Genomic DNA, 70,159 nt, shown 5'->3' on the forward strand with positions numbered 1-70,159 from the left:
CGTATACAGCAAGCTCACAAGTGTGTGTGGCTCTGGTGCCTGGCTCAGAAAAGATGGAGAAACACTGGAAAAGGTCACAGAGGTGAAGAAAATGGGTGGTCAGAAGTGGGAATGGCATCCTTGCAAGAAAAGGGATCAGGACTGTTAGGAAAAAGGTGAATGAGGTGACAGGCACTGACAGTGTAGACACGGATGCAGTAGGAACAGGGAATGGTTGGAGGTGGTTATTCAGCACATTTCAGAGCTGGAGGTTGGAGTGGATGATCTCCAGAGGTCCCTTTGAACTCTGACTATTCTGTGATTCTGTTTTTCTAGGGGCACCAGGCAAAGGAAGGACTGGCATGTTCATCTCAGTCTGTTGTGAAACCAAAAGTCCAATCAGGAACTGGGTAAACTGATGGAGGACTGGAACCATTAAAATTCTTTGTGTGCCCAAAGCAAAGCTGACTGATGGGAACTCAGAGCTTGTAGCAGCCTGGTCTAGTGGAGGGTGTCCCTGCCCATGGCAGAGAGATGGAACCAGATGAGCTTTAAGATCCCAAACCATTCTGTGAGTCCATGATTCGATATCTATGCAATGAAGTCCTTGGTGATTTTTTCCTTGGATGGCCTCTCTCACATTCCCTGTGTGAACAGCTGGTGCTGACAGGATCTTAACACTCGATGCAGTGGCAGGACAGAGTAAGCAACATAGAAAAGAAAATTGCAGTCTGCAGCTAGACTCCTCGTAGAATATTTCTGGGCTCTCCTTGTCTGCCAGACTTCCTTCCCTCAGGAAGCTGCCTGGCAAACCCTGGGCAAGAGCACCTTCTGGGGACCAGCAGAAATGTAAGGGTGATATTACACTTCTCAAATCCCTTCTTTTCACATTGACGTTGCATTTTAATTGGGTTTCATGATGGTGATGCATGTCAGGTTGTTTGCCCAGAATGTGGAGCCTGCTGGAGAGGGCTGGCTCACTACACCCCATCTCTGTTACTGTGGGACAAGCTGAACCTCCCTGGAGAGAGCAAGAGAGGCCTGAGGATGCACAGCAACCTTGGAGTTTCTAGGAAAAGTGAGGTATCACCTCAAAAAATCATGGAATGGTTTGGGTTGGAAGGGACTTAAACATATTTCATTCCAACCTTACTGCCATGGCCAGGAACAGCTTCCACTAGACCATGTTGCTGCAAGCCCAGTCCAAACTGGCCTGGAACACTTCCAGGGAGGGGCAATTTCTCTGGGCACCCTGTGCCAGGGCCTCACCATGCTCACAGGAAAGAATTTCTTCTCAATATTCCATCTAACCCTGCCCTCTGGCAGTGGGAAGCCATTCCCCCTTGTCCTGTTACTCCAGGGTCTTTGTTCCAAAGTTCCTCTCCATCTCTCCTGGAGCCCCTTCAGGCACTGGAAGTTCTCTTTCCCAGGCTGGACACCCCTGGCTCCCCCAGCCTATCTCCACAGTAGAGGGGCTCCAGCCCTTAGAGCATTTCAGTGGCCACCTCTGGACTGGCTTCAACAGCTTCACATCTTTCCTGTGCTAAGGACCCCAGAGGTGGAGGCAGCTCTTCAGATGGGGTCTCACAAGGGCAGATGGGGACAATATCTTCCAGACAAATGTCACACCAGTTAAAGATAACGAGGGGACATGGTGCAAAAGAGACTTTTCTGCATCTTGCTAAGGAGACTCACCAAGAGGATGGAATATCCAATGGAATTGTCTTTCCTGTCATGGAAGGGAATGTGATGCTGGGAACCCAACACAGGTGGGGAGCACTGCCCCTGAGCTGCCTCTCACCCTACCTGCATGTATAGTGAGTGTCCAGCCTGGGGGGGGAAGGCATTAGCAGAAAGTTCCTTTAATCATATATCTCCATGTGTATCTCAAAGCAAGAGAGTTAGCCAAGAAAAAAACCAAAAATATTTCTAAATGCAACAAGAAATTCCCAAGTTTGACAGCCAAGAACATTCTATGTAAGTTATTGTCTCCTGGGTTTAGTCTCCTTTCTGAGCTGGCAGATGCCTACTCCCACCTGTCACACACCTCATGACTCACTGCAGAGGAGCAGGAGGCAGTAGGAGGCAGGGAGAGAAATCCCACGTTTCAAGGCAGACACGCAGTAAAATGACAGTGTAAAAAATCACACACAAGCATGACAAAGTAATAGAAGATTTGTTATTGATGATTTTTATTTTCTAGCTCATGTCTCTATATTGATTAGGAAACAGCTCTCATCTCCCTGAGCCAAAGGCACTCCAGGACTCACATGCCACTGGAGGCAACTTTAGTACATAAATACCATGGAGGCTGGAAGCTGGAAAGGGTGGCATCTGCTGAAGGGCTCTGCCCGCAAAGATGAGGATGTATCATAGAATCATGGGGGTTGGAAAAGCCCTCTACATCAAGTCCAACTGTTCTACCAGCACTGACTCTGGGAAGTCATCATAGCCCTGGCTCAGGGAAAAGCTGAACTGCAGCAGTAGAAACCCTCTAATGCATTAACCTCTTTGAGAACTTCAAAGGTCTCACAATTCAGACAGTTCTTTGAATAAAATTTATTTGACTAATTAACATCTATTAAGCCTTACATGCAGGAGGTTTGGAGTGGGAAGTTGTCTGTGCACTTTAGTATCTTGAGCAAGATCTTCAGTAGAAATTAGGTCGTTTTCCTGAAGCTAAGGATGTAAATTAACTGACAAAGCCACAGAAGTCTACTGGGTTGAGCATTTCACATGTTGTATAAAGTGCACTACCAATCTGGAAACTTCTGAGTTTCCAAGAGACTGTTTCTATTATTAATGTAATTAAAATGGTCTGACTCTGAACTAGATCACACAGGCACAGCTGAGAAGTAGAGAAAATCTACAGGAGGAAGAAAAAATTGAAAATGTCTTATTTTATTCAGTAGCTACATATGACCAACCTCTGCAAAGACCCTGTGGCACACCCAGTTTGGTTTTGCTTTTTTCCAATTCTTTGGAGAGCCAGAATTAGCCCCAGGTTGGGCAGAAAGGAAATGAAAATGCAACTAGCAGTAGGTGGTGGGTTTGATGAGGATGGCCGAGGCTCTGCAGTTCCCTGGGCACAGGTTGCTCCATGTCATGGCCCCTTTGAAGTTCAGATGTACAGAGTGACATGCCGAGTACCACCACCCACCCCCAGAGCTGGCGGCACAGTTCCCATTAGACGTGTCCTGATCTCGATCTTTAGCAGAGAACTTCATGTTGTCATGTGGTCATGCCCTTGGAGGCCATGGCATCCTCCACTCCCCAAGTGCACTCCCAGCCTCAGCTGGTAGCTCTAGAACTCATCATCCAGGCTGAACAGTTTGTAGTCTGCAACCTTCATGATATTTGAAGCATCCCAGATGACAAACCTGACCTGGTAGACCTTCTGCCTGGTGATCTGGTGGATGTACTCAGTGCCCAGCCACTCGGTGTGCACATTCCCAAAGCCATGCTTGGAGGTGCTCCAGGACTCGTCCCAGGAGATCATTGAGCTGCCAGTTCCTCTGGATGACAGTCTAGCCCCTATCTGCCACACTCATCTCACGGTACACCACAATGTTTGCAGTCCTGTGGGTTGGATGATGTAGATGCCACTGGGGCTGCCAGCAGGGACCTTGCTGCAGTCCATGAGCCAGCCTGGGGCAGGACACAGGAGGATTGAACAAGCCCAAGGCACAGACCTGTGGCTGGTTCTGCAAGACCAAGACATTACCAGCCCTACCTGCCCAAAGAGTACAGATGAGGCAAATCCCATTGTCACGTGAGCACATTAATTCCCTTCTGGAATTAATGCCTGCCTCCTTGTCGTGCCCACAGTTGTGCTCTCCCCACCTGCGATGAGCACTCACTGAGGAGCCTCTCCATCCCGTTGCAGGTAATGTTGTCCAGACAGATAGTCCATCCCAGATCGTCTCCCAGAATAAATGCTACTCAGGCCTGCGACTGCATTCCCCCAGCCACACTGCCTACACACGACAGAGGCATTGTCGTTGTGTCTCAGGAGTCATCAGACACCATCCCCTACACATTGCGGTACCAAACCTCTATCCGTCCCAAGCACTGGTTGGAGCCATTCACCAATCCTGCAAGTCCTTGGAGAAAAAGGGCTCAAGGAGCTGTCAGTGTGCGGACAGAGACATCATGAACAGGCTTGAGCAGAGGCAGGTCTGAATATGGCTTTAGAAAGGCAGAGTCAACACCAGATTGAGTGTGACAAGAGTAGTTCAAGGAGGGTTTTAACAGGAGTTAAAAACATTAGCAGAGTTCTCTAACTCTATCCTTTTTTCTCTCTTATATCCATATTTATTGTGATGAGCTTTGTAACTTATCTTCCTGGTGTTGTCAACATCTGCACATCATTGTTCTCTACCTGCACCTGACCATGTTTGTGATGTCACCCCTTGCCACAGAAAGCACAAGGTCACTGCAGAGACACAGGGATGAAACACAAGGACATTGGAGTTTGCCACTGTTAGCAGTAAAATCAAGTTCTCCAGATGAATCCTTGTTATTCCAAACTCAAGGATGGAAAAAACAAGATGATACAGATGTGCTCCCATCATCCTGGAGACATCTTCCAAATAGACACTTGTACCTTTTTACTGTCGGGCCAGTGAGTTTTTCATATGCACTCATGGTGAGTGCAGCCCCACAACACAGATGCCAGGACTCATCAGCTCAGCAGAATAGCATTTGCTTTGCAGTGCTGCAACACTCGAAAAGAGCATCCTCTTCCCTGTGCCAATAGCTTGGAAATATTTTGAGGTCAAGGCTACTTGTCTCATGTCCCAGGTGACTTTTCTTCCTACCCCATTCTAATAATTTGTCTGTGGCTACAGGCTTGGCAGGTCACAGACAGCCATAATAGCAGCAATTACTGCCCTTTCCAGCCTCCCACACGACAGGGAAGAGCCTGCAGGTCCTCTCTAAACTTTCCTCAGGAGGAATTCAACAGTGCTGTGGTCCAGCCCTGTGGTCCTGCAGTGACAAGAAGTGATGGGTGGCCTAGGAGAGGCTCTGGTTCCTGGAGAATCTGAAGCAATTCTTCAGCAGCAGCACGGACACCACATCAGGAGGAGTGTAGTGGTTTTGGTTCACCAATTTGAGATTTCGGCAGTTTTGAGATTTCCCAGCCAATGCATGTGGTAGGTTCAGTGCTGGCCAATCACCATACACTCACTTCCTGCTGTGAGGTAGGATTAGGAGAAAGGCAAAGCAGGCACAAAACTTTAAAAGGGTATAAAGAAAAGTTTATTAACAGTGAATAAAAGAAAGAGTAATAAGAATCAGAACAAACCTTCAGGACACTTCTCCTCCCCCCACAACTTTTTCTTTCCCACTGACAATGTAAAGAAACAAAACCTAAAATTTCAGTCAGTTTACCACCTCTAAAATAGTCTTTTTTCAGTTCACTTAGGGAGAGAAGTCCCTCTTGTTAATGTTATGGAGGTTTCTCCACAAGAAAACAGTTGTCTCATGGCTTTTAATTTCCATGAATAGCAGTCACTGGGGGAAATCTGCAATCATGAAATCCCTCCCATTTTCCACAAGCTTTTCCCACAGCTGTGTTTATGGGCCATGTCAACTTATGGGTTTTAAAGATGAGCTGTTCAAAGGCAAAGTTTCTCATTATCCATCTCTAAAATCATCTTCATCTTTGGGAACACAGGTCTTCTTCTCTCCCTGGGGGCACAGGGTCTTCACTCTTCTCTCTCTTTCTGTTCAAACTTCTCATAGATTACAACTACTTTATCATCTGCTTACTTTGGCATAGAGGCCTTTGCTCAATATCAATCTGAATTCTTCATATCCCCATGATTTCATGTCCTACAGGGAAACAGAGTCTTTTCTCCATAGCTTTACAAGGGAATTTCAGCCCTAAGATTAAGACATCTCCTCATCCCTCCCATTTGGGACTTAACTTCTTCACTGACCTCGATGTCTTCATATTGCTCCTTTATATTGCCTGCATTTTGTTCTTTTCTCTCACTCAAGGGAGGATTGAAGCACTAAAAATTAACGTCTAGCCCAGGGCCTGCAGATTGTCACCTGACCCTGGCCGGGCTGGGTGCTACAGATGGAGGGAACTGCGGCTGGGGGGGATGGAAGGTTGGGACCTAATCAGCCAGGCCAGAACTCAGCAGCAGCACGATGGGGATGGGGGAGGGGGAGGGGGAGGGGGAGGGGGAGGGGGGGGTGGCTTCTCCTTCCCCCTGCCCGGTGGCTGCGAGCGAACTTCCACGGTAGTAAAATCTTGGCCGAGCCCGGCCCGGGCTGCTTCTGGGGGCTGGTGGACTCAGCTTGGCCCTGGACTAGCGGCAAGATGTTAGAAATTGGAGCCATGGCCCGGCTCACGGCACTCCCTCCCCTGCCCAGCAGCCGATGGGAGGGGACTGGCAGGTGCCCTGGGGGAAGGGGCCCAGCCCGTGGCAGGGGCCGCCCGGCCTGGCCGAAACAGAGGGCCAGGGCGTGTTACCTCTTTGCCGGCTGGAAGAGAAAGAGGAAGTTCCCAGGTTTCTTTCATCTTTAACATATTGTTCACAGAGGTGTGTACAAGTTTCGAGTGGCTAAAAGTTTTGCATCGCTTCCGTAAATGTCTCCCATGCAAAACCAGGACATTGAGGCACCATGTACCTCAGCAGGAGTCACCAAACTTCCACAAAAAGAGAAAACTGATGGAATAGCATCTTGACATTGCCTCCCCTTGGCCAGTACTGAGTGCTGCAGGGAGAGCTGTGGGATTGGGCCCTTAGATGGGTGTCTCTTGTTTCTCTCAAATTCCCCAGTCACAGAAACACAGCACATGAGAAGGAGCTTCCCTGACCATTCCCCAGCCTGAAAAAAATGCTGGTTTTAGGCCAGAGCAATTTCTTACTATGTGGAGGACAGCAAAGAGAGGGGAGAGGACCCTTTCCCAAAGGGATCCTTGGGTACCAAAGGGAAGGTGGTCTGCTCAGATGCAAAGGCCACCTCTAGGCTCAGAAGCCTACAGCACCCTACTTTTTGCCCATATGGGTACAAAGGAGCTCCCAGCACGTGCAAGAAGCCCCATGGCTGTGACTGACCCAAGGCAGGATTTTCCCCTTGAAGACATGCAACTGTGAGCAGGTGTTTCCTACCAGGAATTTGGAAGGATTGGAGCTGAGCTGTTGAGTAGGGTTTGGCTGTTGCACACTTTTGGTGCAACTGCCTGTGCTGCAGTGCCAGTCCAGAGCCCTCAGGAGCTACCAAAATGTGCTAACATTACTGGCTTGTCCTAGGATGACTTTATGATACTTGTATCCCCAGTCATCTGTTCTGTTTATGCTGGATATTAAGTTCTGCACCTTTAAGACTGGTTCCGAGAGAGCGAAGTCGGGGGAAAAGAAGCACAGTTTGTTTTCAGAAACTGCACTCACTTCCCTGCATTCCTTCTCATGGACTGCATTGTCTGCAGCATGGACAGACAGTGGGAGAGAGGTCTCCTTTTACTTTTTTTTTTTTAGCTAGCTAAGGCAGAGAAGTTCCCCAGACTGTGGCTTTTCTTTTTCTTGGAACTCATCAGCACTTCTCTAGACTAAAACCCCAGAAAAACACTAGGAGCTCACACCTGTGGCCCGGCCCACTAGGGCCGGGGCGTGGCATCTTCCAGTGCAGGAGGGACTGATAAGAGACTGAGTGAACGCAGCTACGCCCGAGAAGGACTTTCTGAATTTGCCATGTCTTCAGAACAGTGAGGAGTTTTAATGTTTAATCTTTTTTTATGCTTGTGAATACTTTGCTTGTTAAAGAAACAAAGAAAGTTTTTTTCCGCTTTTCTCCAAGGAAATCTTTTACCAAACCAGTAGGGGGAGGGGCCACTTGAATATGCTTTCTAGAGGGACTTCTTTGGAAGTTTCCTCCCAAATTTGCCCTAACCAGGACAGGCTCTGATAGTGAAAGATTTTGTGATCAAAAATATATAAGGATGTGTATTTGCACCTAGGACGGTCAAGTACTGCATGAGCAACACCACCAGCTTGAAAACATGCTTCAGGCTCACAGGTATGGAGTAAAGCCAGAGCCTTTTGGTCCAATTCAAATGTTCACTGATGTTAGAAAGGAACAAGATTACATCCAGCATCTGGATTAACTCCAGGCTGGAGCAGGAGAGCTCAGACTCAGACACACCTGGGATGTCATCACCAGCAGCAAAGAGAAAGAACATCTGCAGGTGTCCCATGGAATCTGCATCTGTTGTGTGTTCTATGAGCCAGGAGCTGGGCAGTGTTCACTGCCTCACTGGGAGAATGTCAGTGATGCTGGGGATGTTTGGCGACATTCCCTAGAAGCCTGTTGTTTTCCCACCCCTGGGAGCCCTCAGGTGCTGCTGTGCCCACTCCACCAGGAACCTGCCTGCCTGTCAGGGACACAATGCCACCTCAGCATCAGGCAGGCAGCCAGTTCCATTGGAAGTGATTTACTGGAATCAGTCGAGGAAAATAGTGTCAGAAATTTTATCATAGTCTCCTGGGAATGTATCAAAGCAGCACTAGGCTCTTAATAGAATAAGTACTGTAAGCTGTCCTGCACATAGAAGCAGTAATGGGGTATGGCTTCATGCAGGAGATAGTTTGATGTATCTGGACCATTTCTAACGAAATCCTCCCTGAAATCCCCCCTTTGTGGCTCTTCCAGCTCCTCCAGGATTAAACAGCTCTCTCATTTTTCTCTGAAAGACACAAGGCTACTTGCAGCTCCAAATGCAAAGCCCTGTGGGAGCTCCCCTCTGGGGAGCATCAGTGGTGACAGCAGGGTGGCACCTTGGCCACCCACTCAGAGCTGTGTCCTGCTCCCAAATCCTGTGTTATTTATGGAGGCCCTTGCCAGCACAATGTCCAGACAGCTGGGACTGAGTAGTCCAGGACTATGTAGTCCAGCAGGCACTGGGGTGAGGGCAATCCCTGATTTTGGATCCTGGCAGCTACCTGGGGTGAGGGGAGAGGCATGTTATGATCCACATGGCCAAAATCACATTTAGGATCAAACTGACCTTGGAGCACTTGGGGCAGAGTTGGCTTCTGCTGGTTCACCAGCCCAGAGGAGCAGTAACTGGGAAGTCTGGATTGCCATGGGAAGGATGGGGAAATTGAGAAATTGCTTGAAGGTGTAGGAACGTAAGAGGAAACAGTTTTCAAGCAGAGATCACAAGAACAGCTGACAGATCAGCAGGACGCTGTGCCCAGAGATTAGGCACATTGACTCCTTCCTGTGTCAGTACAGAGCAAGTCCATGACCCAGAGAAGGGCTTTGCAAACCACCAGGTCAAACACCGAGTGTGCTTGGAAGCTGCTAGGAACAGCATCAATGCAGTACCTCCTCAGGTGCCCTCAGGCCAGGCAAGAGTCAGACCAGCAGCATGGCCAGTCTGGACAGACCCCTGTGTCATCTCTCCCACCACTCACCAGCTCCTTGCTCCTCTGGGTCACAAACTGTCTTGCTCTCTAAACACGCATGTACCAGACTTGCAAATCTGCTTTTGTTTCTGAAGAGGGAAAATCTGAGAACCTCCCCAGGGTCACAGCTTCACCTCCTACCTACATTCAACTCATTCAGATAAATCCACTTAGTTCCACCAGCGTTTAACAGGAGTGGAAGGTTATTTCAAGTGAGTCCAAATGCTTTTATTTCCTCCATGGCCAGTGCTCATGAAGGCGAGGGAAGATGGGGACTGAGGGGAGGGGCAAGAGCAGTTAAAGGCTGTGAGGAGCAGGGGGTCCAATGGTGATTTCCATCATGTACTCCCTGCTGGAATGCTAAAGGTACCAGCCATGGCTGAGAAGAGGCAGCCAGTGGTAAGGCTTCATGACAGCAGGCTCCATCCCCATAAGGATGCTTTCATTTGACAGTGACACCAACCCATTGCTGGAGTTTCTGCCATCAATACACACCCAGGAATGCCTGCCTGCTCAGCAGAGATTGTTCTTACAGCTCACCACTCCAGCTTTGGTATCTCCCAGAACAGGACATATCACCAGACCATGCAAATGTGGCCACTTCCCTCCCTAGCAGAACCAAACCAGTTGGGATGATGATGGAATTTTCCTCTTCAGACAACCTCTGGTGTGTCTGGAGAACAGCTGCACACACTGTCCAAATGCAGGAGTGCCACCTCCTGGGCACTGGCAGACAGTATACAACAGCCTTGGAAAACCATCCTAGAGTAACTCAGAGCTCTTGAGGCTAAGAAGCTGCTGCTACAGGCAGGTACCACCCATGAAGAGAAACCCAACCTTTGTGTGCCTCAGCAAGCAGCTGCAGGGTCAATGAACAGCTCTCAGGTCAGTGCATGTTTAACCTGTGCCAGGAACTACATACAATTTCCCAGCTTGAAAAATGACTGGGGGACACCAGACCTTGACCAGTCCTGTATCAGCACTGGAAGGTTGCCATGCCTCAGATCCCAGTGGTTTGCTATGGAGGAACAGGCACATGGCTCCACGGTGGATGTGCAGGGACAGGCACCTCACCCTCCCATCCCTCCCTGTGGTTCTGCCTCCCTCAGCTCCTTGCCCTTGCCTCCAGCTCCTCTGAGGCTGCTCCCTGTCCAAGAACTAGTCCTGTGCCTGCTGCCCCCCTCCCTACATGCTGCCATTCCCCAGGGTCAGACCTCTGATGTGTCCCCACAGTGTCAGAGCTACAGAGAGGCCATATTCACTCAACATCGCCTTTCAGCTAAGCATGTTCTTCCCACATTATACTGCTCCACAGGTCTGTATCTGCTCCCCATTCTCCCTCAGTTCATTACACTTGTTTTCCTTCTCCTCCCCACTTTGCCCTGCAGCCCAGAGAGGCAGACATATACCACGTAGAATTTCAGCTCTCTTGGGGTCTCTAGCTGGTCAGAAAGTCTCTTTTCCCAGCCCAGGGTTGAAGAAGGAGTCAGAACTCTTAATTTCTCGGTCTCAAGGTTGTTTATTGTATCTTATCTATAAAATTCTTTCTCCTGACCTGCTGAGATCTGCTCAGCAAGACAGTCAGAGGCACTCTGTCTGCCCCCGGGCGGTGTTATCTTTTTATACTAAAAACTATGTATACAATATTTACAATTACTTTCCAATACCTATCACCTATGTTAGACAGTGAACTTCTACTCTAAACCAATCTAAAAGTGCCAACATCACAGCAGAAGATGGAAGCCAAGAAGAAAGAGAAAGGCTGGATGTGCCCAGATTCCTCCATCTTGCTCCCTGAACCCCTATTCTAAAAACTCTAAAAAAATCTATTTTTTCACCCTGTGATAAATTCACTATCATTCGACTTAAACTGTCGTGGCTTGTAATTCTTCATATAAGGTTGGGAATTGTTTTTTCCAAGGGCTAAATCAAAGGCACAGGGGTCTTGGGCTCTGTGCCAAGGTCTCTAAGCCCCAGACAGGGGCTTGAGTCCTCCAGGGCAGCCAGAGGAATTTCCTGGGTTCCGACAAGCTCTAATTTCTGACAAAATAACATGGAATGAAGCCAAGCTCCATGTGAAGTCCCACAAGAACCTGTTTCACTGGCTGTGAGCTGACTGTGCTTTCAAGCAACTCTTAGAGCCCCTTACAGTGGTAATGGAAATTCTCAACAACCATTCTTACACTCACTGATGGATTTATGGCAATACATATCTGTTCTGGTACTAAATAGAATCATAGAATCATGTGAGGGGATAGGCTAGAAGGGACCTTGAAGACCATCTTGTTCCATCCAAATAATGGACAGGGACCTTTCACTAGACCAGGTTGCTCCAAGCCCTGTCCAGCCCAGCCTTGGACACTTCTAGGGATGGGGCATAACTTCACTGGGAACCTGTTCCATTGCAGAATACTACTATTAGTACCAACAACAATAAAGAAAGAGTGAACACTTATGTTACAGCATTACCCTTCTTTCCTGCCTGTTTACAATGCTGTGGAAAATACACTGGACTTCTGATTCTAGCAGACACTGTACTCTGTGTTCCATTATGCAACTGCTGTGTTCCAGGGATACTTACAGCCCAAACTTCTCCCCAGAATTACACAACACATCAAATGAGTGTGCACCCAGGGAAGTTAAATGATTTAAATACTTCACCAGCAGAAATTACAGGATCCTCATTCCTATAAAGCAATCTAGTAAACTAATAATAATCTGATTATTACATCTACAATCTGGAGAATACTGCGTGAGATCCAGTTACTCTCCTGTCTTCTAGGGAAATGAACGATACCATTAATTCTTTTGCTCCAGAGCAGAACTGGTCCCAGTTCATACACTCCCTTGGGCCAAATCACTCAGCATAAACAGCCCTTTACAGGCAGGGGGTAATCTGAGTGTCCATCTGCCTGACATAGTGCATGGTTAGATTGGGTGTTGGGAAAAAATTCTTCCCTCTGAGAATGGTGAGGCCCTGGCACAAGTTGCCCAGAGAAGCTGTGGCTGCTCTATCTTTGGGAGTGTCCAAGGCAAGGTTGAACAGGACTTGGAGCAGCTCGGTCTAGTGGAAGGGATCCCTGCCCATGGCAGGAGTTGGAACAAGATGATCTTTAAGGTCCCTTCCAACACAAGCCATTGTGGGATTCTATGATTCTAAGCAGTTTTCCAGGGCTGCTGCTTCTCATCCTGAAGCAGCCACGATAGGGCTGTAAAAAGCAGACCTAGTCTTCAGTGCCACGAACAGCACAAACCCAGGATCTCTAGAATGTATTTGCACAGTAAACACAAATCTCCTTTCCAATCCCTTGGAAAGAGCTATAAGATCACAGCTTCTGCTTTGACTGCTTTAGGCAGGCAATGCTCGAGCTACTGCCCCTCCAATCCCCAGTAAATGTTCATGCCACAAAATCTCTCCACACATTTCCTATCAAGAAAAATAAAACCATAAACCCACAAAACCCAACCCACAACTCTCGAATTTTTGTCTTTCCTCCGTTCCCAGGAGCAGCATCCAAGGGGTGGCCCAGCCTCCCTCCCCACTGTCCCAACAGGCCGCAGCTCCTGCCTCTTCTTCAACCTCATCCGCTCCGGAGGCCACTGCTCCGCCTCCCCGAGGAGCGGAGGGACCCGGCGCTAAGGGGCCGCTGAGAGTCCGCACCGGCGGGCCCAGCCCGGGGCCTCCTACGAGAGCGGCTGCGCCCGCCACACAAGCCCCCACAATGCCCCGCGCCAGACGCGGAGGACAAAGCCCGGCGCGCGTCCTCGCAGGAGTACCCGGATGGGCGCGAGGCGGGGCGGTGGCCGGAACGCGCTCTGATTGGTGGTCACGGGGCTAGAGGGGGCCGAGTGCCCTGTGATTGGTCGTCGCGCAGCAGGGGGGGAGGGCGGATAACGGGGGGCTACAAAATGGAGCCGTGCGCTGCGCTGCCACTTACATAACGCGACCTCTCACCCCGCCCCGCCGGCGGGGCGGGGCGAGGCGAGGCAGCACGATCGACCGGCCGTGAGACCAATCCGCAGCTGGCGGAGCGGGAGCCTAGCCAATAGACTGTCGGCACCGCGGCGCGGGGGGTGGGTGCTGCGGGGCGGGGCGGCAGGGTCGGGGCGCGCGCGCGGGGCCGGTCCCGCCGCCCGCCGTGAGGGGGAGCGGAATCTCCCGCCATTTTTCAACCGTCCCGCCCGGGCCCCGTCGGGTCTCACCATGGCGCCGCTACTCGGCCGCAAGCCGTTCCCGCTGGCTAAGCCATTGCCGCCGGGAGAGCCGGGCGAACTGTTCGTCATCCCCCACACGCAGGAGGCCTTCCGCACCCGCGAGTATCCGCCACACCGGGGCGCGGGGGGGCCGGGGCGGGTCCCGGGGCCGTGGAACCGAACAAAGCGGTGGTGGGGTCGGGCGGGTAGCGGGACCGTGAGGAGAGCGTGGCGGGCGCTGCCCTGGGCTCGGCGGGGTCGTTGTTCCCTGAGGAGTTCGGAGCCTGTTCCAGGCGGGCGGGGGAAGTGGGACAGCAGCTCCGCGGGGCTGGAGCGGAGCTAACGGGGACCCGGGACCGTCAGAGCGGGCTATCAGAGCAATTCACGCACTCCCGCGGGCCAGGAGCACACTGGCACCGGAGGCTTCCGCACTCCTTAATTTCTAGGGAATTAAACAGCGGCAGGAGCTCTTGCTGTGTACATCCCAGGCTTTCGTATCTCTTCCTGGGGTGCTTTTGCATAAAAACCAATTTTTTAATTATTTTTTTTTCTCTGCGTGTGACAGCCTTTGATCGCAGGAAGTGGCCGTAGGCCAGACTGGTGACTGACAGAGCTGCGCGGCAGCAGAGTTACTAAGTCCGCAGCAGGGCTGAAGGGGCAGGACCTCGGCGCTCTAACGTGCACACTTGCAGCTTCAGAAGGCTGGGTTGGTGTTTGTGTAATAAAAATCAGGATCTGAGTTGAGAACTAAGGAAGGGCTCTAAGTGAGAGGGAATGCATGGATATGGGAAGGAGGTGTTGGCAGTGTGGAAGACAAAGGGGCTCCAGAACTTCCATATCCCCTGTATGGAAGAGTGTCTTGTTTCTGCAGTGAGCAGAACAGGCAGAGGATGCCCCTAGGAAGGATTAGGTGGTCTTTGAAGAGGAAATGCATCTCTTGAGTGCAGGTAGGCATTGTTATAGTGTACTCAGTAAAATATTATAAAAAATTATAATGTAGCCCAGTAAAAGAAGTTAGGTGGAGTGTTGGAGACATGCTTTTTAACTGTGTTTCAAATTAAAACATGCAGTCTGTGATGCCAACCTGCTCTTTTGCTGTGTGCAAAGTGAAAATAGCTCAGTCATCCACCTGACCAGGCAGTTCTATCTTTTTACCTGTGAGGAGTGATCAGTGATCAAAAAGACGACTTTAAGGCTAAATACTACTTTTATAAAAGAAGACGTGGCTTTAAGGGCCATCTGCCTTGTCGAAACAGCACAGGGGAGCTCTGGGGCTCCTTTTGAAAGCACCATTTTGTTGGGTGGCTCTTGTGGATCGAGCGAGTAGGTGGAGGACACGTTTCTGCAAACACTTGGGTGGTATTAAAATTAAGGGGGGAAAAAAGATAGTTTCTCATCCTGAGAGGGGAGGATGTTAGCTGTAGGAATAGAAGGAAAGAAGAAACCAAGGCAAGCACTGAGGTTCTGGAGAGGTGCTCTTTTCCTGGAGGAAGTATTTCATGGGGTGCTGTGGGAGGCAGCCTAGCATGTTCTAGAAAGTTCATCTTGGCAGACAGACATCATGAGGCTAAAAAGAGAAACCGAGCAATGTTGGGTTTCTGCTTTGCCTTGTTGACGGTGTATAATATATGCTAGGCCAAAAGTGGAACAGAAAATTGCAAATGAGCCAGTGAGCTGGAGGGAGATGTTACCCAAGGAAGACTTGGAGGGCTTTTTTGGTCACTTTCATTTATCCTAGATAGTGTTGAGGAGGAGTGGCTCTGGTAGATGGGAGAGCCTACTAAGAGTGTGCCAGGAGGTACCTGAGTTTTCACCCAGTGTTATTTATGCCAAGACCTGACAGAATATATTCTCCTGAATTGTTTTCTATCTTGGAAAATTATTGATCAGCTCTTCTCCTAAAGACTGTGCAAGGTCTTGTACTGCACAGCTACAAGTGAGGCGTTTGAAGGACACCAAAATTTCTTAAAGCTTTTTTTTTTGTTGTTGTTAAGATTTGCAGCTGCAGCAGATTAGGTCACACAAAAAATGGAGGCTGTGGTGGCGTGCATGAGGAGAGACATCTTCACCTTGGGTGTGTGTTATGGAAGTGTTTGGTAGCAGTGGGAGTGGAATAAGCAGGTCAGCGGAGTTGAGGTGTTTGTTTGGCCTTATTTGTAGCTTTATGTGGTTTCCTTTGACTGCCAAATGCTGCAAAAACCTTATAAGAGCAGTCCTGCTGTGTAGAGCCCTTTGCATCCTGGCAAAGCCTTGGGTCCTGCTAATTGTGTGGGTGTGGGGATGGCAGATCGTGGGGCAGCCAGGAATAAACTCATCCCTGCAGGAGCTCAGTGGGGTCTGCTCTGAGCTACCTGAAGTGTCAGGACAATGCTTTGGATGTGTACAGCGCTGTTGCCAGTGCAGTGGGTGCTGAGTATTTGCAGACTCCCAAATACCCAGTGTGTACCCTGGTGAACAGTCAGCTCAGCTGTGGGCATGTGGGTCTGCTGCAACATGGTTTGGAAAACTGCTGCCGGATCAGGAGATAAGCTGGGTTCAGAGAGCTCAGCTGGCCTGGCCTGTTCCAGCCAAAGCTTTGCCCCAGCTTCCAGTGCATGGTTTTGGGATGCTGTGTTGTCTCCTCTCTGGATAAAAGCCTGCTGTCTTTCTTTAGTTCATACTTTCATATGGTATCAGCGCAGGGAAGAAGAAGGGTTTGGCAGGTTAAAGGCTGCTGCTCTCATCTTCACATGTGATACTGGCCTGACAAACTCTACCTGGATGGTGGCAGCACAAAGACACTGTTGTGTCACGCTCTTCAATTGCAAGAAGAACTTTGCCACACATCCAGGGAGTAGCATCTTATAAATGTACCCACATTTCTAGGAAGTTTACCTTCTTGGCTAATATAAGTGCAAACAATTCAGATGGAGTAAAACTTTTTTGAAGTTGATATTCATGCTGTCCCAGTAACTGAGGAAAAAGTAAACGTTTTATTCCTTCAGCAGTTGTTTTGTGCAGTGGTTAGCTTGGTTACTTTTAAACATCTTTCTTTAAAAAGGTCCCTTTTTTCTACTGTAATTTTGTTTGTACTTTAATTTTGACATCTTTCAGCATTGGGTGATCTGCAGTGGGATGCAAACAGATGTGATGTATTAACAGCTGCACAGTGGATAGTCAGCTGTTTAATTTAATATACATGTTATTCATAGCTTTTTGGGCAGTGTTCACAAGTAGCTTGTGTCCAGGATTTTATTTATTCCTGTGTTGGAAATTTTTGGCAGTGGAGGCTCCAGTTGTGTAGAGAGGTGGGTTGATTATGGCATACCAGGGGCAATGGTGACTTGCAGTCCTAGATCAGACCTGCTGAACAATCTGAAATTTCTTGGGTTTGTTTGCAGTCTGAGTGGAAAAGACAAACAGCATATATGTAGTGGAAAGTTTGAGCTATAGTAAACTTTGCAGAAACATCCTCCTGCATTTTGGCTTTGTGCTGGCGCCAGGAATTCAAAGCAGGACCTGACCTGGAGCTCTTGGCAGAGCACAAAGGCAGGGTCGGTACTGTGGGACAAGTCTGGAGCCCCGGATAAGGAGTGTGTCCAGCGTCAGTGTTAGATGAGCTGACCAGCTGGAGGTGGAATTAAGTTTCATGGAAGAGGCAGATCTGAGCTGAACAGGGAATGACCCTATCTGTCACTTTTAAATTCCAGGCTTGTCTGGAATATGTGAGTCCTGATATGGTGAGGTTAAGCCTTTTCTCATAGGTGTGTATAAGGAGTGGAACATTCATATGGAAAAGTCTCTTGGATCTCCCTACTGATATGGGAAATGATGTTAGGGGAAAAAATGTGTCATTCAGTTATTCCACAGATACACAGAAGGAAACCAAGGGAAGAATGCAGAGGCATTGCAGCAGGATGAAGCTGAAGATGGCTGCTGCTCCTGCATTTAAGCTCCTGTCTGCTGTGATGATTGGATTTGGTTTTAAGGCTGTTCTTAGTGGGAAAGGCACAGGAATAAATAGTATTATGGTTGCAACTTAGTCATTATTAAAGTGATTATTGAATCATAGACTCTCAGAATGGTTTGGGTTGGAAGGGATCTTAAAGCTCATCTTGTTCCACTCCCTGCCGTGGGCAGGGACACCTTTCACTAGACCAGGGTGCTCCAAGACCTGTCCAACCTGGCCCCAGGGATGGGGCAGCCATAGCTACTCTGGGCAGCCTGTTCCAGTCTCAAGTTGCTGTAAATTCAAAGAGAATTCCTGGTTTCTTGTTTGATTTAATTTTTTTTATATTTTTTCTCTCCTAGCTCAGTATCACTACAACAGGCATCACAGTGGCACTCCTGGGCTGGTCAGTGGGGCTTTGCAGATGAGCTGTGATTTTTCCTTGCTCCACCACAATGATCACACTTCCTGCCCCTGAAGCACAGAATCTCTTGTTTCTGTGAAAAATTTAGCATCTTTTAAACCCCAAGGAGGGTAAGAATGGACCAGAGGGCTCGAACCATAGTAGGGTGATGAATTGTCGGGTCCTTTCTTCTGCTGAGGAGCAGGAGACTCCACAAGCAGGACAAGCTGAGAGACCGCAGGGTTTCTGCCAGAGTTTGCAGTGTGCTTCAGGAAAAGGGAGTACTGTGGCAGACTTCTGGAGTTGACTCTCTTCCTGGTTAATATCCTTGCATAGTGCCTGGTTAATATCCTTGCATTGATCACGGGGCAAGATTGCTATGTCTGCAAGTTACCTGTACATCGACACCCATAATGCAGCTGCTGTATCTTATTATGCTTTACCTTGAGGCTGTGAGGAAACATTTAAGGAAATTTGCTTTGATGGAGTTGTAATCCCTAATAGGAATCTTAAAAAAGAAAAAGAAATAGGTTGGTCACACTACAATGTTCTTGAATGGCAAAAGGTGTGAGACACACTGAGTGCTTTTCTGTGGCTGGTGGCTCTGCCTGTGCAAGAGTGTACAGCAATCTGCTGTTCCCATAAGACTCTGCAAATCAGTGCTGGAGTGGCAGTGGGCTGAGCTGTGGCTGTACCCAGTGTGCCTTATGCTTCATGCTGGCTTTGCCACTGGAGGGCATATGCAGGAGAAGCAAAAGGTGTTTTTCTTACCTCTCTTAGAACTTCTCCTCGTAACTTCCCATTAGAAGGCATGTGGCATTGATCATGGGGCATTTGGTGTGGGTTTACACCACACTGATAATTGTGCCTGTGCATCCTCTGTCCATAGTGAGCGTGAAGTAGCTGCTCTCTGTTTACCCTGACCATTAATTACCACTCAGGCGGAGCAGGGAGAGCAGCCAAAGATGCTCACAGCAGAGTAGCTATTGCTCTCTGCGCCCCGATGGCTTGCCCGGGCACCCTTTAATCATCTCATTCCACCTGGAATAACATAACTTTGAGGGAGGTTGTGACACAGGAGTGTCAGCACCTGAAATGAGCAAACAAGAAAGACAGAGAGGGACTTTTTACAAGAGCATAAAGTGACAGGACAAGTGGGAATGGTTTCAAATTAAAAGACAGTAGGTTTGGATTAGATATTAGGAAGAAGTTCTTTGCTGTGCGGATGGTGAGCTCCATAGATTGTCTAGAGAAGCTTTGGAAGTGTTCACGGCGAGATTGGACAGGGCTTGAAGCAACCTAGTCTAGTCCCTGCCCATGACAGGGGGATGGAGCAAGATCGATTTTACTGTCCCTTCTGACCCAAACCATTCTGGGATTCTGTGATTCCATGAAGGAAGTGATGTAGTTGGTGAGAGAGCTCCTCATTTTGGAATGCAGAAGGCTGATATTTTTGGAAACCAAAGGAAAAAAATGGCCTTTCTAGGGGTTTCAGTTTCAAATAGTTTCGGTTGTTTTTTTCTTTTGTCGAAAGATTGGGGGTGATGGGTAGCCTGGTACTTTGCATCTGGATTTTGTAACACCACCATAAGGCATTAGTAGTAGCAGTGCCACAACAGTTATTGCCAGGAATTTAGCAGCAATCCATGCTGTACCTCCTGCATGTGCCTGTGACATTGGTTGTGCTGTTTTCTAGTGTATCAGCCCGGAAAAGCTGAAAAGTAAGTTAGCAATGCTGTGAAACCTTCAGCCATCTGTGTTCCCCTTGTGCAGTGCAGCTGAGCTATTGGTGGTGTGGAACCTTTTGTGCCAGGATGAGCAGGACAGGCATTTTGGCCTCAGAAAGCACCAGCAGATTTGATTTAGCGCAGCATCCTCATGGTAGTCACAGGGTCAGACTGTGTTGAGGCTCTCCTTAGCCTTTGTACACTCCAGTCATAAGAATTAATTAGATTTTAGTGTTTTGTGCTATGGTGATTGTGGTTTCCAGTGCATAAATCCTGTTTTCCTGAGCTGCCCCTCGTACAGAGAGTACGAAGCACGTTTAGAGCGATACAGCGAGCGGATCTGGACGTGCAAGAGCACAGGAAGCAGCCAGCTGACACACAAAGAGGCTTGGGAAGAGGAGCAGGAGGTTGCTGAGCTGTAAGTACTGGTGGAGATGTGGGTTTGTGCCTATCTTTAGGTGTTGGGGTGTAAGAGTGAGCTTGGGAATGTGTGGCTAGTCTGTGAGGTGAGGTAAGGAGCTGTAAGGAGATCTGGGGATTCTGGAGTTAAAAGCAAATGAAGTCCAAATTTTAAACCATCACTAATACAATTTGGTAATTTACTTATTTGGTGTTGTATCTTGGTATTACTTGAACCAAAATAGTTGAGCATGGGGCACTTGGCATATTTTAAAGTCCCTGGAGTGTTGGGAATATTTTAGAGGGAAAAATAACAGATCTTGAACAATGTACAGTCAAAATAGAATAAAAGGAGTCAGTTGAAGTGTATCAGCCAGGTCTGCACCTGTAATTGCTTTCTCCAGATCTGCATTAGAGTTGCTGCACTAATTTAAAAAAAAGTTGTAGTGAGATTTTGGGGAATCTACTCTACTTGAAGCAACGAGAGTCCTTGTTCTGTGCAAATTGTGTTCCTCTGGGCTGCTGTGGCCCTGACCTTCTCTAGCCCACAGGAATCCTTGGATGAGATCCAGCATGGCCCTTGTCATAGAAATCAATTTTCTGTAAAGGTGCAAGTCCTTGTCTCAACCAACACATATAATTTATTGTATGATTACCAAATCATAGGAATTATGCTAAACAAGTGATGTATTTCTCCATTCTGTCAACTTATGACTTGGACTTCTGTGACTTTTTTTTCCCCAGGATAAAAACTGTGGACAATGTCAGTGGTATCACCTAAGAGGTGGAATTTTCTGTTGCTTCTCTTCATGTTTCTGATCCATTGGCAGAGTTCACAGTCTTCTCTAAGGAAAAATTCACCATCATTTGTGGGTTAATCACAATCTTAAAGCCAACAAATAAGAAGCCCATTTGCTAATAGTCCTAATTTCTTTGAAGGGTGATACACTACTGCCTTCAGGCTTTACTCCCTGGTGTTCTTGTTTGAGAGGGCAGGGAAGGTGTGAAGGCAGCTCCATAAACTTAAAATCCTGAGTCAAAACTCAATGGTCTGCTGCTACTTTCCTTTGGTTGTCCATGTTGGATTGATTGACCACTTCTGGAAACATTAAGAAATGTCAGTGAAATAGAAACAGGAGATTTCTCAAATTTCTCAATAAAATTTAGCTGTAGTCTCTCTAATATGGAGTGGGGGGGTGGGGTGTGAGAAGATTCTGTAAAATGAGATTTTGGTCTTGTCTCTTTGAAAGTGGAAGAAAAGCTTCCCAGGTAGTTTATCTGCTTTAATACCTGACACTAAGCTGGATAAAAAAGTTCATTTAGACAGATTGCTAAAGGGATACATTTGCTTATGGCAGTTGTAACACAGCACATACAGCTGAAGGTTCTCAGCTACGGATCCTGGAGTTTGGGAAAATGAAAGTGCTTTGGAAAAATGGAGTATTTTTTTCCTCCTTATGGTAACTTGAAACGGACTTTACTTTTTAGCCAGAAGGCTTTGTGCAACATATGCCTTAGTCCCCCTGTCAACTTCCTGAGGTCAACTTTTAGAAGGGAAAGAAGGGAAGTTAGTGTCACAGTCCTTTCATTTCTTTGAATGAAAAAGTTTAAAGGTCATGACCTGTGAAACATGCAAGATAATATGATTGTGTGAACCTGCCCCTCTCTTTACTGCACTTGCAGCCTGTTGGGGGAGAAGGAAATACTAAATCTTTATCAGAATCATGGTGTTACTGGAAACAAGCATTTTAAAGTAACAAGCCCCAGGATAATTGCGTCATCTGGATCTGTATTTAATATCTAATAGAGGAACAGTAATAACCATCATGAAAGGGTTCACACTCAGCGCTGTTCTTCCTGAGTGTTTACAGTATTCTTTCTGGGAAGAACCAGGACATTTGGGATTTTCATGCCAGATGCCAGCTAATACCTGGGGAAAGGAGGGGACCAAAAAACCCTTGAATGTTTGCATGCTAATGGAGCATCTGCCTCATTGTGGCTGTTAACATGAATTCCTGGAATTGGGAAATAGGAGGGTACTTTGCATTTGGGCTTTTATTCCCCTGAATAAGGAAAACTTCTATGCTTGCTCAGCTTAAAGGAGGAGTTTCCTATCTGGTATGAGAAACTGGTCCTGGAAATAGTCCACCACAACACTGTGTCATTGGAAAAGTTGGTGGATGCAGCTTGGTTGGAGATCATGACCAAATTCGCAGTGGGTGAAGAGTGTGACTTTGAGGTAAGGATATGTTTTCTGTTTTACCTTGTGCTTCTGCATAGGGCTAATTCCAGATAGCTAAAGGTAGGAGACAGGAAGAATATGTTAGCCACTCAAGTTATTAGAAGGATGTAAGAATTTATTCTCTATAGAATCCCAGTGACAGCACCTGCTTTTGGATGGAAAATGGTTCTGTAAGCCATACTTCTGGTGGAAGGTGTCCCTGTCCATGTCAGGGACTTGGAACTGGATGGTTTTTAGGGGCCCTCCAACTCAAACCATTCCAGGATCCTGGAATAATAGCAAGCAAAAAATGACTGATTATATGTGTGTGCATGGGAAACTGATAAAATTGTTATACTGCTTAAATATGTGATGATCTGTTTATATATAAATACATTATTTAATTAGAAGAAATTAAAGATTATCATCTGTCATAATCTTTTCACTTGACACATTGCCAGAAGGAGCAGTAGTCTGAAACAAATGGAGCCTGAAGTCAAAGCTTAAAAATCTCTAAAAAGACCCTAAAGATTTGAAAATTCCTCCAGAACTGGGAATGTTGATGAAAACTCCAACTTATTGAAAATGGGGAGGAGTTAATGTTGTGTGTGGGCAACGTTTAAGACATAGTCTCTAAACTGGGGCTACCCTGTACACATGCTGTGTCCTTAGGCTGAGGAAGCAGCATTGGAAAATGCTGTGAGTTGGGAGTTTTGCTTTTAGGTCTCTTAGCTGGTATTTTTCCCTTCCTCATAGTGTTAAAGCCCGTTAGCTCACCTGTCTTGTTCAAGTTCAGTCTTCACCAATATTTCTGTGCAGGTTGGTAAGGAGAAAATGTTGCCTGTAAAAGTTGTGAAAATGCATCCCCTGGAGAAAGTTGATGAAGAGGCCTCAGAAAAAAAATCTGACGGAGCTTGTGATTCTCCATCCAGTGACAAGGAGAACTCCAGCCAGACCACCCAGGACAACCAGAAGGAAGTGATGCTGAAGGAGGATGACAGCAGGAGGGATAGTATGAGTAAGTAGAGAGACAGCATGGCAGGGCAGTAGGTAGCACCTGGCAGTGAGTGTTGGAGTTTTCTCAGTGATTAAATTTACATCTCGGTGCTGGGCTGTGAATGTCCAAACAGTGTTATAGGGTGAAAATCCAGAAGTTGTACTTGTTAGTGGTGAATTTTTGGGGCATCAGTGCTGCTGGCTTTCAGCTGCTCTTGCCTGATTTAAAGCAGAAAATGTGCTGTCATTCTAAGGTGTAATATCAAAAGCAATGCATGAAATGTATAAACGTCTAAAGTATAACAAGTGTTATTTAAAAAATAAAAGAGGTGAACAGCAAAGGTTAGAATTATGAAGTTCTTCTGCAGTGTTCATCCTCAGAGGAAACCTCCCTGGTAAAGTGTGTTATTTTGGAGTCAGAGACAAGTGCTAGTTCTCTTTGTCCCTGGTTAATATAAAAAATAAGTGAGTTATATTCATTTTTAGTTTATTCTCTTTCCAATTTTCATATCTTGAGACAAAATCTTTTTTTTTTTCCTAACAGTTGGAAATGAAGCATCCTTTAAAACATTGTTCCTCTTTCATATGCTCTTCCTTGGTGCAGAGATAGCTAGTGCTGTCCAAGGCTTTCGTTGACTCTGAGGAAATATTGTTTGGGGAAAAAAAAACCATAACACCCCCCCCCCCCCCAAAAAAAAAACCAACCAAACCCCAAACAAACAAACAAAAGAAAAAAAAACCACACAAAAAAAACCTCCCACCCAAACAAAACCACTTGAGTTTGTCCTTTGTCCTGTGCAACTTCTTAAAATGGAATTATAAGATTCTTTAAAAGAGATTACAAAAAGTGTTTTCAAACAAACCAACCCCAATCCCACAACACAGTTCTAACCTGGAGAGCTTTATTTTCAAGTCACATAAATGAATAAAGTGTTGGCATTTGTAAATAGTGACTCCAGCATTCAGGAAGTTGTGTAATGTGGGGAAGAGAAAACTTTGAAAATAGCCCAGTGAGAAAATAGCAAAGTCAAGAGTGGAAAAGAAGTTCTATCAAGGTCTAGTCCTGAGTTTAAAAATTGTCAGCTCTTTTTGATGGGTATTGTTATGAGCTGTTTTGATTTCATTGCGATGTTCTGTATAATCAGGAAGCAAAAAAAGGCGCTTCAGAAACAATCTGGCCTTATACACATCATTGGAAACAAGGGTTGTACTTGGAGAGGGGCTAATTACGCTTTATTTATTTATATATGTATTTTTTTATTGAGTCATAATTCTCTCGAGATGCCACAGAAGAGGCATGGGAAGTACCTTTTACTTCAAAAATGCTCAGTGATCAAATTTACAGCAGCAATTTTGGATCTGGATGTTTAAAAAAGATTTACCATGATCCTTTGGGCATTGGGGTGTGGTATTGCAGCAGCTGTGGGCATTGCCAGTGCAGCACTCCAAGGTCAGATACTGCAGGAATGGGGTTTCCTGCTCTCGTTTCAGTCCCTGACTCAGTTGGTTCTGGCCTGTATGTAGTCACCTCTGGAAGCTGGGACTGTCCTCCCCTTTCTGGAAAAGATGAACCTCAGCATTTTCCAGCTCAAGATGCTGGCAGAGTCATAACCGAAACAGTAAACATGTATTCTTTTCTTTCTTTTCCTTGTATATATGCTGTTACTAAAAGGCTATTTTGTTGCTTTTGTAATCTGGGCTATAACAGAACATAGGCTCATAGTAACGTCATTGAAACAAATTCATCCAGAGTGTGTTAATATCATTATGTAGCAATTCTTACAGTTACACAGCAGACTACAGAAGTACAAAATGTTGAGTTGCATCCCCAGAGGCTGGGGGGGGGTTCCCAAGTGACACTGACCTGGACTTTTCCTCTCTAATAATGTTCACATGTGGCCACTTGATGTGGGTTGAAGTCACTACACTAGAGTGAGTAACTGGAAGCAGAAACAAGCTCTGTATAACTGTCATGTAGGAGCTGTGTGTGCACAAGAGGGGTCAGAGCAAACCTTGACAGTTCTATTAATACTTGTGTCAGACTTGCTGGTTTTGTAGGAGGAGAAATGGGGCAGAGAAAGATAGTTTCAGCCTCTCTGCTTAGGAGTCTACTGTCCTTCAGAAGCTAAAAATAAGGCATTATACCATGATATTTTACTTTATATTTTTAGTTGGTTAGGGAATGAACTGTGGAAAATCTGCAGGAGCAAGGAAAGGCTAGATTGTCCTGAAAATTGATGGGGAACTGCTGGAAGCTGGTTCTGTAGCTTGAGTTGGACTTGGAACCTGTACTGCTCTGGACAATCTGAAATAAAGTGAATACAGGAGACAACACAGTATAGATGCTTTAGAAACACAGAATCAGCTGTGTTGGAAGGGACCTTAAAGAAGCTCTCATTCCAACCCCCCCTGCTATGGACAGGAACATCTTCCATAGACCATTTCCCTAAAAGCATCATCTATGTGGCTTTGAACTCTTTGAGGGATACATGTATGTTTTATTTCAATAGAATGCAACAACAGATGAAGCTGGCTTTTTAAAATTAACTTCAGGATGGAATGGATAGTAATTTCTTCTTCCTCACCCAAATATCCAGGTGCTGTTTGATGGAATTCCATATAGCCATCCCTGTTTGTGGAATCTAGACAGTAAATCACAAAGGAGGAGGTCACTTGGGTTTATACTGTGTTAGGTATAATGGTGCTGGAGCTTCAGTGCTCTATTATGTGATTCTGAGGTCTATATTCTTAAGCTTTATTTAGGTTTAACATCTACTTTTATTCTCTGTATATTTAGTAGATTATTACTCTCATCCTTCATGCTTGCTTTATTGTTTTCTTTGAATCCTAGGAAGAAATTCTTCCCTTTGAGAGTGGTGAGCCCTTGGCACATGTTGCCCAGAGTAGCTGTGGCTTCCCGATTCCTAGAAGTGTCCAAGACCAGGTTGGACGGGGCTTGTAGCATGGAGGTCTAGTGGAAGGTGTCTCTGGTCTAGTGAAGGGGGCATGGAATGAGATGAGCTTTAAGGTCCCGTCCATCTCAGACTATTCCATGATTCTGTGGTAGCCACAGACATAAAAACATTTGGAGATTGCTTTCTTTTCTTAAGACAAAACCAAGTCAGTGATTCCTACCATGGAACTATTTCAAAGAAGGCATGGCGTAGGTAGTCAGGGCTGTTGGAGGAGTTCCCTTAGCAGGTTTACTGGTGGGGTTATATCTCCCTTTCATAAATCTTGCATTTTCCCCTTTTGGGTAGGTGGTTGCAGCTTACTGCAGAGAGATGGGTTTAAATGAAGATGGTCCTTTGTACTCCGTGAAGATAGGTTTTACCTCCTTAGTTCAGAGCTGGTCTGGGCCTCCATTCCTGGCCTGTATCTTCTGGCTATTTCTAAAATCCAGTTTGGGTTATATTCCTAATGTTCTAGTTTAACCAAACACTGTACAGATAGCAAGAAGTCAGATGCCCTGTCCAGTAGTGGTCTGGATTTTTTAACCTTTTTCTTTCCTTCTTTTGTTTTTTTCTTCTTTTTTTTTTTTTAATCTTTTTAACTGTAATAATAAGACCATGTCTCACCTTCTTTTATCAGATGATCGAGCACGTAGGTCTCCTCGAAAGCTTCCCACTTCGTTAAAGAAGGAAGAAAGGAAGTGGGTCCCACCTAAGTTCCTGCCGCACAAATATGATGTCAAACTGAAAAATGAAGATAAGGTGAGTTGTCTGCTTGAGTCCTTGATATTATAACATGAATATGCAAGTTTAATTAATCACTGTTGATGATTATACAGCACAATATAGTACTTTCTGCCAGAGTCATGGCATTGGAAGCAGGATAGTTGTCTGTGAGGCTGACCAGCCTGTCTGTTTCTTTCTGTAATTAGGTTTTGTGAATGGAAACACTTGGTACCACACACACTGAGTCACAGAGCTTTATTGTGGTTGCTGTTAAGTGCCTCATCTCTGGTCTTGCAGTTCATGAGACCAGTGAAATCATGAGTGGTGGTTGTTGCTGTTGTCCTGACCAAGGTGCTCTGAGTTGGAGGTGGCAGTGCTTCGGGAAGCTCTGGATAGCTGCAGCACTGCTCTGTGCTTTTTGTCTGTTTTTTGGTAATTTGACAAATGAGGAAGTGCTGACCTCAAAGAGTACCGTGTACAGAGGTGCTCCTTTGGTCTCAGGAAAAAAAATCAAACATGTATATATAAAAGCTTAAAAGTCAGTAGCAAGCACAAGCTGCAGGAAGGCCAGAGATTAAACAGTGGGCTTTGGCAAAAAATCTGCATCATAAACTCATGGTCTCTACTATTTTAGCTATCTGATTCTCCTACCAATCTCTGTATGTCTCAGTTCTGCAAATTCTGTTTGGTTTGAGTCTTTCCAAGACAGCTTTGAATGAGCGAGGAGTTTTCGGACATGAAGCAGTACAATGATCATTGTTCCTTATAGGCATATGATCTGTATTTATAATGTGGTTAGAAGTTAATCATTAACAGTGTGTCTCTTATCTCCAAGATCATCAGCAACGTTCCAGCAGATAGCTTAGTCCGTACAGAGCGTCCTCCCAACAAGGAGATCCTGAGGTACTTCATCCGTCACAATGCGCTACGTGCTGGCACGTGTGAGAACGCTCCCTGGGTTGTGGAGGATGAGTTAGTGAAGAAGTACTCTCTCCCCAGTAAATTCAGTGACTTCTTGCTTGACCCACATAAGGTAAGAATTCCTAAAAGTACCTGCTTTGCTTTGCCACCCATTCCTTGAGTCTTGGCAGAGACCTCAGTGTGCTGGTTGGGTTTTAGAATCACAAAATCATTAGGGTTGAAAGCCCCTTAAGATCATCAAACCTCACTGTTACTCAGCATCACCGAGGCCACCACTAAACCATATCCCCAAGTGCCAATTCCACATATCTGTTAAATCCAGAGAGAAGCAGAGCAGGAAAACCTACTCTTTTGAAGGTTGACCTTTTGAGAGGTGACATGACTTGAACATCTGGAACAGTGGTCTGCTTTAAAAATTTGAGATGCAACTGCCTTTTAATTTTTCCAATGGTTTGCATTACTTGTCTACAAGTAAAGTAAATTTCCTGGTGTAAGAGAAATGGGAGAGCTGCAGTCTTTATCTGGTAGTGTCAGGTATTGGGCCCAAGACCTGGATGCATGTGACTTCATGAGGCCTGGTTCATGTACAGGGTTGCCTTGAGCGATGGCAGATAATACAAATTACTGAATACGTACATAGCATGAATGGGTTCTTCCAGCCCATAGTGCTAACCAGCCAAATATAATATTAACCAACTAAATGCCATACCATGAAATGTGCTGTTTTAAAATCCATCTTCTGGTGTAGAAAGCACTATTTTGTTCATTCAGTAAACTCACTTTTTCATAGACTGTCAAGTGTTGTTGTAAAACTAGAAGATAAATATTTGTTCGGGGCAAGGGGAAATGGCTTCAAACTCACATGGAGTAGGTTTAAATTGAATATTGGGAAAAAATTCTTCCCTGTGGGGGTGGTGAGGTCCTGGCACAGGTTGCCCAGAGAAGCTGTGGCTGCCTCATCCCTGGAAGTGTCCAAGTCCAGGTTGAACAGAGCTTGAAGCAACCTGGTCTAGTAGTAGGTGTCCGTGCCTGTGGCAGGGGTTGGAACAAGATGATCTTTATGGTCCCTCTGAACCTAGGCCATTCTCTGACTGATTATGATTGCAGAAGCCTGTTACCCTTAGAGCAATGAGCAATTTCATTAGGAAAAAAAAAAAATTAAAATGGGCAAAAATAATTGACAGAAAGAGATCTAGATAACTTTATTTACCTTTCAATATTAATACAAAATAATTCTTCCTTTAATTTTAGTATATGGCTCTCAATCCCTCAGCCAAGAGGAAGAGCTCTCGGTCACCTGAAAGAAAGCTTCCTAAGAAATCCAAAGCAGATGGATCTTCACTGGGACAGCCACTGAGTCCAACCCTGTGGTGTCACGTGCATTTGGAAAAATCTATAATTGGCTCTCCGCTGAAGGTGAAAAACTCTAAGAACTCAAATTGTCCTAAAGAGGAGCTGGAAGAGGTGATGAAAATTGTGTCACCTGCTAAACTTGGTTCTAACTTTCACATTCCAAAGAGGAGCCGACTAGGAAAGGGGAACAACAAATCCTTGGACAAAAAGCAAAGAGGCAAAAGGGTTCTGAATGGGCAGAAGTCGTCGGGGAAGGCAAAGTCTCCCAGGAAAGGTTTGAAGACCCCCAAGATGAAAATGAAGCAAATGACACTGCTGGACATGGCTAAAGGTACCACTAAAGTGTCCAGGGCTTCCAGGAACTCTGGAGGCACCCCTGGATCTTCCAGGAAACCCCAGAAACATCTGCCTCCTGCAGCACTCCATCTCATTGCCTATTACAAAGAAAACAAAGACCGGGAAGACAAAAAAAGTGCTCTGTCCTGCATCATCTCCAAAACAGCTCGGCTGCTTTCCAATGAGGACCGTGCCCGTCTCCCCGAGGATTTACGAGGGTTGGTACAGAAACGCTATGAGCTCCTGGAACACAGGAAGAGATGGGCCACCATGACTGAGGAACAGCGGAAGGAGTACATGAAGAAGAAAAGGGAAAAGCTGAAAGAGAAACTGAAGGAAAGAGCAAAGGAGCGGAAGGAGAAGGAGATGAAGGAAAAACTGGAAAAACAGAGGAGATTTGAGGACCAAGATCTGAAAGGGAAGACATTGCCTACTTTTAAGCTGGTTGATACTCCAGAGGGACTTCCTAACACACTTTTTGGAGATGTGGCCATGGTGGTGGAGTTCCTGAGCTGTTACTCAGGGTTATTGATGCCAGATGCTCAGTATCCCATCACAGCAGTGTCCCTGATGGAAGCCCTTTGTGCAGAAAAGGGAGGCTTCCTGTACTTGAACAGAGTACTGGTCATTCTCTTGCAGACCCTGCTGCAGGATGAAATTGCTGAGGATTATGCTGAGCTGGGAATGAAACTTTCTGAAATCCCACTTACTCTGCATTCCGCTTCCGAGTTGGTTCGCCTGTGCCTGCGTAAGTCAGATGTGCAAGAGGAAAGCGAGGTCTCAGATAATGTAGATGAAAGTAAGGATTCAGCAGCTTTCGAGGATAATGAGGTACAGGATGAGTTTTTGGAGAAACTGGAGACATCAGAGTTCTTTGAGCTGACTCCTGAAGAGAAATTGCGGATCCTTGGAGCGCTGTGTCACCGAATCCTAATGACATACTCAGTGCAGGACCATGTGGAGGCCAAGCAGCAGGCCTCGGCTGAGCTGTGGAAAGAGCGCCTGGCTGTCCTGAAGGAGGAGAATGACAAGAAGAGGGCAGAGAAACAGAAGCGAAAAGAAATGGTGGCTAAAACCAAGGAGAATGGGAAAGAAGAGCATGTGATGGGAAGAAATGAAAAGAAAAAACACGAAATTATGAAAATAGAGCACCGGGTGGAAATCGAAGCTGATGATATGATCAGTGCTGTGAAGAGCAGGCGCCTTCTTGCCATCCAAGCCAAGAAAGAGAGGGAGCAACAAGAAATACAAATGAGAGGTAAGAAAAATTACCTAGCGAGTAGAGTGTTTGTGTGTTGTGGAATAACTTCATGGCAAAAATGAAAGCCTGTTTCTGGAAGCATTTTCTGAATTAAACCTAAATAAAACGTAGGAATATAGATCTCAGAATCACATAATAGAGCACTGAAGCTCCAGCACCATTATACCTAACACAGTATAAACCCAGGTGACCTCTTCTTTTGTGATTTACTGTCTAAATTCCACAAATAGAGATGGCTATATGGAATTTATGGGATTTGCTCACTGGAGATTTATAATTCATCTCCTGTGGTTCCTGTGGCAGCTTAAACTTTGTAAATTTAAGAAAAACCAATATCTGCTTGTAGTTTTTTATTTGTGTCTGTCTTTTGTTCAGTACCTTTCTAATTATGGCAGGCCCAGAGAAGTTGGACAGGACAGTATCTGTTTTGGGAACAGCAAATAACCAAAAATTTGTCTTATGTCCAAATATCATCTGGTTCTTGGGTACAGAGGAGAAACTTCCTGCCTAAAATCAGTTCCTACTGCTGGCCCTGCTGCTGTTCCCATGGTCAGGTTGTTGCCAGCAGCCCTTCTCTCATATCAGGATTTGGGCAATAAATCTCAGTTTAGTGTTTCTCGCTTTAATGATTTAGTTATGGAGCTGTGTAAATATAAACTGTCCACTCAAACCTCTCTAAATCATGAGTTGCAGCACCAGACCTTGTCTCTGTGTAAGTAGTGCTGCTTGAGGAGTATAGGTGTAAAGAGAGAACACTTCGGAATTACAGTTTAGGGGTTTTATTGGTTGTAAATGTGGATGCTGGGTGGATGGAAGTGGACAGTGTAGCTCATCTAGGTTGTTATTTTCCTTCTGAAACAAGTGAGGGATAAGCATCCCTCATGGAGCCTGGCTTTTGCTCCTTAGCTGGAATGTGGGAGTATCTGTTCTGGGAGACCAAGAATCACAGAATGGTTTGGATTGGAAGGGACCTAAAAGTTGATCATGGTTCCCCCCCCTTCATGGGCAAAGACACCTTCTACTAGACCAGGCTGCCTCAAGTCCCATCCATCCTAGCCTGGCACAGGTTGCCCAGAGAAGCTGTGGCTGCCCTATCCTTGGAAGTGTCCAAGGCCAGGCTGGACAGGGTTTAGAGCAACCTGGTCTAGTGGAAGGTGTCCCTGACCATGGCAGGGTTGGAACAAGATGATCTTCAAGGTGTCTTCCAACCCAAACCATTCCATGATTCTGTGATATTGACTACTTCTATATATATCTATATGGGATTTTTTTTTTTTTTTTTTTTGTAGAATGGTGGGCAGAAAGTAAACAGAAGAGTGTATGGTTGTAAAGAATGTTTATTAAAATCCCCAATAAAACTGCTTGGTTTTACTCCCACAGTATAGTAAAATAAAAGACAATATTGATGTCCGGATACAATAAAGGAAAACTAATGCTGCTCTTTGCTGATTCTAACAGTGAGGATGGAGAAAGAAGCAGAGGAAGAAAGAATCCGGAGGCATAAAGCTGCTGCTGAGAAAACTTTCCAGGATGGAATTGCCAAAGCCAAGCTGGTGATGCGCAGGACCCCAATTGGCACTGACAGGAATCACAACAGGTGGGAAAGGAGATGACCATGAACTTCCATCTCTGCCCTGAGAAGAAGGGCTGTGTCAGATACCATCCCCCAGGAAGGGATAGACAGGGAGGGTGTATGGAATTGCAGAGGAGAGAGAAGGGGAAAATATTTGTGTATATGAAGTGGCTGGTTACGTCCTCAACTTTTTGAAGCCTTCCCATGGAGGTCAGGACTAGTGGAGGTTCAAATGCTGGCATTGGCTGCTCAGGAACCTCGTTACCATCTTTTCTTTTTTTTTCATGGTTGTTGCGCAGGCATGCTCTTGGAATGGATTCTAAGCTAAGCTTTCTGTGTTTCTCAGCGGGGCTAACATAAAGATATGCATGCATTCAGCTTTTAGTGAGTTGAGCACACAGATGCTTCTTGACTCAATGCAAATAAAAGTGTGTGTGTGTGTTTAACTAGCCAGTAAAGGAGACTGGTACCTAATAACACATATTTCTTACAGGTATTGGCTGTTTTCAGATGAAGTTCCTGGCTTGTTTATTGAGAAAGGCTGGGTACATGACAGTATAAACTACAGATTTACCCTTCCCCATCAGAAAAAGGAAGATTCAAAGAAGGACTACAGCCCTGGAGGTATGGTCTCTTGAGGGTATTTCCTCTGCTCTGACTATTCAAATGGAGTCATGAGTGTGAAAGAACTGTCGAGTCCGAGTGTTTTCATGGGCATACTCTGATTTAAGCCTCCTTTAAACTCTGGAAGCCTGCACAGAGGAGGTGCTGGTGATACTTCCATTCTGCTGCTGCAGGTCTGGAGACTTGCCTGCAGTGTTCCACCTAGGGACAGTCTCCTCTCCTTCAAGTAGCAAGGTTGATGTCAGTTGGTATCATCCCTCTGGTTCACTCTGACTCTGCTGAGTTGCAGCATGCCAGACCCCTTGCACAATTAGCTAGTTGTGCTGCAGAGTGAGGATGTCTGTCACAGTGCTGATATTCTGCTGGTGCCAAGACTCCTAGATCAGCCTGTGGAATAGTAACAAGCAGGGCAGTCTGTTAGATATGCACAGCTTTGCTGATTGAGATTGTTTTGATGAACATCCCTCATGCACTTCCTCTCAACCTTCTCTTCACCTTTGCTGAATGTGCAGGTGAGGTGGAAGGGACTTGCTGAACTTCTAGTGCTTCCTCTGTGATTTTGCCTGGCTGACTTGGAGCCTGGGTCCTGGAGCCTTGCAAGCTTGAACAGGCACAGAAATCTATCTGTACAGAAGGAAACTTAACATTTCTGTGTGGAAGTAGTTCTTGAGACAGAAGATACTGCAATAATCTGACTCAACTGAGTTTCAGTCGTGATCATTTCTTGCTTTTGGAACATCACGTTCTGGCACTGAGTCCATCTAAGCAATCCTGCATGGGAGAGCTTATGGAGTTAGATCCAAGCCCTCACCTGGTAGGATTGTCTTAGACAAGGGGCAAACTAGACACCTGTAGAGGAATAGAACAGGGCAAACATACAGTGAGATCCTTCATCCAGGTGTAATTTTACAGACACCTGTGTCTTCGAGACTGACTGAGCTGGAGGTGTATCATTCCAAGCTCCTCCATGTTACAAGAGCTGTTTCAAATACTGGCCAGCTGTGTTCCTGATCAACTCTTTGCTTCCAGCTGTTTTCATCTCTCAGCCGCTGCTGCAGCCAGTGGGCAGGATTTCAGCACATTCCTTTGGAAACTTAACAACCGAAGGCCTGAACGAGCAAAGATTTAAATTCATGTCGGAGTGTTACCTGAGATGCTCAGAAATAAAAATTCATGCTGCTTATACCTCTTTTGGTTTTCAAAGTGCTTCGTCACTATACAGCTAAAAAGTGAAACTAGTTTTATGTATTTGGAATAGTAGGAATGCTGCTCAGGAATCTACCTGAGCCTGTGCTTTTCTTTTGCAGAGAAGCGGAAGAGCACAGGCAGTGACAGCCGAGGGAACAAGCTGCACCGCTCCATGCCCACCACAGACCTGCCTGCTGAGACCACCACTCCCAAGCAGGGCCAGAACTTATGGTAACACACACTTCCATAGCTGCAAAGTACTCAAAATGTAAAGGTCAAGGAATCTAGACAGATTTCTTTTACTAAACCTGCTACAAACCTGTTCCTCTTTCAGTGCTGAGCAGTTGGGTTGGTTCAGCAGCTCTGCAGGCCTCTGTTGCTGATATTATTACTGCCCTGCTAACAGGGTAGCCAGTCCAAGAGCCAGTGGAGCCATGATTCAACCTAATCAATCATACAAAGGCAGTATAAATTAAGCTTTTAAAATGCTTCTTTGATGTATTGCTTTTTAAATATTTTATTCTTCCATGTTGACAGCCTCTTTTATCCCTTTAATGCTTCCCAATGCCAAGCAGTGTCTTCTAAGTGAATCAAATCTACCTTTGAGCATGGTTGATTGTAACCTGCAGCAGTAATTGGCCTTATCAGTGTCGTTAAAGAAATTCTCCTTGGTTGAATGTTGCTCTGTGTGGTAAGGAGTGCTCATCAGTTGTCCCCGTGCCAGAAAACCCTGGCTAAGCTTCACCTGTTAACTGCTGTGGAGCACTGTGTATTTTTTTAGATAACCCTGAGCATAACTGTCACAAAGTATGTGCTCCTGCAGCTCCCCTCTTAGCAGTGTCTGTCCCACACAGTTCCACTGCTGACACACAGAGTGGGGTTGCTTTGGTCTTTGATAAATAGAGCTGAACTCATCTCCAAAGAATAGTTGCCAGTCAGAGCTACTTTTTTACTAAACGTGTACCTGCTTCCCCACCAGGAACTGTAAAAGAGACTGAAATTGTGGGTGTTTTGATTTATCTGAATCACCAGCATTGGGTGCTGACTCTTGGTATTGCCCTGCTGCTTATCTGTCATGGCATCAGGTCATAGGATATCATAGAGTTCCTGTGCTTTCCTTCACTGGCCCATCCTCCCATGACAAATCCCCACCCTGTTACCCCTGGGCCTTTGCACATCTTGCCAAAATTCAGGCAGCTGGGCTTTCCAGGGAATGGGTCCTGCACAGGCAGTGTGATCCACAGGGAAGTCCTCTGCTCTTCCTGACTGCCTCCTCTAACACTTGATCTTTATTGAGCAGAGATGGCAAGGTGTGTTCCAGGAGAAGGACCAATTCCATAAGGAAAACAGTAGCTTAAACTTACAGAGCACATTGCTAACACTGAGGGCACCATAGAGCCAAATTGGGTGAGTTAATTAACACAAAATTCCTTCAGCTTTTGTGACTCCAGGCTGAACTTGAAAAAGCACAGTATTTGATCTGCTCATTCAGGTTGGCAACTCCCAACAACATTCTGAGGGAGATCAGTGTGGTGACAGAGGCAGGAGTGCTGTGTGGAGTAACCAGTCACAGCCTGGGAAGAGTAGCTCTTGGAACCAGATCCTGGACACACTCAGTGCTAAATTATATTCTGTCACTAAGAGCTGCTTTGTATGGAGTGACCATAATAGATGGTATTCTCCTTTTAGAAAAGAAAGCAACAAAAAGAATTAAGAAGCTTCTTTAAAAAAAAGCTTAAAGTGACAGCCAGAAGCCCAAAACACTTTCAGAAATATTTGCCTTAGAGTTTCCTACTAAATGGTCCGAGCAAGTGCTGTCTCTTACCTTTGGAAAAAAGAAAGGGTTGAGGAAGTTGGAAACAAAACTGTAGCAGCAATAACAAAACATTTTGAGTTCACATCAGGATAAGGAAGCTGTTAAAAGTAAGAAAGCCTACTTAAAACCTGTGGTGAATCTCAGTGAAAGAAATAAAAAGAATGATAAAGTGTAGTACAGACTAAGGGCAAAACAATTATTTTCCCCCTTCTGCTTCACAAAATCTATCGTTACAGGGTCTGCCTTCGGAGAAGAGGGAAGCTCTTTGCATGAGAGAATAATTGGCTAAGAAATACTAAATAAATAACAGAAACACTCTAAACTTGTATGTTCAGCAGGGAGATGGAGAGTAATGCTAGAGGAAACTGGGGAAGTCTCCTAAAGAGGTTTTCTTTGATAGAGAAAAGAGGGATCAGGAAATAAAAGTAGCAAATGGCTGTTTTGAAATGGAGAGGAAAGTGCTGCAGCTGAGGTACACAACTGGCTGCTACCAGCTGCTGTGGATCTGTGAATTGCACCTGTTCAAAGCACCAGTGGACAAACTGCTGAGAGAGGAGTTCATTGAGGAGTAGGAAGCGCAAAGGTAATTGTCCTGGCACACAGAGGAGTCCTCAAACCAGCAGATGCTGCAGTCTGGAGGAGTAGGTTGAAGAACTGTCACTGCATACCTGCTCTGCCTTTTGGCCACTCAGACATCAGACACTGATCTGGAGGTTGGCCTGGCTGTTATGCCACAGTGTCCTTAATTTCTGTTCTTTCTTGTCCCTGCTAGGAAGGACTTTTAAGTGCTGACAGTCACAGCACTTGCTGGTTTTTTACAAGGGTCTCGTGCCTCTATGCACTCTTCTGCCAGGCAGGGGCAACAGTGCAGCTGGAAATCTGAGCCAGGCATGGGCCTTGAGCAGGGGCACAGAGGCAGCTTCTCAAAGGACACATAACCCCTTCTAATTGAGTGCTGTGGTGACTGCCTCTCCCTGAGAGATAGGGCATCCAAAGCCATGCCTGCAGCTAAGCAATAAGGTCTCTGAGCTGAAAGGCTTTTCCTTAAAGATCTGGAGCTCCTTATGGTTTGTTTGCTAAGTACCTGTCTGACACCTGCCACCACTTACATGTAAGCATCCACAGAAAGCCAAGAGACAGGCTGGGAGCTGTTACTTCAGGGGATAGCCAGGAACTAGAACTTACCTCTGAGGATATCCTAGGAAATATAGGAAAATCCTAGGAAAAATAGGAAATATTCCTATTCCTGTATTTTCCTTTGGGGCCATTGCCATTGATCTCAAGGACTGCTTTGAGCATAAATGGTTATGGAAGAGTCTTTTACTTGGCTGCTTTTTGCACATTATCCTTGGACGCCATGAGGAGCCCTGAGCCCACACTGAAGTCCATGGATATCTCTGTTGTTTGGATACAAGGACTTGTCCAGCTATAACCTGTAATTTTCACATGTGCATAGGAAGTTTCATTTCTTTGTGTTCTGCTTTAGGTCATGCTGTTTGTCTCTTTTCCTAGTGGTATGTGGGATTGAGTAGCCTCAGAGTGCGTATAAAGGATCTTTAGCTTTACCCTTTTATCCTTTAGAGTGATGGGACTGTGAAATTAAACACTAAATTAACTCTGATTAGTTGTATTTTCACAGTCCCGCCCCTTTTCCCTTTGAGGATGGGAGCTGGTAGGGCACTAATAAAGGGAGAAATAGATTTATACTTCTATCAAGAGTTACATAAATAATATCTCGTGGAAGTAGTTCTGCTGTCAGTACTTTGTCGCAGAAAAGAAAAGGGTCCAGTGTTCAAGTATTAGTTCAGTGCTGCTAAAAGTGCAGCATCATAAACACTTGGTTACTTCTGTCTTCTTCAGACAGATGGACCACTCTCTCTGTTCAACTTGTGCTCCACTTTCACAGATGTTGATCCTTATTAAAAAATCTCCTTGTTCTGGGCACATAGGCTCTGAAGAAGTCTCTGTCCATACCGTAGTGCTTGTGAGCTGTGTACTTTCCTGCAAGAACCATGGGGGAATCACAGCCTTGGCAGGATATTAGCATGCAGGAGACTTCTTGCTCATCCTGGTCAGAAAGGGGTTGAATTTGGAAACATTGGCATCTCTGCAGAGTAACTGCCGTTGTTCTTCATCTGTTAGGAATTCAGCATGGTATGGTGGGTTTCCTCAGAAGACAATTTGAGTTAACTGTGAATGGGTGCTGACAGACTCCCTTTTCTTGCCTATATTCTACAAATGGAGTTCCCCTGTTTCCAGCAACCCTCCAAAGCAGGTAGTGGTCCTGGGCTCCTCTAGTTGTTGTTCTCTCAATTTTGTTGTTCCTTAGGCCAGGTTTTAGATCTTTCTGTGGTCCCTTGCATCCTGTAGCCTGAAAACAGGTAGGAATATTCAGCCTGAGTGAATACTGAAAGCTCCTTTTGACTTGATGCTTGTGCTATTTGTGCCTTCTGTTCTGGTTGCTGACCAGTCTATTGGCTTGTGCTGCCAGAAATGTCAGGAGAGAATCTAGGCTGTTCTTTGTGAATGCAGGAAGCCCTGATACCAGTCAGGATTTCCCCCTTGTATATAAATTTGAAGACCCCAACCTGGTCTTGACTTTCCCAAAGGGATCTTTCCCATCCCTCTGGAGTGTGTGATTAATCTGTGTCAGGCAACATGAAGGGAACCAACTGTTTTACCATCCCTTTTTGCAAGACTCACTTTTCTTCCCCATTTAAAATGCCAGCCCTGTCTTACCATGTCAATGCTCCCAGCCTGGAAGTGGTTGAGCTGCAGCTGGATGTGCAGGTAGTTCCTACAGGTAGGGCATGCCTGGAGCTAGTTTGGGAAGCAGGAGCTGTGGCTGCACAGAGCAGAAAGGGGTCACTAATCAAACTAACATGCTGTCTCCAATATGTTTGTATTTTGCAGATCAGGCTTAGGTTCAGGCTTGAGTTCAGGCTTAATTAGATCAGTTCCCTGTCCCAGAAAGCCCAGTTCTTACTCTCAGGGTGAACTGGGAAGATTTAAGTACCTGTTGCAGATGTTCTTCCTTCCCTGTCCTATGTCCTTTTCATTAGGAACAAAGTTGTACCAGGGCTTAACTCTGGCTTTCTTAGAAGGGTGGGAGCTGTTTTCTGCACCTGCCCAGCAGCCTGTGTTATCTTCCCCCAAAATACTGGAGAATAGAAACCCTACATGATGACTGTTTCCAGAGCCCTTTCCTTTTTAGTGTGACAGAACAGTGCAGTAAATGCCCCCCTTTAATTTGTCTCCATGGGAGAAAACAGGGAAAGCTCAGGCATTGTCATCTTGAATATTTGTCTAGCTGGATTCCATGGTGTATCACCAGCAATGTCTGATGTTGTTTTATCATGACCTGGGCGACCCATCTCAAGGTGTCTGGGAAATACTTCTGTGCTGAGTATCTGTAGAGCAGATGGTTTGGCGTATGGATTATGCCATTCCCCAGTGGTGACAGATTCTAGTAGGTGAAGGATATCTGAAGCTGCTCTGTCCTATTCTTCAGGGAGAGGTGCAGAGAGTATGGTGCCCAAAGGTTTTAATCTCAGGGTATGGAGTGAGGATGCTCCACGGGGTCAGATGTACTGAAGATAACTGGTTTGAAGACATCCTGCTTCCATTGTTGAGCAATCAATCCTATGTTCTATTAGAGTAATGAATTTCCTAGCTGAATGCAAATTGTGAGGCTCTTACCCTAGTAGGACCATAGATAGAATTATGAAATACTTTCTGATATGGTATTTAGTAAGTATTTCTGCCAGAAAAATAAGCATTTTGGAGACTGGTATTCCAAGAAGAGCCACAGTGATATCTTTCTCTAGTTGTTGCTTGACTCATCTGAGCTCATGCCCAAGAAGAAAGATTAGATCTGGAATCTTCTGGTGAGGATCACAGAGTGGTCCTTTGCAGTTGTTTCCAAATGAGGTTGATTATCCTATTTCCTGTCTTCCCTCTTCTGATGAGCAATCCTCTAATAGAAGATAGGGAATTAGTCATATTTTCTGTAAATGACCTCTGAAGCTTGAATTGAGTCCACATCCCATCACATGAAGAGTCTCCACGGTTTCCTAGAATAGAATTAGAAAGAAAAGAAGGAAAGTGCGGAATCTCATTTAAATGTACAACCCAGCATGCAAACATGATTGTACTTTGGAATTGAAGAATATCTTGATTTAGAGAACTCTGTAAAAGTAGTTCTCCTTTTAGATTGGACTAACTGCTGATGGCCATTGCTGTCTTCAAGGATTCCTGAGCAAGAAGGTTTCAAGCTGATCAATATGGTTTTCAGATTCTGCACTTGGGCTTTCAAGTTTTGGCAAGCTTAGCAGAGGAGGACTTATGCACTTGCAGAGACAGAGCCTGCACAGGCACACATCTCCAGCAGCAGAAGTTGTGGGATCAGCCAGGACATCTCCTTTTTAATCTGGGGATTTCTGTTTAATGAAAGAAAATAATATTAAATTGCCATGCTGTCAGTGCATAGTATGTTAGTCTTTTCTAGTACATCTAACACAACATTCAGATCACTTAACTGCAGAGTAGGAATGGAATCCCTGGGATAGACAACTAAATTCAAATGTCAATGTTTTAATAAACTTAATGGGGAAAATACATCTATAAACCAGTTTAGTGTTTATTTTGATTCTGTTTTTCTTACTCTGGCATTGGCTACATTTGGGGACCTTGAAACGAAGCCAACCTGAGTCAGAATTCTTCTACGAGCATTCCTGGAATGTTTCACCTTGCTCTATGGCGTCAGGATATAGGTTACCTCTTATCCCTACCTGCTGATCCTTGGGAACTATTTAGAAGAGGAAATTGTATCGTCACAGAGATACCCTAGGTGTTCTAGGGTAGTGGTCTAGGTGGTCTAGGTGCATTTTTTTATCTTTCAGGTTTCTCTGTGACAGTCAGAAGGATTTGGATGAACTGCTGGATTGCCTGCACCCCCAAGGAGTAAGGGAGAGCCAGCTCAAGGAGCGCTTGGAGAAAAAGTGAGCCTACTCTTTGTTTTTCTTATGTGAGCCTTCTCCAAGTCAGAGCAAGTCCTTGGCACAGCAATCCTTGCCCCATTCCTGGGGCAGCATCCCAGGCTGGGCTTTGATTATTCCTGTGCTGAAGAGGGGAGAACATTCAGGTTGAGCAATTGCTGGTTTTCTTGGGCAGATTCTTGATAAATAACACTCTGAGCAGTGAGGAAGTTCTGCCAGTCTTTAAATTCCTCCTTGAAACCAGGAACAAAGGCAGGGCTGGTTGCTCTGAGCCAGATTTGCCACGTGCTTTCATGTGTCTTTCAAAGAATGTTCTGCACTGGTGGAGCTCATAGCTCTCACTGAAGACCATTGTCCCAGAGCCTGCTCTGCTCCCAGGGCAGTGCTCTGCCTGTACTCAAAGGTTGTGTTTGATTTTCCAGGTATCAGGACATCACACATTCCATCCATTTGGCTCGGAAACAGAACTTGGGCCTCAAATCTTGTGATGGCAACCAGGAACTGCTGAACTACCTCCGGAGTGATCTGATTGAGGTTGCAACGCGGCTGCAGAAGGGAGGCTTGGGATATGTTGATGTGACACCAGAATATGAAGCAAAAGTGAGTGAACAGGCAAAGTACTGAACAAGACAAGTGTGAGATGATACTTTCTGTGGAAGGTCTTTGGTCTTTTGTTCTCCTCAGACAAGAGGAGCAGGAAATCAGTTTTCTCATTTGTCCTTTAAACAGTTATTTCAAGATTACACAGCTGATGGCTTGAGGCGTAGGCAGGTCATAATGTTGGAGCTGAGTGTCCTGTTCAATTGTCCTGTTTCCATATTCTCATGACAGGTTTCTTTATGGAGCAGAACTCCATAGCTGATTTTTATCTTCTATATCAAAGCCAGCATGTCTTGTTGAGACAGCAGCAATATGCTGGTTCCATAACCAGGTGTGGCAGGTAACCACACTGCATTAGGTACCACGGGTGTCCATTTGCAGACGCACTTCAAGCAGCAGAGAGAGTAATATCCAGCTGTTATGGGGTCCTGTGCTCTTCCAACAGGTGTACTCGCTGGAGAGCCTAAAGGATTTTGGAGAGTGTGTGATTGCGCTCCAGGCTGGTGTTGTTAAGAAGTTTCTGCAAGGTTTCATGGCCCCTAAGCAGAAGAGAAGGAAACACCAAGGAGAGGATTACATTGCCAGGGCGGATGAGATAGATGAAGACAAGAAAATGGCAGAAGAAGCCAAGGTATTGTTCACCTCAGGGCTCTGTTTCAGTCTTGCAGTAGAACTCTTTGAGTAGTAGCAGTCCATTTCATGAGGTACTAAATCTTGAGCAACTTCCTCCCATTTCAGATTTGAAGTTGAGTGTATTTGGTGTTTATGGGGCCAGGTGTTGCCTGTTTATTATGGGGAAAGTAAAAATAATAGTGAGGAGATGCCTATTTTTCTCTCTGTGAATAGGAAATGGGTCAAGTTCCTTCCATACAATTCTGCTTAAATAAAAGTATATTATAGAATATTTTCACAGAACTTAATAGGAGTTGTATCTGCAAGAGAGGACTGATGGTGCTTTGGTCCACAAAGAGAAGGAGAGACATGTTTGGGTTCTGGTGACTTCAGGGGGAAGAGATTCAGGTAAATACCACATTAGGCAAAGGGAGATACAAGTTGTTGGATGTGTGGGAGCACGTGGGGAGATGTCTGGGCAGGCAAGCCTCCAGGAGAAAAGTAGTATTGTGGGTCTAAATATGTATCTCTCCTAATAAAAGGGATGGAGAGGAGCTACAGAGGGTTGGGAAGGGTACTGCAGGCACTTATGCTGCACCAGTGTTTCACACTGGTGCAGCAGAGGTACTATAGGTACTAGAGTTCAGGGGTGGTTTCTGTATACTTAGTTGAACAGGACATTAATGCCCCGTGACAAGACTTTCCCCACTGTCCTCAGCTCTGCCCTGACTGATCACTGACTTCAGCAGAGGCAACAATATCAGGATTGGATCAGCAGAAGTACTTGAAAGTCCCAACTTAAAACCAAATTATATTTCTTCACCTGTGTTTATCTGCAGGGAGCAGGCAAGAAAGGTGGAGAGAGACTAATTTACAAGAGCATGTAGTGACAGGACAAGGGGAAATGACTTCACACTGATAGAGAGTGGGGTGAGAGTGGATATTGGAAAGAAATTATTTCCTGTAAGAGTGGTGAGGCCCTGGTACAGGTTGCCCAGAGAAGCTGTGGCTGCCCCATCCCTGGAAGTGTTCCAGGCCAGGTTGGATGGGGCTTGAAGCAACCTAATCTAGTGGTAGGTATCTTTGCCTATGACAGGGGAGGTTGAAACGAGACGAGCTTTAAAGTCCCTTCCAACACAAACCTTTTTGGGAATCTGTGACTGAGGCTAGAGGTAGGTTTTTTGCTGTGGATCTGTGGGGCTTTTTTTAAAGCTCCTGTCACTGTATGCTGAATGCTTGTTTGAACATCAGATCTTTGCTAAGCTGTGCTATTGCTGTGTTAGCAGGATAATTGGGATAGGTGCTAGAAATTTTCACATTCCTCAGTTGTCCTGAAGTATTTAAACTTTGCTAATTTTAAATCTTCCATCCTAAGTGCAAGGGTAATGGGAGGATGCTGTGTCCTGAAAGCTCACAGCAAAATGGAGTGCTGTAAAATCGGTGAGGTGTGAGGCGCAGAAAGGACTTGGATCAGCACATTTCCTGTTTCTACAGCAGCACCATATTGTGCTTTACTCAAATTTGCCTTAGGGCTGTAACCCTGAGGGCTATACCTGTAGGGTGTACTCAGGGTAGCATCAGATTTACTACAACACAGTCCCAATATGTGATTGTGCAGGTCTCCCCCCTCGCAAGCACTGGCTTTAGTGTCATGCCAATCTCTCTGGAGCATTTATTTATGCAGTGCAGTGCTTACTATCTCGTTCAGGCTTTTCTAGACCTTTGTGGTGGTACAAGCAATGTTCAACTTTTTTTGGGGTGTTTGTTGCTTTGTTTGGTTTGGCAATTCTTTTTAACCTCAGTTATCTGGAATAAGCTTTCTTTTCGCCAAAGCAGAAAACCTTTACAGATGACCTTGAAAGAGCAGCCTACTTCTTAGATACAGTTATCTGAGGAAAGTCCCTGACTGCCAGGCCGACTGTTCTGAAGAAAAATCTCCTGCATAGGCTAGGAATTATGAAGCCTTTTGTGCACTGAGAGCACACAGGTAAAATACAGCATAGCCACACTGGAAAACACACTCAATGTACTTCCAGACTTAGAGGAAGAATTGCAACCCTGTGGTATGGGTATGTCTCATTTTCCCTGTGAGAAACAAGTTATGGCTTAACAGGCACCTGTTTTGCTGACATAATTGTCTGTATTAAGGGTTCCTGCTGGCTCAGCTGCATTGCTGGAGCTCACACTACTGAGTGGCAAAGGATTGCAGTGAGACTTGGCTTTTGTGGCTGCTCCTAAAAATCAGGCTGGTGTCACTGTTGATGAAAATATTCCCATTTCTAGTGGCAGTAGCATGCTGGACTGTCCCAGAACAGGACTTCTTTGCAGCATGACATTGCATCACTACAGCACGAGCAGAGTGAAGAACATGGATGGGTTACCCCTCCTGTGACCCACGTTCAGTAGTCTGTGCAAGGGGAGAGTCAGTCTGCACCTGCAGACAATCCCTCAAAGAGCAGCTTCACAACCAAGCAATTCCAGTTTCAGCTGTTCCAAGGGGTTTCAGCTCAGGGTGCCATGTGAGAGCCTTCGTATCTGGAGGCTTGTCTACCTTTACCAAAGAAGGTGTTTTCTGTCACTCTGAGGTTGACATGTGACTGAGGACTCGTTCTTTTATTCTGGGAGTTGCTTTTTGTTTTTTTCCCCTGCTCAGTTGCTCCTATCCAGTAAGGAGGGGATTTAAGTAACTTCCTCCAGTCTCCCACTTTGCCTTGCTGGCAGCTGGAACTCCCTTGGTACTGGTGCTGCTCAAATGCCACAGTCTCCTGATGCTTGGGAGGCAAGGCTAGAAATTTGTTAAATTCCACAGACCTGGAGAGAAACATCTCAGCAAAGCTTGCCAACAGCTTTTGCAGATTTCTCTTGGCCCAGCATGTGAACAGCAAATCCCATGGAACAGTTCCGTGGAAAATCAATTATACCGTATGCAAAGCACCTCAACAATGTTCTGCAAAGAAGGAGCGCGGAGCTGTGTAGCCTCCACAGTGGGCTGGGCAGCTTTACATTTGTCTCCGGTGATTCTTCAGGATCCGCACCAGCAACGGCAGTAGGGATGTTGGCATTTCAGAACAGTTTGTGTGTTTTTCCAAGCATCTAATATGTGCTGTGCTTCCTCAAATTCAGTCAGAGGAGAATGTGCAACTCTGCAAAACTCCAAGGTTTTGTTTGGCTCCCAAATTGCTGTCAGCTGCAGAGTTTAGATTTCCCTATCTGACACTTCGCTGTTTGTTTTTTTGTTCTCCTGGGGTAGAAGAACATAAACTAAAGGCCTGTTATGTCCCTGTCATGTCTGGGCCATCACGTCACTGTTGTAGAGCACAAGATTACCATTGGAGAGGGACATGGCTCTGGATAACTTCTGTCCTGCTGCATTTTGGATTTATCAAAATGGTATTTCCAAACCTCCTGAGCTGGGTGTATGGTTCCCATTGGCCTTGCTCTGTGCTGACCCTGGCAGCTGCCGTGGTGTGAAGCTCGGTTTTGATGCTGTCATCCTCATCACCAGTTTCTGGGATTTCAGATGAACTGAGGCCAGAGTGTCTCAGGGAAGCAGCTGATTTCATATTTGGCTGTCCAAATGCCTGTGCAGTGTGATTGTAGCTGGTGGCACTGGGTTCCCTCTGCCACCTAAGCAGCTCAGGGACCACACGGGTGTTGCTGCGGTCCAGGTGCCTGCGCGGTACCCACTGGAGGGCAGCACAGGTCACTTCAGCCCTCCTTCCACTGTGATTACCAGCTGTTCCACAATTTTCCTCCCACATTTTACAGTGCTAGATTTCTGCCTTTTATTTTCTTAGCCTGCTGATTATTTGGGTTAGACCTTCAGAGCAAGAATTTAGTGGAGTTCTCATAGATTGATTCAACCTGACTGTGAAATGCAAAGCAGTTGACTGTTAGGAACAAACTGTCTGATCCTGGGAGACTGGATATGGATAAACCACAACCAGAACTGCTGAGGTAACACAGAAGGAAAGAAATATCAGAGTTGAGCTTTGTTTATGAAGGTTCCCAGCTAAGGGATATAAAAACATCTTTAGACTGAAGGGATCTATGTCTGTGCATTGTTGTAAGATGTTAGGTCTGTCTGCAGGTTGCTTCAGCCATGGAGAAATGGAAGACAGCAATCCGTGAGGCCCAGACCTTCTCCCGTATGCATGTACTGCTGGGGATGCTGGATGCCTGTATCAAGTGGGATATGTCAGCAGAGAATGCCAGATGCAAAGTGTGTCGCAAGAAAGGTACGCATTCCTGCCCACAGAATTCCTGCCCGTGCAGCAATTGGATGCTGTCACCTCTGCTGTGCTTAGGTGATGTGTCCTTGTAGTCCGTCACTCTGACTATGGCTGTATTTTAAGTTCTGAATGTCAGGATTTACAGTCAGCAGCATTGATCTCTCAAAAACCTTTGACCCTGACTCCAGTAAACCATTCTTATGTAGCCAGTATTGCAGAGCTGCTATCCCCTGGATATTTAGGGTACTTGGACAAAAGTAATCTACAAATCCTTCTGGGAATATTTGCACAACTGTCCATTCCCTAGTTTCCTTTTTGGAATGGCCTTTGGATCTCTGAGCCTTGTCAGTTAATCCTGTCTTTTAGAGAAGGAGCAAGCAAGGACGGGTTGGGAAGGTTATTATGGGGAAAGCGAGGTGGGATATTGCTGCTCTGATGCCAGAGTGGGAGCAGAACTACTCAATGAGCTGGGGAGGTCACCAAACAGGTGATGAGGGGATACTTTCTCTGTGTGCACTGTAGAATGAAGGACATTAGAGTCTTCCAGGTGGAGGGCGAAATAGAAGGGGTGTCAGCAGAGATTGGTTGCTGGTATTTGTTCTGCCATAACCTCTCCTGTTGGACGGGAGCCTGGAGGAAAGAGCTTGGTGGTACATTCTGCCTCTTCACTCTTATATTTGCTGAAACTGTAGTGGAAAATGAGGGCAGGCAGAGCTCGAGGGACTGCTGGGCAACTTTTGTTTACCAAAAGGCTAGCCATCCATCCCTTTAGAGAAGTAAGGGCTGAACTGGTGCAAAATCTGCCTTCACTGCAGAACCTCAAGAGTTTGCCAAACCAGTGCCAAAGCTACCCTACCTGCTGTTAGAGGAGTTTCTAGGCAAAAGTAAGGGGGGGCTCACTTGAGACTAACACAGTAGTTTCACAGAAGCTAAGAACTGAGATGTTAGAGAAAGACAAGCTGGCAAGCCCTCTGCACTTTCTTTTTCCACTTCAGTAAAGGAAAGCTGGCTCAGGATTATTTCCCTGTTTCCCCTCATCAGTGGGAGGCACAAAGAGACTAGTCCTGCTGCATACTGATTTTCAGTGTAGCCTTGTCACCCCAAGTGGAAGAAGATACCATGTAGGTTAACCAGACTGAACGTAGAACAAGAATAGCTCCATTTTTAGCTTACAGCTCTGGGGCCCTGTTTGCCGCACACTTTCCCCATGTTTGCCTGAGTGGAACCTCTTTGGCAGATTTCTATCTTTGCCTTGAGTGAAATCTTTGCAGGGCGAGGGACTTTGCATTTGTTTGTTTTTAAATGGTGCTGTTCATAAATACAGTGGTGGGACAGAAAGAAGGATCCCCAAGGAAGGTCATCAGAGAAAGGGTCCCTGCCCTCAGAGGGGGACTCTGCATCTTTCTCTTGCTTAATCCTGCCCTCCAGCACTGCAGCAGCTTCTACCTCTCAGGTTGACTGAGGCTGTGGCCTTGTTACAAGTGAGCTGCACTTTCCTAGGTGAGGATGACAAGCTGATCCTGTGTGATGAGTGTAACAAGGCCTTCCACCTGTTCTGCCTGCGGCCGGCACTCTATGAGATCCCAGACGGGGAGTGGCAGTGCCCAGCGTGCCAGCCTTCGACAGCCCGGCGCAGCTCACGAAGCAGGTGAGTGACCCTTCCTGCCCATAGCCTTGTCACAGCACAGTCTTGAGCCTCTTTTCACAAGACCCAAACCAGCCTGGAGCAAAGCCCCTTTAGAAAGTTTGAAATCACCCAGTTAAAGCAGCACGGAAACAGAAAGAAAAGCAGTTTCAGGATGTAAGTTTAGCACACCTGTGTTGTACTGATGCATTACAAGTTCATGAGTTTTAATAAATAACTTGGGTTTGGAAATGAAAACATAGGCAAAACACCCACCAAAATTAGTTACACTAAGAGTTGTTGTTTCCTTTGAGCATGTGGTTGGGTTATTTCTTCATGTAGCTGGTGGCTGCAATTCTGTGGGTCCCTGGGCTGGGTTACTGCAGTGTTCTTTTAAGCTAGAGCAGACATTACTCCAGGCTGCATCTCAGTCCCCACTCTGCTACGACAAGTCAAAGTGCCGTGCTAATGGTTTTCTGTACCTGATGACCTTAGCAAAACAGGACCATCTTATAATGTGACAAAGGGAATGTGATTTGAGGAGGCGTGGCAAATACGAGTTGCTGCCTCCTGACGGCACGGGGTTAGATTGGTTTTTTGAGTTGCAAGCTGGAACTTAAACATTTTACAGTGAGTGTCATTTGCTGGTGGTAACTGTGCTACATCTCCCCGTATATCAGTGAGGTGAGGCTGTCAAGTGGCACCTGATGCAGAAGCAGAGAGCAGATCCTCCCTGACAGAGGAGCAGCACAATAGAGGTGTGCCAGCCAGTACCGTGCAGGTGGTGGTATATGGCCTTAAAAGTATTACTTACTCTCTGGACAGCATTTTAAGAGTTCATCAGGCTTGTACACAAATGACAGGGCTTAAAAGCAACTCTTGTAGCCTGAGTTCATAGTTACTTGGATGTGGCAGAGTCACCTGCAAGCTGCTCAGCTCCTGGCCCAGAGCCATCAGGTGGAGAACACCTGTTTTCTGCTTTCTGCTCTTGTTGTCTTGGCTGAGATAGGAAAAGAATGTCAGCCTGGCATATTCTTCACCCTCTGTGCTTTGGAAGTTTTATTCCTTTTATTGCTCGAGATCCTCTTTCTCCAGGGGATTTAGACTCCCATAGCAGCTTTGCCTGTGTCCCCTTTTGCTTGGGTATGTTGGTTTTTAATGGTCCAAATGAGACCCCACCAGCAGTGCTCCCTCTAGTTCTGGGATCCCCAGCTCAGGAAGGACTTCAACCTGTTGGAGCAAGTCCAGAGGAGGCCACCTAGTTGATATGAGGGATAGAGCATCTCTGCAATTAGGGAAGGCTGAGAAAGTTTGGATTGTTCAGCCTGGAAAAGCAAAGGCTTTGGGGTGACCTAATTGCAGTCTTTTAATTCCTGAAGGGAGCCTGCAAAAATGATGGAGAGAGACCGTTTACAGGGGGGAATGGCTTCCTTGACATTGTCCCTTGACAGAAGGCAGGGTTAAATTGGATATTGATTGGGAAGATATTCTTCCCTTTGAGGGTGATGAAGCCCTGGCACAGATTGCCCAAAGAAGCTGTGACTGCCCCATCTCTGGAAGTGATGGAGCTTTGAGTAACCTGCTCCAAGTGTCTGAAGTGCTGAAGTGTCCCCTGCAGGGGGACTGAAGCAAGTTGAGCTTTAAGGGCCCTTCTAACCCAAACCTTTCTATGATTCTATGAATGATTGAACAGACACAGATGAGAAGCCAGAATGTGCTGGGCAGGGAGTCTGCATGGCTTCTGACTTTTTAGCACTTGAGGAGCCTGACATTCTGTTCACCAATTTGTTTCCCATAGTGTAAAGAAACCAATCTATTTCCTTAAGTATATGGAAAATATTCCAGCAGGAAAAAGAGCTCCTCTTGAAACTCTTTAGGCCTGGTCTACAGACCTGGGCAAATAGCAAATCTTCCTCTCAGGGAAGAGTAATTACACAGCAATCACAGTCTTATAATCCCCTGCCCCATGGTCATGGTGCCTAGAATACCAAGAAATACCATGATTCAGCTCTTGGGAATTTTCAGTCCCGATTTTTAGTTGAGGAAGTGAGTCCTTTGAGCTGTAGCTATAACTTGATATTCTAGAATACAGCAAGCTGCTTTTGGCTGAGCCTGGTGTTTGTAGTACAGTCCAAACAGTACCAGGCCCCTGGGGCCACTGATGCTCTGTTGCTCAGGCTCTTGTACCACAAACACATACACCTGCCTTGTTCTAGGAACTATGCAGAGGATTCTGCTGAAGATGAAGGTGAAGAAGGTGAGGAAGCTTCTGATGAACCAGATGCTGAGGAGGAAGAAGAGGAGGAAGAAGACTATGAAGTTGCTGGACTAAAATGTAAGGCTTTGACCAAATAGGGAAGTAACAGAAAATAGTAATCCTCCCTCCTGCCTTCAGTATCTGAAATACTGATCCTCTTTGGGACTTTTCCTCATGCAGACCAGGTATAGGCCTGGGAGATGTCACAGGGAAAGGCTGTGGCTGTGCTGTGGTTACTTGGGGAGCTGGAGTAAACCCTTGGCCATTTGTGATGGGGTCAGCACTAGCAAAGATTGAAACTGCTCACTGCCCAGTCACTCCCTGGGGACACCGCTGTTCTGAGGGCTGAGAGGGGTCAGTAGAGACTGCAGTGGGCTGGGGGGTCATCAGGGCCTGCAGAGCGGTGGGATTGTCAGTCTCTGCGCCTGCCGGATTTGTTGTACACTGGAAGCTGTTTAATTGCTTATGGGAACTCTCACCAGAGCCCCCTCTCCTTTCTTTTCTTTTTCCCACCAGTTCATAACCCCTTGAGTGCAGGACTTCTAGTGATTTGGCAAGGTGGCATTTTGAAATAGGAGGACTAGCACTTCCTCTCTTTATTCCAGTTAGAAGGCACAGTGCTCCAGGTGTAGTGTGGCCTGGACCACCAGCACCCTTTGATTGCCTACAGAGACCAGTTGGGATGCTCCTGGGGCAGCTGGGAGGAATAAAAGACTGTTTTCTAGATACCTCAATGTCTGCTTCTTCACCTAAACATATTTAGTATGTGTATCCACTTTGGTTTTAGGGGAGTTTGATTCAGTCTCACTTGCTGCACTGAAAAGTTCAGTCTGGGAATGACACACTGCCTTCATTTGCTTTCTGCCAAACTGTCCTTGACTGACATAACATTAAATACAGGTTGTCTTAAACAAGGCAGATGGAATCCAGAGGCTGGGACTCAGAGGATTAGCCCATGTTCTTTTGAGGGTTTCCATCCAGGCCTGAGTCTTGATTCCCTTACTTTATTCTGGTTTCAGGGAGGCTCACTGATACCACGGCTGTGCGCACTGCTTGTTGTCCTGTGGTGTATCCATGTCCACACTTGGAGTGTGTTTAGCCTGTGTTGCACGGCCAAGGCAGGAGCTGAGCCAAGCTTTCCAAACAATGGCAAAAGAGAGTTACAGTCACTAAAAATAAAGTGCTAAATGCAACCCCTGGCTTTAGAGAGCATTAACATGGAAAGGTCACCATGGAAAACTTTTGTTTGAATAGAAAAATCACATTGATCCTTATGGCGTTTATCCTGAGGGATCTAACCTAGAATGTTGGATTGTCAGACATTTAGCACGTGCTGCACGCTTGATACACAAGCAGAGTGACAGCAGGTGGACGTCCTGCAGCCTCGCCACATGCCCAGCATGATGATTTATGGGACAGGGCTGGATCAGAGGCTGCAGCTGAGGTATCCAGTGTGCTGGATACAGCTCAAGGACTTGGGATCAGGGGGAAGGGCTTGGACTTGGGAAGGCAAACACATTCTCCTCATACAGAGGGTCATGGGAGAAATATAAGACAAGGGAGTGCGTCAACATGCTTACATTGCCACCAGTGGGGAGCTCTGAGAGGCAGACTCACACAGGCAACTGCATTTCTCTAGGAGGTAATGTGGCAACCCCAAGTCTTGGGGAATAAAATCCCATTGTTTCCCACTTGCAGCACATGGAGCAGCTCCCAGCTGCAGTAATTTGACACTTCCTCTGCACACAGTTCCCTTCTCAGGGGGCTTATCCCACTATGTGGGCCACTTGGAAAAGCACCCATCCCCAAAACTGTGAGGAGCAAAGGGGCAGTAGGAAACTGAGGAAACTCCCGATTTCTGCTCCCAGTGCTTTCAGAGAGTATGTTGCTGTTTTGAGACAGCTGTCTGTCCTTGCATTGCTTTCCTGTCTTTCCCTCAAACCTTGATGTGTTGGGGTCTCTTGGTGCTGCAGGCAGAGAGGTTTGCTTGACCTGCAGTGGATGATCCAGGAGCTCCCAGGTTTCCCTTGGAGCTTGAGGATCTGCTGTGTGTGAGTACCCTTTTAGCAGCAGGCTGTTGCCAGCCATGGCCTCTTCAGGCAGGTGGTGATGACCCACAGATGCCCTCTGTAGAAGGTGTGAGAGTGTAGCTGAGATGAGGCTGGGTGGTCCCTGGGGTCACCAGCCTGAGTGAGGCTCAGCCTAGTGTGGGAAGCACAGGGTGGTGTCTGCTCCCAGATGCACCCAGGCCTCTAAGCCCATGGCTTATCTGTTTCAGTGAGGCCCAGAAAGGCAGCCCGGGGCAAGCAGGGCTCCATGTACTCCTCGAGGCAGGGAAGGCACCAGAGGAAGAAGCAGACACTGCACTCTGTGCGGGGACCCCGGCAGCGCACGGCGCCTGTCAACGGTGCAGACATCGATGAGCTGGTAAGTGCCAAATTTCTCCCTGGAGACCACTCACATTGTGAGTTATAAACCAAACAGGTGGCATGCTTCCTCCTATCCCTTCACAGAGAAGTACCCTGAAGCCCGGGTTGGGCTGGGTTAACAAAGGAGACATATCCTTAAGGGCCTGCTGCAGACAGAGCACAGATATGTCAGGCATCCCTCCCCAGTCGCTTTCACACATTGTCCCCTGGAGCAGCAGGCAGCCTGCAGCTTGTTAAAGGTTTTTAAATAGTATCCATATGTCTCTGCAGAGAGGTGGGGGAACTGAGGGGGTCCCGGATGGCCAGAGAATGCCAGCAATGCTGGACCCTTGCTCCCTAGCCTTGGCCATTTTATGACAGTTGTTGTCTGTATGGTCACTCCCCAACTTCCAGGACATAATTTGGCCGGTTTAGGTTTCACTTGATATTTAAAGAATAAAACCATAGGCTCCTGCACAGAGCAGTCTGTGCGTGCTGGGTGGGGGGAGCTGCAGCGACTGTCTCTGGGGAGCTACATGCCATAGGGGATACGTGAGGATACTCCAGCCCCACAGCCACGTCACAATGCCCTGCAGATCTGCCATCTGTCCTGTGACCAGCACTAGTGGTGCTGGTGAGTCCTGTCATTCTCCTTGCTCATGGACTGTGGGCTCACTGCTGCCTATGCTAGGTCTGGGGGACTGTGCTTGTCTATGTTATATACTGGAGGGCAAGCAAGCCCAGCATAGACAGCCACAGCCAGCACAGAGGGATATTCCAGTGGGGAAAATCTTACTGGAACAGCACAGTGGCTCAGAGAAGAGGACTTTGTCATGATTTATCACTTGTCCTGGGAAGAGACCGGAGCTGGGTCAAAATAGTGAGTACCCTCTGCTGTGAAGCCTTCCTGTCATTCAGTGTTTTCCTCAGCAGTGACATACCACAAGCTGAGCTCTGGAAGCTATGGGGATGTCCCCATGCTGGGTGTGACCTGTTCTGGGTCCCTGGGCACATGAGTGACCTTGTGCTGAGCCTGCACAGGGATGATAGTGCTCAGGGCACCAGCTGCTCCTGGGATTTGAAATGGCACAGTCAACTCTGCCAGGGCAGAACAGCAGCACAAGTGCTTCTCCATCTGCCTCGGGTTCTTCCTGCTGCAAGCTCAAGAGAAGGCAGGGAGAGGGAATTCACATTCTTCATTTGCTGGCATTTATTTTTTGGCTGCTTGTTGTGGCCATATTGTCTTTGAACTTATTTTGAAAAAGCCACCTGCTACCAGAAGAGAGCTGGGCAGTTTGTGAGCTGTTCCCGCCAAGCTCCTGAATGAAGCTGCTGTCCTGAACCCAAGCGGCTGACACATGTCATAATCACAGAATGGCCTGGCTTGGAAGGGGTCCTAAATGCATCGCATTCTAACCCCTCTGCCATGCACTGGGACACTTTCCGCTAGACCAGGTTGCTCCAAGCCCTGTCCAACCTGTCATTGAACACTTGCAGGGATGGGGCAGCCACAGCTCCTCTGGGGAGCCAGTGCCAGCCCCTCGCCATGTTCAGAGGGAAGAAGTGTCCTGGCTGTGCTAAGAACTAGCTCCTTTGGCCTCAGGGCTGTTAGCTGAACTCTGAAGCCTGTAGCAGTTCCCTCTTTTTACCAACATACTTTGTGTGGGCAGGTCCTTCAGACAAAGAGGACAGCGCGTCGCCAGAACCTTGAGCTGCAGAAGTGTGAGGAAATCCTCAGCAAGCTGATCAAGTACCGCTTCAGCTGGCCCTTCAGGTGAGGGCAAATGGCGTCTTCCTCCTCTGTGGGCAGGACTGGCCACAGGCTGTGTGGGGATGTGGGCTGGCTGTGGTGCAGTCCTGCCAGATCCACTTGAGAAACTTAGGACTGGCTCCAAAAGCAAGACATATCTGGGAAGAAGCTGCTCCAGAAGAAACCACCATGTTCTCAGTCTTCTGCTGGACTGAAGACATGGTGCCCTTCTGAGGTGGTAGGCAAGAGGCTAATGCAGGAGGTAGGTGTTCTCTACTGCCCCCAGGATTTTTGGAGCACTGAGGTGCTGTGACTGAGGGAAGCTTCCCTCATGGACCTTCCCCATGCCTGAACCAGCTCCCTGGGCTCCTGTGCTTCCCATTCCCGTGCCATAGGGCTGATGTATCTGTAACATTGTAGTGGTATTGCTTGGGCTTGTTGCACCACTGTGGGGCTGCAGGTCACAGGTGCCACAGGGGCAAAGAGGTGGCAGGACCCCACTTCTCTGCAGTGGTGCCAGGGTTGGCATTCCCTTCCTATCGCTGTGGCCCTTCTTTTGGCAGGGAGCCAGTGACCACGGAGGAAGCTGAAGACTACTTTGAGGTCATCAGCAACCCCATGGACTTCCAGACTATGCAGAGCAAGTGCTCTTGTGGCAATTACCGCTCTGTGCAGGAGTTCCTCTCCGACATGAAGCAGGTGTTCTCCAATGCTGAGCGCTACAACCAGAATGGGAGTCACGTACTGTCCTGCCTGGAGAAGACAGAGCAGTGTTTGATTGACATGGTGCACAAACACCTGCCAGGCCACACGTATGCACGCAGGAAACGCAAGAAGCTCTCTGCCAGGTGCCAGGGACTGGAGGAGCAGGAAGGGGACAGTGAGTCAGAGCCCCTTGAACATTCCCGGGGGCGGAAAAGGAAGAAATGAGGGATGGGGAGGCTAGGGGGAGAGCCAGAACTGGAGCAGGCCTTCTGGTGCTGCCAGGCAGTCGGATGGGTTGTCTGGAGGGAGTTGAGAAGCAGCGGGCACTTCTCTATTAATCCAGCCTTCCCTTGGGCCCATCCTAGTTTTAATTTTTCTGCAATTTCCTCAAGTCATCCATTGAGTGGTAATGACTTAATGCTTCCTCAAAATCTACAAAGCTCTTCTTGAGTCTGTCCTGCCAGGAGGGGAAGGTGGGAGGGCAAGGGGAGGGCCTGGCCAAGCTTGGCTGGGCAGAAGAACACCAGCATGCTCCAGTTCAGGCACTGTCAGTTTCCTGGAACGATTTGCTTCCTTGCCTTTGCAAGCAGCTAGAGCGCGGTGGGGCAGTCTGCTGCCAGTCATGTGAGCACACCAGCCTCCAACTGGTGCAGGGGAGGATCGTGTTGCTCCACAGAAGGACTGGGGGCCATCAGGCCAATGGGCTACTCAGGCTTGCATGTATATATTTATATGGTGTTAATTCTGAGCCTCAGTTCCAGGCTGTGTGGGGCGAGCAAGCACTTAGGTGTACCGCGGTCTGGCTTTCACCAGCATCCCAACACCACTGCTCCAAGGTGCTCCTGCTTTCCCCTCTCCTTGGGGAGCAATCCTTGGAGGTCTCAGTCCAAGGAGGGCTCTAAGCTCAGCTCCCCACCTGTACATGCCAAGAGGAGGCTCCTTGCTCCCCTGGACATGCATGTCATCATGCAGCCCTATGGAGTGCCAGCAGTAAACTGGAGAGTGTGGGTGTCTATGCAGCCCAAGGAGAGCTCCAAGGCCAGGGGAGAAGCAGAAATGTGCTGTGTAACTTTTTAAATTAATTTTTTAGTTGAAAGTGGCTTTGTTTCTAGCTGTGATCTTGTACAAAGAACACCTGTAAGATACCCTTGTCTTGCTTTGGCACATGTACAGTTTATATAAAATCGTGTTTGCTTTATATTTCCCCCTTCTTTAAAACTCATTTTCCTACCAGTAGCAGGAGTTAGATCAGGGGACTTTGGGGGGGAGAGGGAGATCCTAGTCTCTCTCAGCCACACTCTCATGACATTTCATAGTAACACCCTTGTTCCTGTGCTATGGCCCAGCACCAGCTCCTGCTGCCCCAGATGCTGACTTTTCCTTAAGAAAAGGGTTTGTTTTCTCATTCTCTCTTCCTCTCCATCATGACAGGTTTGGATCATACAATCAGGGCTTGAACTTCTTATCCCAGAATGGTTTGATGTGGAATAAATGGGCCATGGGGCTGTTCGGTGCTGGTTTTGCAACAGAAAAGCAGAAGCAGCTGTTGTAGCTCCTGGGATTTGAGAAGAAAAGAATAATCAATTACAAATTTCAGCCTAGTTTTGCGAATGTTTTAGGTTTGGGGTTTTTTTTAACAGGTACTTGTTTTAAGTTCTGGACTGTCAATGACTGCACATGAGGCAAGTTTCCAGCCCCTTCCCTCTCCTCAGCCTCACTTCCCTGCCCCACAGAATAGCACTGACATTTGTATCTCGCACATCCCTTCAGAGGCTGTTTTGTCTTGTTTCCTAGAGATCATTTCCTGCAGGTCCTACATGGTAGAACCTTTGGAACTGCACGTTTTCTTAAAAATCAGTGTCATTTGGGGGGAGGGGGTTTCTGCAAAGGGCTGTACTTGTAATAAATTGGAAACTTAAGAATAAACATTATGTACTTGTGTTTGTAAACATGGCTTCTGTGAGTTCTTTGTTGGTCCCTGTGTTGATGTGGGATTGTCTGATATGGCTCTCCTCTGCCTTCCTAGAGCTACCACCGAACATCTCTGGAGCACAAATGGAGCTATGGCATAAAGGAACGGTGAGTTAGGATCAGATCAGCTTCCAGTGTGGTGCTGGTGTGTTGTCACCCTCCCCAAGGACAAGGAACAGAGCTATGCTCTCCCTGCCCCTGGAGTGGGGAGCAGTCCTTGTTCCTTGTCCCCTGCAGGGTGCCAGTGTGACACTTGTCCTCCTGTTCCATTCGGGGTGGCACTGGGCACCCCTGAAGGGACTTCCTCCAGGTGATGGGGAGCTGGGATGTCTCTGCTCTTTTGCACTAGCATGGCCTGGCTACCAAAGCCTCTTCCCTTGTGTTGGAGTGTGTTATGCAACCTGAGCCATGCTTGCAGTAAGAATTATTGCTGCTGTGTCCCAGGCCCCCATCCTGATCTCCAGCAGGGACACTTGGAGCTCCAAGGGCAGCTGGAGCAGTGACATGCCAATGCTCATGACTACAGCTGTGACACAAAGGGTTTGGCCGAAGCTTTGCTTGTTTCTGCAGGGACAGCGAGGGTTCCTGGGTGTCTTCATCCTGCTCCTCACTCCAGATCTGTGCTGGGAGTGTTCCAGCCAGGCCCCATACTGCTGGGCAGGGAAATCCTGATGCGTTTGAGGGCTTGAAGGCTCTCGGCAGTGGGCTGATGCTGTTTTCCCTGGAGAACCCTCCTCTCTCCACAGTGGATGGTTTGGCTTGCTGGCCATGCAACAGGACCTGGGTGAATCTGAGTGACTCCAGCTGGGATATTTCCAGGCCTCAGTGTGGAGATCTTGCAGCAGTATCTGCTCCAAGACCTTTCTGGAGACTTGTTTTTTATAGCAGCCCCTCCATGGCATCACTGTCTTGCGCAGGGCTATAAATAGCTGTCCTCACACCTGGCAGGGCAATGTGGGGGCTTGGCAGGCAGCCGGAGCCCTGCTGCACCTGCTGCCTGCAACAAACCCCCGGGGGCTCCTATGATTGCTAGAGTTCCAACGTGGCCTTGGGAAAATGAGACCCAACTTTGGCCCCCATGGGTTTTCTCATGGCTTAATTCTCAATCATTAATTAATATTCTGGGTAATGGGGGTTTTAGCAAAAAAAAGCAAGAGAACAGTGGCTTTTCTTTTGCTACTCAAACTTGGAGGGAGTGTCCATCCATGTGAGGGTGGATAAACTCCATAGCTCAGCAAATGCCAGGAGTGACAAGACTCCACTTCTCCATGCTGAGCTGGACCAAGACCTCGGGGACGTCAGGATGTCCTGGCCCCGTTCTCACCCAGCTGGCATCCCCAACTCACCCTCCGCAGCCATCCTAGGCCAGGCACTGCCCTGTGGGGCCTTAGGCACTGCTGACCCCTACTTGTTGCTTGCTGGGGGTTTATTGGAGCAGATGTTTGGTGTCCTTGGGGCTGCTCTGAGGAGGATGGAGATGGGATGCAGGGATGAGTTTGGGTGGGGGTGTACAGAGAGAGCCTGAGCCCCACAGCACAGGGTTGAAAGAAGCTGTGACTAGGAGCCAGCAGTGTCCCTGGGCCAGTCCTTCCATGTGACAGCTCCGCTTTGCAACAGGCTCTGTGGAGCTGTGTCCTGGCCATACTCAGCTCTTGGGACTGGCAACCTCCAGTGGAGCCAGCTGGGCTGCTGGGGCTCATAGTGTGTAGTGGTGGGTGCCGACAGCCCCTCTGGGGCCCGATAGCAAGGACCCATTGGGACGGCTTATCTGGATGAGCACTCCAGAGGCAGCCGCTCCTTGGCAAGCACCGGGTGCTCAAGGGCAGCCTGTCCCCAGGGGTGCCGCCAGCCAGGCACCAGCACTGGGCTGCATGCCTGGCACACAAGGTGAACCCAACTGTCTCTGGGCGTAGCACCCAGGGCAGAACACAGGGAGAACACATGGCTCTGTGTCCCCTTCCCAGCCAGCCCCTGTCTAGAGCCATGCCCAGCTCCCCAGCTGGACTTTGGAGCCTGTCCCGCAGCCAATATTGACTCTCCTGCCCCAGGTCATGGCCCTTTGCCCAAAACAAACTTTCCTGTGGCAACCAAGGGAGCTCCAGAGGCTGCAGACCACCAGTGCTCCTTGGCAAGCACCAGGTGCTCAAGGGCAGCCTGTCCCCAGGGGTGCCGCCAGCCGGGCACCAGCACTGGGCTGCATGCCTGGCGCACAAGGTGAACCCAACTGGCTCCTTGCCCTAACACCATCATCACCACCAGCCTGGATGCCCACCAGCACAGCCAGGGGTACCCAAATCTGTTGAGAGAGCCTCAGTGTCCCCCCAGCGACACCGCATGGGCACTGGGGGCTCCTTCACACCTTGTCCACCACACCAGCTCCTGGGGGAGGAAAAAGCTTTTCTCAGCTCAGTGACCCAACTTCTCCTGCCTTCCTGGCATCCCAGGGGTGGCAGGGAACAGATTAAAGGTGCTTCACCGATCCCAGCATCACAGCAGCACAGAGCCCTGGCAAAACTCGATGGTGAGTGAGGGATCCTGACCCCAGCCCTTGCCCCCACACCAGCCATAGTGGGGAGTCTTGCCCCTGTCCTCCAGCCACAGTTTGATAATCTGAACCGGGAAGGCTTCATCAAATGGGGACCAAGGGCTGCTGGGGTGAGCAGTGGATGCCAGGTTGAGTGCTGGAGAGAAGGTCCATTGCGGGATTGTTGCTCCTTGGACAAGGGTTGACCGTCCCTGGAGTCCAGATCTGCCCAGCCTGCAGGCTGGCTAATTAGATGATGGACAAGTCTAAGCATCACTAGAGCTGTGTTGCCCCTACAGATCCTGCTTGCCTCAGGTGCTGTGCTGCCTATGCCCCTGCCACAGCCCCCTGCCCACTTCTCTTCCCTAGCACTGGGAACCCCTGGCACATCCCTGGGGACAGCCAGGCAAAACAGCTCCACCAAACCCCTAGAGAGATGAGCTGGCCCCTGCCAGCCCCTCAGGATGTCTCAGGGGGGTAGGCACTTCCCCCGCTCTGAGCCCCTGCAGAGCCACACTCCTGCCCACTCTGTGCCCAACAGCCCTGGCTCCTCCTGCCAGCTTCACCAGCACCAGCTGAAGCTTGAATTTCCCTGCGGACAATGGGGAAGGCAAGCTGGGATTGTAACCAGAGCGGGAGATAAATAAAGCTGCCCAGAAGTTTCCATTACCCGCACCTCAGGCTTCTGTGGGGGGACATCAAAGCTGAGCCCTCTCTGCCCCAAGTTCCTGTGTCCCCAGCCCATCTCCCTGGCTCCCGGCCTGCCCCCTCAAAGCTCCTCAGCCTAGCACCGAGGCTCCAGCAGCCGATGGCACCGACACTAATCACCTTCAGAGCATGGAGTGGAAAAGATGATTCGTGTCATAGCATAGGAAAACCCTCCTCCTCTTCCTTCTCCTGCTTGCCAGGGGGCAGACACGGTCCCAGGGAAGCCACGGAGGGGAACTGGATGGTGTTACCTGCTGGTACCACACTCTTGCCAGCGACAGAGGCACCCCTGTGGTGGCATGGCCTGGCATGGCCTGGCCTGACATGAAAGCCCCCAAACTGGGGTGGGGTCCCATGGGGGAGCTCTTGATCCCCTGGAATCCCTGCAAACAGCACCAAGCTTGGATCAAATAACACATCCAGGGTTTATTGTTTTTTCCATTCCTTGCAGCTAACGATCAAAAAAAATTTAAAATAAATTACAGAATTAAATAAACACGAATGGATTATTCCTCTCCCTGTCCCTTCCCCACCATCCCCCAAAGAAAGCGTTAGAAGGAGTCACTGGATTTGGCAACAGCAAAAACAAAACATCCTCTAGGAAAAAGCGGCTACTTGTCAGTGAGTGGTGCTGGGGGATCCTACAACCTTGCCCCCCTAAACCTGGGAGTGTCCCTCCTGCTGCACACAGCCCTTGCCCTTGTCCCTTACCCGTGAGGCCACTTCTTCCAGTGTGGGGGGCAGCCCCCGTCTCTAGACGTGAGTCGGGTTGTCCAGGTACGGGTCCGTCTTGGTCATGTGCAGCATGACTGTGGGGCCTTTGTAGTGGCAGTGTCCCCCGCCACAGCTGACCCCACTGCAGGGTTTGCTCCGCGTCCTCATGCCCAGCCGCCTGTTGCACAGGCTCTGCCAGGTCTGCAGCGTTTTAGAGCTCCACACCCACACCCCACTGGTGATGCCCACCACCAGTGACATGAAAATCTTTAGCATGAAGACAGCCACAGTGGGCACCGAGGCCTCAAGGGAGCAGTCGGTGGCACGGCGGCCAGGCAGGTGTAGGCAGCCATGCTCCAGTGCCCGCAGCATCCAGTAATCCACATTCAGCCGCTCGTAGAAGTAGCAGACAATGACACAGGTGGCCGGGACGGTGTAGAGGATGGAGAAGACCCCAATCTTCACCATCAGCTTCTCCAGCTTCTCTGTGTTGGTGCCACCCGTCTTCATGATCTTCCGGATGTGGAAGAGGGCAACGAAGCCAGTGAGGATGAAGGAGGTGCCAATGACCAGGTAGCAGGAGAGGGGGATGAGGATAAAGCCAGTCAGGGCACTGACGTCCATGCTCCCCACATAGCACAGCCCCGTGAGCTCATCCCCTGCCACCTTCCGCATGGTGAGGATGACAATGGTCTTCATGGCTGGGATGCCCCAGGCAGCCATGTGGAAGTAGCTGCTGTGGGCCTCGATGGCCTCATGTCCCCACTTCTTCCCAGCAGCCAGGAACCAGGTGAGGGTGAGGACAACCCACCAGAGAGAGCTAGCCATGCCAAAATAGTAGAGGATGAGGAAGACAATGGTGCAGCCTGTGCTCTCCAGCCCCTCCTGTATGATGTAGAGCTCACCGTTCTCCCGGTCACAGGCAATGTTCTCAGCCCCGGCCACAGAGCGGATGATGAAGGCCACAGAGTAGACGTTGTAGCACATGGAGAGGAAAATGATGGGCCTCTCAGGATACTGGAAGCGGTGGGGGTCAAGCAGAAAAGTAAGGACGGTGAAGGCAGTGGAGACAAAGCAGAGGGTGGACCAGACAGCCATCCAAATGAAGGCAAAGTCCTTGTCCTCCCGGGACCAGTACACGTCCACCCCGGGGGAGCACCTGGGTGCACACGAGAGGCTCTTCTCCACGTACTGGAACTTCTCAGGATTGTTGCAAGCTCCCAGCCCATTGGGTCCCCGTCCCTCGGTAGCGGTACCAGGTGGCCAAGGCCGGGGGGCCACAGGCAGCATCCCCTGTCCCTTGTGCGGCTCAGCGGCTGAGGCATTTTCAGGGGCCTCCATGCAGAGGGCATTGGGGTCATTCTTGGTGGGCAACCTGCCACAGTCAAGTGACTCAGGCCAGCCGAAATTGAACTGTTCCATGATGGGTACACACTTGTGGCGGGCCTGCTCACACATGGGGCGGCAGGCAGGGATGCTGGCGCTCACCTGATCGGTGCACATGGGTGCGTAGAGGGAGCAGAGGAAGAAGCGCAGGTGAACGTGGCAGCCGTACTCCACCAGTGGGGCGAACTCGTGCAGCTTCAGGGCGGCCTCACGCTGGCTTTCGTGCCCCAGCAGGTTGGGCATGCGGGTCAGGTTGTACCCGATCCCCCGGCACATCGGGATGTCCACAGGCTGGCACCGCGCCGCGCGCCCCCGCGGGCCCTCCAGTCCCGCCAGCTCCAACCCGCGACCGCCCACTCCAAAATGCCACAGCACCCACAGGGCCACCCGCAGCCGTGCCGCCGCCATCGCCCGCCGCCCGCACCGGCCCCGCGGCTGCTACAGCTCCGCCATCGCCCGGCCACGCTGCCCCCGCCGCCACGGGGCCGATCGCTGCGGTGCTGGAGGCGCCGCGCCGGGGCAGCTCCCGGCCCCGGCCCCGGCCCGCGCCATGCGGCGGCGGCCCCGCCGAGCGCCCCGCGCCGCCCCGCGCCCGCCGACACCGGCAGCACCCGCCAAGCGCTCCCGCCCCTCCCCGCCCCGCCGGGCGTGTCTGGGAGGGGGCCGGACGGGACGGGGAGGGGCGGGGGGCGGGACCCACGCCGGGAACTGGCAGCGAGGTCCGAGCACAGTCCTGGAGCTCCCCGGCGCTGGGGACACGCGGGAGGGGGAAGCGCAGTCACACAGCGCACTTACAGACACGCAAACGTGCACAAACAGAACATTTACACAGGTATAGATACACAGATACACACGTGCGCGCTCTCGCACACACTAATGAGCACGTGTCCCTGTGCACACACACAGGTAACATGCACACTGACAGACACGCACACCCTTTCACACATCTTCCACACGCATGTGCACACCCTAACGTGCACAGGCCCACACACACTACCACACATTATCACACGCTAAAACACACACACATGCACATGTTAACATGCACTAACACGCACAGACATAGCTGCACACTAATGTGCACACGCACACACGCATTAACAAACGTGCCCATACCGTGTGCATGTCCATGTGTACACACACATACACTCACATGCACATGCCCACGCACACGTAGACAAGCACAAACAGGCTAACACACACACACACGCACACACACATGCACACCTAAAAGCATACACATACACTAACATACACGTGCACATATACTCACAGACAGACACACATGCACATCCACACACTGCCAGCCAGGCCCCGCACAGGGGTGTGCACTGGCACATGTATGCACACATACACCTGGGCACAGGATCACACATGACCTCATGGCTGCCCAGACCCGCCGAGTGCTGCCAGGCCCCCCGTGTGCCAGCAGGGTGTGCGTGCGCGGCTGAGCACACCCGGGCACACCCCACGGCTTGTGTCCTTGGGGGAGGGATCCTCTCCCCGCAGGGTGACATCCCTCAGTTTGGGAACACAGACTGCTGCTTTGGTGCTGCTGCTGAGAACAGGGGAACTCACAGTGCGTGGCACATGGTGCCTATGCCCCTGGGGCTGAGCACGGGGTAAGACAGTGGAGACTCCGGGAAATGGCTCAGCTCCAGTGCCCACAGCACAGGCCAGGAAAGCCGTGTCCCCGGCTGAACAACAATTCAGGGCAGGCACAGGGCAGAGGACAGCAATATCACTATAAGGCCAGGGCAGCTCCTGGGAGGTGACATAAGTCAGGGTGGTCAAGCCGGGGCTGCCAGACCCCAAAGTCCAATGTCACACTCATAGGGTGACCAATTACATCCAAGGCACAGGGAGGTGTTACACTCTGGGGGTGGCAGCACCCCTGTGGACAGGCTGTGCTGCCCAGGCCACCACCACAAGGTGCAATCAGCAGCCCCCACTCCTGCGAGCTGCTGATCCCAGGTCAGCCTGGGTTGCTCTGTGCCATCTCCAGCACCCCTTTTGGAGCAGCTTGTCCACCCTGGGGTGATTCCAGCAGGGTCCCTGCAGTGTCCTGCAGGACATCTGGCATCCAGTGCCTGGCTGGCGCCAGGGGGTCCGGGCATCCAGCCATTCCTAGGCATTCCCACAGCCCTGCGATTTCTTTAGTAACAGCGTAACAACCTGTCAGCGCAGCTCCTAATCACTGACACCCACTGTGCAGGATCCAAACATCCTGGATCCGGCACTATAGGGAAATTCCATGGGAGCTGCTTATCAACCATGTAACGGAGCACGAGATAAGGCGTCACCCCGGAATTTCCCTCTAACATGGGGTGTCTGCACAATTGGCTCCGGGGCCCTGTGAAAAGGATTATTGGGGGATATTTGGGATTATTTGGGATTTTGGGATGTTTTTCACCTTGGCCACCAGCTCTGGGGTGTTTCAGAAATCACTGTCCCGTGTGCCTAGCGACACAAAGCTTCAGGGGGGCTTCATACTCTAACAAATGGCTGTTTGGGGGTAGTTTGTGCTGTGGTGCAGCTCTGGGGACAAATTGTCACACATGGCTGAGCAGCAAAGTGATGGGGATGGAGGTGGTACCTGCAGTGTGCTGGGACCTTTCCCTGGGTCCTTCATCTCTCCAACCCCCAGACCCAGGGCATGTGTCCTGTGTGAGGTGAGGGACGCAAGGCAATCACTGCCATCACTCCAGGACACCCCAAATATAACTGTGGCCACTAAGGCTTTCCTTCAAGAAATTGATTGCGAAGGAAAGCTGGGAAGCATCACCTGGAAAACCTGAAATGTCTCTGACCCAGCCCTGGCTGCCCAGTGAGGGTTCTGGATGGGCAGTGGGCACAGGCAGGGGCTGGATGAGACCCGGGATCCTAGCCCCAACTTCCTGGCTACCCCCCATGGGTGCCCTCCACCTGGACTATGAAAGGTTGCGGGGGGAGAGGGCACAAATAAATATATTTTAATTTCATTTTCCTTTAATATGTAAAACTGTTGCTCTTGGCTCCTGTTACTGCAGCCTGGCCAAGAGCAACACATGGATTTTTGGAATCAAGGGGCTCGTTGTAGAGGTGTGGCTGCCCCTAACCTCTGCCCTGCACCTTGAGGTGCTCCTCCCTCTTCGGTGCACCAACCCCCAGGTACTCCTCGGGGTGCCCAAGCCCTGCCTGAGCCCCAAGGACCTTCCTGGAGCTTCATCTCACCCGACAGGTATGCAGGGGATATCAGGAGGTACCACCAGCACCCCAAGCCTTGCCCTTGCACTGCCCCACTACCTGTGCCTGATTAGAAGTGACTTGTCCCTGCCTGCTCGCACGCCTGGGTAGCGCACGGACAGCGGGGAGGGGACAGTGCAGGAGTGGGGACATCCCGGCCACGAACAGAAGCCGAGATCTCCAGCAGGTCTGGGAGCCCCACAGTGAAAATAAGTACCCCAGGTAGAGCAACACAGAGATTTACGGTCTTGGAAGTGACCCTGCGCTGTGGATCCAAGATCAATAGCAGAAAGAAAGGGCTCTCAGAACTGCTCAGGAATTCTGCCCGGGAAGCGGCCAGGCAGGCCAGCGGGACGGATCGCCGGAGCCCGGGAGCCTGTGGTTCCTGGCAGAGCTTTGCCCCATTTCCTTTCTTCCCGTCAACAGCGCCTGAAACCTGTGCGAGAGCCTCGGAAGGGGAGGGGATGAACGGAAAAAACCCACTGGCTGCCCCCCCCGGGTACAGGAGGCTGCAGCAGTGCCCCTCTGTCCAGCCATGGCAGCGGGGAGGGCGTCTTTCTTGGAGGAAGGGCTTGGGGGAAGCTCTTAGCACCAGAGATGGGGACAGCCCTGGTCGGAGTCAGGGAGGGGGCAGTGGAGGTGGGGTGGTAGTGCAAGGGAAGGGATGGTGGAGCTGCGGAAAGGGTGATGGAGCAAGAGAGGAGGCAATGGATGTGAGGAGAGGGAGGGGAGAAAAGTTGGGGAAATGGAACTGGATGAGTGATGGATTAGGGAAGAGAGTTATGGAGGTGGGGAAGGAGCAGTAGAGTACAGGAGGGGGTGATGAAGCTGGAGAGGGAGGCAACAGAGCCTGGGAGAGGGTGATGGATCAGAGAAGGGAGTGGGCAAGGGAGGAGGTGATTGATCCAAGGAGGAGGTAATCAACTTGGGGAAGGGGTCAGTGGGGCAGGGGAGGGGGCAATAGGGCAGGGAGGATGTATAACGGCAGGGCATCGGAAGATGGAGTTGGGCAATGGATTTGGGAAGGGGGTGGTGTAACTGTGGCAGGACTGTGGGTGCTGCTCTGCCTAGCCTTGGCCAGGGCAGCAGGACTTGTTGCAAGGAGGTGGGGGGCTCCATGCCATCACCGCCCTTGCCTCTGACCTGACAATGCCCCAGATCCCGAGTGGTCCCAGTTCCCACCAGTGCCTGGCTCGTAGAGAGAGGCATGGGCTGGGGGCAGGGAGAGGAATCCACAAGGACAGGCCATGTCCATGTGAGCCAGGGCTCTGGGCATCCTGTGCCCTACCTGCCAGCTTGGAAGCAGGAAATGGCACAGTCCTGCAGGGATCTGGGAGGGATAATTTTCCCTTCCTGAAGAATTTCACAGGAATTGCTGTGCAAAAGGCCAGTGGCTTCAGTTTCAAAAGGATGCCAGTGCCAGGCCGGATGGGCTGGTGAGCAGGTGGAGGGGTCCATTCTGGGAGCAACCCATGGGGCTGTGGACTGGCACCCACCCAGCCAGAGAGGCAGATTACCCCTGCCCCAGCCACCATCTCCTTGGGGACACCAGGATCACCACGAGTGATCCTCAAGCCCAAGCTCCTCCTGCCCCAGGCACAATCCTGTGTGATACCAAGGCACACACATCTGCAACAGACTGTGCCCACCATAGGACAACTGTTCTCTGTGCCCCTGGGCAGGTTCCATGTCATGGGCAGGTGGAGTAGTGGAGAAAGATGGGGATTTTGGGGTCTGGCCCCCAAACAAGCAGGTGGAGCACAAACAGTGTCCCCAGGCAGTGTCCCAGTTACCTCCTGGCCTCTGGTTCTCTGCAGGTATTTGTGGTTACAACTCAGCCCATGGTGCAAGGACACTGTGGCCAGGAGTCAGGGATGCAGGCTGACATGTGTGACATTACCAGGGATGCTCTCTGCAGCCTTGTCACCCCATCACCCCCCAGCTGGGGACTAGTGGGTCATGGTGCCAGCCAGCCCCCCACCTCCCCAGCCCTGGCCACAGTATCCCTGGGCCATGACATCCCCATTCACATAGCAGTGACACAAATCAGGGAGGAGACACAGGGCTCAGGGCATGACCTTAACCCCAGGATCCCTGGGAGCCTGAGGGACCGGCACAGGGATGGTGACCACATGCAGCTGTGGGATTCAGCCGATGGGGCAGGAGGACAGTGGTGTGTCCCATGGGAGCCATGGCTGGGAGAACGAGGGAGGAGAAAGACAATGTCTCTACCTCACCCACATTATTTATCTGGTGAGTGTGGTGGCAGCACATGGAGCTGCTTTCAGCTCCTGGCAGCACTGAGAAAATTGTCCCCCGCAATGGGATCTCTCCCATCAATGGGAAATCTGGACTGAGCCACATCCCACCCTCAGCCACCTCATTTACCCCTGCAGACCCCTTCTAGGGGGACAGGAGCCAGGTGAGCCCTAGCAGCAGCCATTCACTCTGAACCCTACTGGTGGCAGCAGCTGAAGATTGGAGCAGCTGCCTGAGAGAGGCAGGTGAATGGTTGGAGCTCCCTCCCAGCTGCCTCAGCCCCGGGAAGAGCTACTCATATACCCCCCCCATGCTGGCCCATGGGGCCACCACGTGTCCCCTCAGGTGATCTTCAGTGCCCACCTCTGTTTCCTGGCAGCCCAAGGATGGGCCGAGGAGGTTCCTTGTGCTGGGAGCAGGCTCTGTGGTGCTCCCAGACAACATCCCAAGCCAGCACAGAAGCCTTTTACCCCCAGCCCTGCTTGCCCTGCAAAGTGAAGTTTCTTCCCCAGGATCCTCCATCCTGGGGGGGGTGCTGGCACCAGGTCCCACTGCTCACATACACACTCAGTCCTTTCTTCAGCCTCAGCCACAGGCTTGGTGCTGGCAGGAGGCTCCACGCTGCACAATGCGCCTCCTTGTTCACCGGCCCAGGGCTGGCTTGTGGGGAATGGCAGGGAATCGCCTCCATTTCCTGCTGGAGTTTTATTACATTCACTGTATAAATAAATAAATACAATCCAGAGAAGAAGGGGAGAAGCACGGGGCAGTCTGGAGCCAAGCAGAACATGGGCTGGGACTCAGCCCCACCGCACCAGGGCTGGGGGCACCCTGTGAGGGGGTAGGAGATGCACCATAGCAGCTGTGTCCTGGGTTGTTCATGCTCTCTGGACCCTCAATGCCTTTTCAAAGAGCAGCAAAATCCAGGAGGCAACTGCCTGGTCAGAGACTGTGGTCACCAGTCTGGACTGGAAGAGAAACCTTCTTCCAAGCAATTTGGGTAGAGTCGGAGCCCCCTCAAGCCCTGCCACCTCCTGATGAATTGCTGTGTCACACTGAATGATGCCATGGGCCAGGAACTTCTGCACAGGTTCAGCCTTTTACAGAAAAATAGGCTGGACACAGTCAAAGCATCCCCTGGGAAGAAGGAACATTCTCAGAGAGCTGAGCCCCAGTCCCAGTATGCTGCAGGAGCAGGGAGGGCTCTTGGAACATGCTAGAAATGGTTTTATCACACCACTGACTTGGCCAAGCTGCCCACTTGGTTGCCAAGACCAACCACATGTCTCCAAGTGCAGCCTCAAGGCTCTGTCACTTGGCACTTCCTCTGGGTGTCCCACAGCCATGGAGGGCTTTCTCCAGGTCCTCACCTACTGGCAATGCCATTGGTGCTGTGGTTCTCCAGCTGCATGGACCAGGAGGAAGAATCCTGGCTTTTCCAGGGCTCTTGGGTTGAGTTGTCAGCTCCCCCACACAGCTGGGCCCAGGTGCAGGGAGAAGGCAGGAGCAGCCCCAACTGATGGTCTCCTGTCCCTGATACCTTTGGGTGAGCATATCTCCTCCCAGTTACTGGACAGAGTTATCAGTGCTGGGAAGCTCCATACTGCATTTCTCCCTTATTTCCAGGGTCACAAACACCTTCTAATAGGTGGCATCCCAGTCTATGGCAGGAAGTTGGAACAAGAGGATCTTTAAGGTCCCTTCCAATACAAACTACTCTCTGATTCCATGGAAGCAACCCATGTTCAGGCATCATTCTGATGGTTCCTACCCAAGGTTGGGTCACTCTTTGCTCTGGACAAACCATCTGGCCCCAGCATCCTCCTCCCTGAGCTGGTTCCTCCTTGAGTACTACCTCTTCTCCTCCTCTCCATACGGAGAAGCCTAGGAGATCCTCATCTCTCACTTGGCCAGAGGAGGAAGGAGAAAGTTCCTCAGACATGTCTAACCCGATCACCAGAGAGCTGCTACAGTGCAACAATTCCATCCCCACTTTCCCTGGGCCCTCTCTGAAGAGGAGCTGCTGTGGATGAGCTGCAGCTCAAGGACCTGAGTTCCCCAGAGCCTTATTTCTCAAAGAACAGAGCCTGATGTCCTGGCAGGGCCAGCTCAAGGGATGCAGAATTTTGACAAGTTTAGGGTAAAAAAATTTTCTGCTCTGCTGGA

At 48.7% G+C, this 70,159-nt stretch overlaps 2 protein-coding genes, 1 long non-coding RNA gene and 1 pseudogene across 4 annotated transcripts; 1 reads left to right on the forward strand and 3 right to left on the reverse strand.

The window, feature by feature from the left end:
* Positions 1-3,011: 3,011 nt before the first annotated feature.
* Positions 3,012-3,619, reverse strand: LOC136565249 (fibrinogen-like protein 1-like protein; annotated as a pseudogene).
* A 9,935-nt stretch (positions 3,620-13,554) lies between these two features.
* BAZ1B (bromodomain adjacent to zinc finger domain 1B) lies at positions 13,555-57,155 on the forward strand. The gene is made up of 19 exons (XM_066563711.1): positions 13,555-13,721; positions 19,958-20,074; positions 22,150-22,294; positions 23,096-23,294; positions 26,864-26,985; positions 27,785-27,982; positions 29,122-30,817; positions 32,279-32,417; positions 32,887-33,017; positions 34,325-34,436; positions 40,923-41,021; positions 41,441-41,618; positions 42,064-42,249; positions 46,321-46,468; positions 47,963-48,110; positions 50,303-50,421; positions 52,622-52,770; positions 54,422-54,525; positions 55,065-57,155. The coding sequence occupies exons 1-19, from the start codon at positions 13,609-13,611 to the stop codon at positions 55,429-55,431; spliced, it is 4,470 nt and encodes a 1,489-aa protein (XP_066419808.1). The 5' UTR covers positions 13,555-13,608; the 3' UTR covers positions 55,432-57,155.
* LOC136565226 (uncharacterized) lies at positions 32,140-40,082 on the reverse strand. Of its 2 annotated transcripts, XR_010784826.1 has the most exons (4): positions 37,207-40,082; positions 36,031-36,119; positions 34,525-34,649; positions 32,140-33,404 (listed from the first exon to the last, which is right to left on the reverse strand). It is a non-coding gene; the product is annotated as an uncharacterized lncRNA (long non-coding RNA). The 2 variants fall into 2 exon arrangements; XR_010784825.1 differs by having other exon boundaries at positions 34,525-36,119.
* A 3,660-nt stretch (positions 57,156-60,815) lies between the features above and the next one.
* FZD9 (frizzled class receptor 9) lies at positions 60,816-62,958 on the reverse strand. Its single transcript, XM_066563282.1, has one exon. It carries the CDS (start codon positions 62,915-62,917, stop codon positions 61,163-61,165), a length of 1,755 nt encoding a protein of 584 aa, XP_066419379.1. The 5' UTR covers positions 62,918-62,958; the 3' UTR covers positions 60,816-61,162.
* Positions 62,959-70,159: the final 7,201 nt, after the last annotated feature.

This window comes from Molothrus aeneus, chromosome 20, assembly GCF_037042795.1.
Source record: "Molothrus aeneus isolate 106 chromosome 20, BPBGC_Maene_1.0, whole genome shotgun sequence".
Lineage (NCBI taxonomy): Eukaryota > Metazoa > Chordata > Aves > Passeriformes > Icteridae > Molothrus > Molothrus aeneus.

What these genes read in the sequence shown, in the direction of transcription:
- BAZ1B (XM_066563711.1), top strand. Translation starts at nt 13,609, where the DNA reads ATGGCGCCGCTACTCGGCCGCAAGCCGTTCCCGCTGGCTAAGCCATTG. An exon ending in ACAAGAAATACAAATGAGAG is followed by an intron (nt 30,818 to 32,278) that starts GTAAGAAAAATT and finishes TGATTCTAACAG; the next exon opens with TGAGGATGGAGAAAGAAGCA. An exon ending in AAATGGCAGAAGAAGCCAAG is followed by an intron (nt 42,250 to 46,320) that starts GTATTGTTCACC and finishes GTCTGTCTGCAG; the next exon opens with GTTGCTTCAGCCATGGAGAA.
- FZD9 (XM_066563282.1), bottom strand. Translation starts at nt 62,917, where the DNA reads ATGGCGGCGGCACGGCTGCGGGTGGCCCTGTGGGTGCTGTGGCATTTT.